This window comes from Muscardinus avellanarius, assembly GCF_963383645.1.
Source record: "Muscardinus avellanarius genome assembly, chromosome: 14".
Lineage (NCBI taxonomy): Eukaryota > Metazoa > Chordata > Mammalia > Rodentia > Gliridae > Muscardinus > Muscardinus avellanarius.
In genome coordinates, this window is record NC_137800.1 from 71,323,795 (window position 1) to 71,383,166 (window position 59,372).

At 44.0% G+C, this 59,372-nt stretch overlaps 2 protein-coding genes across 4 annotated transcripts; both read left to right on the forward strand.

Annotated features, from left to right (window-relative positions):
- Nucleotides 1-34,311: 34,311 nt before the first annotated feature.
- Nucleotides 34,312-52,451, forward strand: SIRT5 (sirtuin 5; the record flags this gene model as incomplete). 3 transcript variants are annotated; one of them, XM_080710755.1, is made up of 8 exons in its annotated part: nucleotides 34,312-34,426; nucleotides 36,167-36,300; nucleotides 39,745-39,970; nucleotides 40,573-40,660; nucleotides 41,391-41,444; nucleotides 43,807-43,930; nucleotides 47,781-47,896; nucleotides 52,110-52,185. In XM_080710755.1, the coding sequence occupies 8 exons, from the start codon at nucleotides 34,312-34,314 to the stop codon at nucleotides 52,183-52,185; spliced, it is 933 nt and encodes a 310-aa protein (XP_080566881.1). The 3 variants fall into 3 exon arrangements, with proteins under 3 accessions (XP_080566881.1, XP_080566883.1, XP_080566882.1); XM_080710757.1 differs by lacking the exon at nucleotides 43,807-43,930 and having other exon boundaries at nucleotides 52,110-52,451; XM_080710756.1 differs by lacking the exon at nucleotides 41,391-41,444.
- A 2,176-nt stretch (nucleotides 52,452-54,627) lies between these two features.
- On the forward strand, nucleotides 54,628-58,454 carry NOL7 (nucleolar protein 7; the record flags this gene model as incomplete). The annotated part of the gene is made up of 8 exons (XM_080710812.1): nucleotides 54,628-54,887; nucleotides 54,964-55,024; nucleotides 55,659-55,717; nucleotides 56,874-56,905; nucleotides 57,159-57,246; nucleotides 57,914-58,032; nucleotides 58,110-58,187; nucleotides 58,378-58,454. 8 exons carry the CDS (start codon nucleotides 54,628-54,630, stop codon nucleotides 58,452-58,454), a joined length of 774 nt encoding a protein of 257 aa, XP_080566938.1.
- Nucleotides 58,455-59,372: the final 918 nt, after the last annotated feature.

The following is a 59,372-nucleotide window of genomic DNA, read 5'->3' on the forward strand; positions in this document are numbered from 1 at the left end:
CAAGCCAGGCTCCTGTCTCAGCCTCCCAAGCTCTGGGATTAAAGGCTGGGATGCTGTGAGTTAATGATTTCAATCCTCTCTTCTATACCTTCAACTGTCCTCTGTTCTGAGAGGTGTGGGCCGCTCCAGCCATAGCCCAGGTCCCAAGTGACCCTATCCGAGCCGCCTGCAAACGGGGCCCTCCAGCCCCGACAGCAGCCAGTCTCAAGTGAATCTTGAGTATCTAGGACTGTGTGACCTGCAAGGGGACACGGTGCCCTGTTGGTGTCTCTGCCAACTTGAAAATAATACATAAAATTCAGGGAAGGGAGAGTGGGCCTATCAGCTAGGAAAATACCTAGATAGGGTCAGAGAAATATTCCATAGCCCATGCTGACCAAGAGGAAGACACAGAAGGATACATTTGCCGGTAAAGGGAACAGGAAGGAGAATCTAGAGAGAAAGAAAATATGTATTTGGGTCACTCAGACGCTGGCAGGACAGCCCCGAGGAGACAGACGCTTGCGGAGCCTCGTAAATAGCCCTTGGTCCACTGCCAGTGGCCGTATTTGCGTCATTCCACTGGGGCCCAGCGAGCCGGCCAGGCTCAGGATGGGCAGACGGGTGCTGGGAAGCCCTGGGGCCTTGGACCATGTGATGGGAGGTCAGAGATCAAAGAGGAGCTGAGGCCAGGGATGTTCCAGAAATCACCCCGGCCAGGGAGAATGGGCAGATGCCATCTGGGCCCTGGAAGCCAAATGGGACACAGAAGTCCTGCTCTTTTGTGCCACCTGCTAGGTGAACGCTCTACCACGGAGCCCCCAGCCCCAAGGACACAAACAGCAAAGGGGCACTAATGTCTCGTGTTTCTTTTCCCAAGGAAAAGCGCCTTTGGGGCTTTCTAGCCTTGGCTTATGTGGGGAAGGGGAGCTCCTTTCACACATAGGATCCAGCATTTCCACTATTGTGTATACAAATGCTCCTTGACATAGGATGGGGTTAAATCCTGATAAACCCACAGAAACTTGAAAATAACGGACACTGAAAATCCACAGAATCCACCCACCTACTGACCATCCAAGCTTAGCACACAGCACGCCGCAGAGTCAGGTGTCCCTTGTGGTCGCAGGGCTGAGAGGAGCTGTGGTCTCTGCCCCCCCCCCCCCAGTCTCTGGCTGGCCTGGGAAAAGACCCAGACCCGAAACTCACAGTACAGTTTCTACTGAATGCCTCTCACCTTCCTATCACCGTAAAATCTAAACTCTTAAATCTAACCATTGTTACACCAGGAAAGTGGTGGTATATCTGAAGGGAAGGAAATAAATATCTCAAAGAAATATTTAGCTTCACCCCCATTTTCATTGCAGTATTATTCACCATAGCCAAGGTATGGAAGCAACTTAAGTGTCCAATGACAGAGGATAAAGACAATGTGAGACACACACACACACACACATACACACACACAGAGCAAGATTTCCTTTTTAAGACTGAATAATATTATATGTATGCATGACAATATTTCTTTCTTAAATGGATGGAATATATATATTGTCTTTCTTTTATGGATGATAATATATCTATTATATATATTATTCATCTACAAAAGAAGGAAATCCTGTCATTTGTGTGTATATATGTATGTAGTAATATATGTATGTATAATTATTCAGCATTAGGAGGAAGGAAATCTTGCCATTTGTGTATATTCGTGTGTGCATACACACATATATACATATGCACCTATGCACGCATGCATATAGTGTTATTCAGCCAAAAGGAAGGAAATCTTGCCATTTGTAATGACATGGATGAACTCAGAAGACACTGTGCAGGATTATGGGAGCTCAACAAAGACAAATGCCACATGATCTCACTTACAGGTGGATCTGAAAGCGTTGGACTCGTAGAAGTGTTGGGGTGAGTCCTCAGCTCAGGGACTCGGGGTCTGCAGGGTCCTTGGCTAATGTGACGGGAAAGAATTTCAGCACGCACCAGTCAGAGACATGGAGAGAGGTTTATTTGGGAAAAGGGGAGGAAACACACATTCAAGAGAGAATGCGGACCACCTCAAGATGAGGAAGGCATATTGGAGAATTCAGGGTTCTCTTCTTATAGGGGACTTTCGTGAGGGTTGGGCTAGAGAAGGTATGTGAGGATGAGCTCAGTCCGGTAGTCCCAAGGCGGTTTATGGTGGGCAGGTGGTCTGGCAGCCTTAGCGTGGATGAGCTCAGTCCAGTAGTCCCGAGGTGCTTCCTGATGGTCTGGTCAGCCTTAGGGTGGATGATCTTGGGTTGATTGGGGTCCTCATTAGTTGATTGACGGATAAGCTGGGATATCCTAAATTATAGGTGTTCTCGGAAATATTGTTAACTCCAGGATCTACAGGTTTCTCAAGAATTTATGGGAGAGTCAGACCTGGGAAAGAGAACTGGTTTGTGGACTAGAGGCAGAGGCACTTCAGCTCCAGGTTCTTATATTAAAGTTATAGTTTTACTTTTACTTTCTGTCTGTCTCCTTTCTACCTACTTATTTCTTCTATCCTACATCAGAAGCAGACAGCAGAATGCAGTTGCCAGGGTGCAGGGGGAAGGGAAATGGGGAGATGTTGGTGAAAGGGTCCACACATTCAGTGCTAAGATAAAAAAAAGTTCTGGAAATCTAACGTACAGCCTTGTGACTATCGTTCATAATACTGTTTCATATGTTTGAAACTTACCAAGAGAGTAGATCTTGAGTATTCTCATCATATTAAAACAAAATGGTAGCCGGGCATGGTGGTGCGTGCCTGTAATCCAAATACTTAGGAGGCTGAGACAGGAGGACCACAGGTTCAAGACCAACCTCAGCAATTTAGCAAAACTCTCAGCAACCTAGCAAAACCCTGCTTCAAAACAAAAATAAAAAAATTTTAAGGGCTGAGTTGAAAATAGAATGAGTCCATAATAAAATGCCTCTGAATTCAATCCTCAGGACCGCCCCCTCCACAGAAATAGTAAATATCTGAGGTATGGATGTGTTAACTAACTTGACCTGGGAATCACTTTGCAGTGTAAATATTTATCAGATCATCATTTTCTATACCCTACATATATACAGTTTTTGACATTTACACCTCAATAAAGCCAGGAAAAAAGCCCATCCAAACAAATGGATAAGTTTGAAATAGGACACTAATGCTGCGTCTCCTCCCACACCTGCCTTTGAGCCTCAGTTTCTCTCCCTTCCTGGTGTGTGTGTGTGGGTGTGTGTGTGTGTGTGTGTGTGTGTGTGTGTGTGCGCTAAGTTGCTGAGAGCCTCACTAAGTAGCTGAGGCTGGCTTTGAACCTGTGAGCCACCGCACCCAGCTCTCACTTCCTGTTTCTAAGGGACTTAGGTCAAGAGGAACACACAACAAAGGGCGCATCAGTTTCCAGACTGACTGCGCTCGCATCCTCCCAGGGCAGAGAGCGCTGGTTGTCCTGCAGGCAGAGGTGACAACACCTGCTGCAGCACCTGCCTGCCAAGCCTAAGACAGGAGGAGCAGGAGAGGAGAGAGGAGGGGAGGAGTCTGTCACCATGGAGAGAGGGAGGAAGGGCTTTTCCTGATAATCAGGGAGCAGAGCAAGAGGTAAGCTTAAAAACAAAAAGCAGCCTCCAAGGCCTGGACAAAGTGCCCACAATAGAGCTTCTTAGAGCCAAACCCAAAGGCCCCCAGCAGCCAGCAGTGGCCCTCCCAGCAGGTAGCCGGGCCATTTAGGATTTCCAGACTCTCCGAGCTCAAGTGACTTTGCTCTACAGCTGTGCTTGGGTGCACAGGGAGGGGCAGGTTGGAAGAGGAGCCTGTATATATTTAGCAATGAACATGAATTTTATTTAAATTGTACAGGGAGTCCTCCCCTCCTATAACACTTGCCATTCCGCCACATCTCCCCAGGCACCTTTAACACCCAAGCCCTATTGTTTGACAAGGAGGACGACTCTCAGGAGGAGAATGGTTTTACACATTGCCAAGTCAAGACAAGGGCCATCTTTAAAGAGCAGAGAGTCCCAAATACACTGATGAGGTGGATTAAGGATTGCAATGGCCTATTCCCTGTCCCTCAGCCTCAGTCTCTGGAATCCTGACTTATAGTTTTCACAAAAGGTCCATGGTAAAAGCCAGGAACCCAGTGGGGAGAAAAGTCCAGTTGGTCACCATAATGCCCAGTGGAGACTAGAATATCCCATCTCCAGTTTGCTTTCTCAGTGATAACCCTTTTGACCTGGCCACTCAGGCCCCAAACTAGGAGGCCATCATGGATCCTTTCCCTTCTACTATCCCATATCCCAGACCCATTAGGTCTGGCTGACCAGTCAAATAAAAGGCTTTAATGAACAGCTACAATGTGCCAAGAGCTGTCCAGGCATTGGGATGATAGGTGTAAGGTCCCCACCATTAAGGACCTTACAACTTTATCAGAGGAGACCATAATAAGTGCATAAACGAACAAAACCATCCCAGATGGTATGTGAAGCTGGTTTTGTCTACTAGGTGAAAGAAACTAGCTTAGTTCTAGTCATGTAAAATCTTCAGGGGGGCCGGGCGTGGTGGCGCACGCTTGTAATCCCCGCGCTTGTGAGGCGGAGACAGGAGGATCGCGCAGGTTCGAAGCCAGTCTCACTGGCTTAAGAGGCCCTGTTTCCAAATAAAAATATTTAAAAAATAGGTGTCTGGGAGTGTAGCCCAGAGGTAGAAGGGTTTCCAGGAACCCCAGTAACACCAAAAAAAAAAAAAATCTTTAGGGAGGTTCAAAAATGTCATCAAGAGGCAGGCATGGTGGCACACACCTGTAATCCGAGTACTTAGGAAGCTGAGACAGGAGATGGCAGGTTCAAGGCCAGCCACAGCAACTTAGGCACTCACCAATTTAGTGAAAACCTGTTTGCAAATAATAATAATAAAAAAAATAGGACTGGCAGTGTGGTCCAGAGGTATAATGCCACTGGGTTCAATTTCCAGTACCACACACACACACACATACACATACTCGCTAACATCAAGAACTAGGGTTCTTCCCACCATTTTGTCTGACCTTATCCTAAAGCTAAAAACAGGAGGACTGCAACAGCTCAAATGTCACACTGAGAGGCCAAGGTCAGAGAAAGAACAGTTTTTCTAAGTAGCCTCAGCTACTTAGTGAGGCTCTCAGCAACTTAGTGAGACCCAAGAAAAGAGGGACCCTAGCATAAGAGCCCTCTCGGGTTCCCCTCTGGGCTCAGCAGCTACAATTGAGTCCCTCATCAATTACATGACCCAAACTAGCATAGGGCTAGCTTTAGATCTTACACGACAGATTCTGCTTCAAAAGGGCATGTACCAGGGAGATATCTGACCAAAATTAGGGTTCTGCTAAAGGGAAAGAAGAAGGGGACAAATTCTGGATTGGCATCGGATAGCATTGACCATAATAAATGAGAGTTTAAAAGCCAGGCATGGTGGCACACGCTTGTAATCCCAACATTTGGGAGGTCGACACAGGAGGATCATGGTTCACCGACAGCCTTAGCTACTTAGTGAGGTCTTTTGCTTGCAACTCAGTGAGACTCTGTTTCAAAATAAAGAATTAAAGCCGGGCGTGGTGGCGCACACTTGTAATCCCCGCGCTTGGGAGGAAGAGACAGGAGGATCGCGCAGGTTTGAAGCCAGCCGTGCGCGCTGGCTTAGGAGACCCTGTTTCCAAATAAAAATGTAAAAATAGGTCTGGGAGTGAAGCCCGGAGACAGAAGGGCTTCCAGGAACCCCAGTACCACCAAAAAATAAAAAAATAAAAAATAAAATAAAATAAAATAAAGAATTAAAAAAAAAAGTAGGGCTGGGGATGTAGCTCAGAGGTAGAATGCCCCTGGGTATTCCGACCCTCTTCTGCAGATCAGAAGTCTGAATTCAGCCTCAAGGTGTGTGTGGGCCTCTGTCCCTGCTGGAGGCTCTAAATGCTAAACCATGCTGTCATCCAGCCTTTTCTGCCTCTGGGGGCTGCAGGCTTTCCTGCTACGTAGCTATGTTACTCCACCTGTGTCTCCAGGATCACATCTCCTGCCTGCCTCTCCACCTTCCTGCCTCCTCTTAAAAGGATCCCAGTGATGCCGGGCGTGGTGGCGCACGCTTGTAATCCCCGCGCTTGGGAGGCGGAGACAGGAGGATCGCACAGGTTCAAAGCCAGCCACGCTGGCTTAAGAGACCCTGTTTCCAAACAAAAATATAAAATAGGTCTGGGAGTGTAGCCTGGAGGTAGAAGGGTGCGCCACCACGCCCGGCTTGGAAGTGACCTCTGTGGGACAGCCCTCCGGGACAGCATGTGCGTCTTCTGCTCTATCCCAGGGCTAGACTGGCTGTCCCTCCTCTGGGCTCCCAGATCAACAGAGCTTACTTCTAACACATCAATTATAAATCCAATGGGAAGGAGAGAGCCTGCAGCTCTCAGGAACGCTGACTAATTGATGATGCTTCCAGTGACGTGAGGAACATTTGCTACAGTGTTGGTTCATGGCAATGTCCAGAGAAGGCTGGCTTTCTTATGGCTGGTCCATGCCCCAATTTATGACTTGGAAGCCTACAAGTATGCTCCAGGTCCCCTTCAACCACTGTCCCTGGCCAAGGAGCCCAGTGACGGCAATTTGCATTTCTCTGTGGCAGGCACACAGCTTAGATATGAGGAAAATCTGAACAAATTCAAGTCTATCAAAGAGTCCTTCGGATCCTGAAGGAGTTCCCCTGAGGAGTCTCTAATTTGTCATTTTGACACAAGCACACATATATTTGGGGCAATAATTTATTATCTCTATAAAATGGCTGGAAAGATGAAAGCAACCATTTTTTAAGTGATTGTTATTGTTTTAAATGAAGATAATGCATACTGACCCTGCCTATAACCCCAGAACTTCATGATTCTTAATGTTCAAGAGGGAAATAAAATCCAGTGCATTTGAGGGAGGTCAGAGAAGGTTAAGAACCTCTGGCCTGGTACATGGGGGTGGGGGACACTGGCTGTAAAGTTAGCAATTTGTCACCTTGTGCCTAGAATTTCTCATCCAGTTGCAACAAATGAATTAACCAGACACTTGCTATGTGCCAAGAGCTCTCTAAAACATTTCATCCATTTCATTTTCCCAAGTACTCATAAGACGGGTGCTATTGTCTCTGTTTTATTGACAAGGAAATCACCCAGCAAAGAAAGGGAGAAACTTCTTTTTGGGTGTGTGATACTAAAGATTGAAGCCAGGGTTGTTTTATCACCAAGCTACACCCTCAGCCCTTTTTAGTTTTTATTTTGGAACAGGGTCTCACTAAATTAGTATATGCTGGTCTCAAGCCTGCAATCTGCCTGTCTCAGCTTCCCAAGTACCAGAGTGACAGGTGTGCACCACCATGCCCAGCTGAAACAGAGGAATGTATCACCGTAGTAAGTGTCAGAGCCAAGATTCCAAGGCGGACCTGCATGCCTTAAAGTTTTTACTCAACCTATTCCACAGTTTTTGAAAAATGGGGATTCAACAACTCTGGTCTGTCTTGCTATTCATTTTGTAGATAAATGGGATAGTGACTAAAAATTAGGAGAGAAAAAGCAAAGCTTATGAGTCTCTTCTGCAAACCCAAGTAAAATATAAATTATGCACATTGGGAAACCAAGAGGCTGGGATCCTGGGTAGATGGTTGTATTCAGACTACTAACCAAATGTTCTGCCCCAGTCAATGTTCACGAGAAGGTTTTGGAGCAAAGAAAGCACCATATTGCTTCTCTGGGTTAGCACATCTTCATCTCCCCAAGGATAGAAGAAATAAGGATGGGTAGAAAGGAGACTAACAAGGACAGGAAAAGATATTGCAACTTTAGTCCTAAGAAGCTTTGTGCATACCCTCACCTTAACTCCCTGGCTGTTTTCCTCCAGGCCTAAATTCCTGAAAGGCCCAAGAATCTTAGAATATTGTGAGTCCGGCTAATGAATACCTGTATACAAAACCAACTTACACAACACATAAATAAAGCCAAGAGAAAAATATTGTTAGAGACCTATGATTTGGGTACATTCTAGGTGTTATCTGTTAACTAGAGAACGTCAGCCTAGAGATCCAGAGAAGAACCAGAGCTCTGAGCCCCACTCTGCCCCATGGGTAAAAGAGTGAAGCTCACAAGCTCATACTATTCCCACATATACTTGTGTTCACTATTTACAACGTTTCCCTTTTATTTATTTTGCTTTGCAGTACTGGGGATGGAACCCAGGGGCATTTTACCTCCAGGTGATATCCCTAGCCCTATTTTTTATTCTTTGTTTTGAAACAGGGTCTCACTGAGTTGCAAAGGGCCTCACTAAGTAGTAGCTGAGGCTGTCTGCAAACCTCGATCCTCCTGTCTCAGCCTCCCAAATGCTGGGATTACAAGAATGCGCCACAACACCCGGCTTACAAAGTTTCCTTTAAATAAGAGGCAGAGACCCCAAAATTACATCTCACTCTCAAGATGGCCCACTTTCTCGGTGCCTAGGAGTGTATTTATATCCTTTTCATTCCTGAATAAATCCCTGCTGGTGCTTCTTTTGACATATTCCTGAAATTCCTTTCAGTAGTATAAATTAAGAACCTTCCAGGACTGAGTTGAGGTCCTCTTCTCCCTTCTGGAGGAATCTCCTTGAACCCCTATCCTGTGACATCCACAGATCACCTAGGAAACAGTAATTATGGGTAATCCTGGATAGCCCTCATTAGACCATGGAGAGTCTGTTCTACTAGAGCCCTTCATCCAGGTGCCAAGAAATTTGGTTGAGAGGGGGGAGGTGATTCACCCCAGGCCTCTGAACCAGCTGCAGTATCAGTCCCACAGTGGTCTTGGCCCAGATCTATGACCGACTCGTTATTCAGGTCTCAGCCCAAGTGTTATCTCTTTGGAGGTGGCAGTTCTCCACAAAGTATCTCTGTCCCTTTACACTGTTTTATTTTCTTCATCCCTATTAGAATTCTTTCTGTTGTCTTTTTTTGTTTGTTTGTTTTCCAATCTCCTCCTCCTCCTCCTCCTCCTCCTCCTCCTCCTCCTCCTCCTCCTTCTCCTTCTCCTCCTTCTTTGCAACACTGGGGATGGAACCTAGGGGCATTCTACCTCCAAACAATACCTGCACCCCTATTTTTTATTCTTTATTTTGAAACAGGGTCTCACTGAGTTTCAGAGGGCCTCACTAAGTAGTTGAGGTTGTTCATGAACCTCAATCCTCCTGTTTCAGCCTCCCAAATGCTGGGATTACAAGTGTGCACCGCCATACCTGGCCAGAAGACAATATTTGATTGTAAAAAGTACTACAACTCTGGGTAAGGAACAGTAGAGGCTCAGGGGCCAGGAGGAACCTGGAGGAGTAGGGAGGGAGCACCCAAGGTGGCTGGCTGGCATGATCAGGGTAGGGCAGCAGGTTTGGGCTGGCAAGGTAGGTAAGTGGCCCACAGGTAGACCATGAAGCCCAGAGAAGAAGTCTAGACAGAAACAGGGAGCCCTCAAAGGGCAGGGCAATGCAAGGACCCTGGGCATTTCTGGCCCACAATAGCAGATGCAAAACAAAGTTGTACTAAGTGTGATGTATATGATAACATACCAACTTTGTGATTTAATAAAAATTACCAGAAATCACTTTGTAGAGGCAAAAGTAGTACACTTTCCATAGTCACTGGTTTTCTCCATTTCTTTTTAGTGTCAGAATAATTATTCGTTTGATACCAGTGGTTTTTAGCAACAGGAAGAATTACCCAAGCACGTAGTTAATTCCATAGCTGTGAGTTACACTTTTGATTTTTACTAAAACATGCCTAAGCTATTTTAAGTACTTCAAAAATAAGACATTTTCCTGAAAAAGTGTGGGTTTTAGTAAAGAGGCAAATAATATTTAAATTGCATTCTCTGAATATTATGCTACAACATCTAGGATTCTTAATAAAAATTTCGAGAAGTCTAGTTGTAAGGAGAAAGGAATACTGGACATTCAGAGAAAACCTGCATCCCGTACATAGCAGCTCTTACTATAACATTTATTTGGGAACTTTTTAAATCCGGATGTCCATCACATCCCAGGCCAATTATATTCTAAGACAGCTGGATCTGAATTTCCAGCGGGGGATAGCACCTAGACGTTGCTACTTTTTAGAATTCCCAGGTGTCTCCACAGAGCAGAGGGCAGTTTAAAAATGCCAAGTAAAGAATAAACTGGAGAGATTTTCAAGATACAGACACCTAGACACCCTCCCTAGATATTCTAACTCACCTATCATAAGAGGATTTAGGCATTTTAAAAATGCTATATGAGCTACTGTGTGACCAGGCTTGAAACTCTCTGGCCTAATGCTTCCTTAATTAAATTAATCCAACCCAATGAATCAACCCAGGATCTCGCCTCTCCCACAATGTCCAATCTTCTGGGATTCTTTGCAGCCATCAATGATAAGTTGGCTCTACTTTTTTACCCCCTTTAAATTTGTTCATGAATTAAAACCAGCATCACCTTCAACCGGTGGCCATTTATACCTTTGTAAAAGTATCTCTGGTCAGTAGTCCTTTGGGAAGTGTCAGAAGTACGGAGAAGCCAGGCATGGCGGTACACGCCTGTAAGCTCAGTACTTGGGAGGCTGAGTAGGAGGATTGCAGGTTCGAGGACAACTTCAGCAAGTAGTGAGACACTCATCAATCTATGAGACCCTGTTGCCAAAGAAGAAATAAAATCGGGCTGGGGATGTAGCTTGAAGGTAGAATCCCTCTGGGCTGAATCCCAGTAAACCCCCCCCACACACATACACACATACACTCACAAAAGTTCAGAAAAAGGCAAGCAGGAAAACACCAGCAGATCCACCCATCCCTTCATTGGAATCACTTGCTCCATTCTCAGAATTCCACAGAACTTTCTCATTGGGCTCCTACACCCTCCACCTGCGGTTTAATTAGCTGAGGTCAGGCAGGAGGCCAGGCAAGAGACAAACTCCAAAAATAGTTCATTGTTGGTGATGTTAAAGGGAAAACTACTTAGACTAATTAAACTTTAACAGAGTTTATCTGAGCAAAGCAAAAACAATTTATGCTATCAGGCACCTCCCAAGACCAGTAACACACACACACACACACACACACACACACACACACACACACACACACGCTTATGGCTGAACATTTCTGGAGGGTTTTTTGTTTGTTTTTTTACTTTTTTCCTCATTGAAAGATGAAATATTTCTAGAATGGCTAGCTGGGCATTGGACTTTGATCTTCTTGCTTTGAATTTGCCTTTTCTGTATGAAGCCCTAGGTTCGATTCCCAGGGCCAAAAAATAAAAATAAATAAAATCTACCTTCTCTTTTATTTCAGGAGCAGCAGTTAACCCATGCAAAACAGCGGTAGGCTCTCTCTCCCCTTTGAGCACTGTTGAAAGCCTAGGGAGATGTTTTAGCCAGCTTTCTCACTGCTGAGGCCCCAAGTACCTGACGACAACAACTTAGAAGAAGAAAGATTATTTGCTCACAGTTCTGGAGCTTTTGAGGCTCTGTCCTTACTAGGTCAAGTGAGGTCTGCGGAGCGTGGCTTGGGGAGCAAAGAAAGAATGCAAGGGCTTTACTTTCACGTCATGAAGGCCAGAAGGAAAAAGGAGGCAAGAGGAGGAGAGACCGAGAGACCATATATAATCCCGAAGGCCATTCCCCATGAGCCCTTCTTCAGGAAACAAGCCCCGCCTCCAACATGGCTGCCTTCTCTCCCTGAGGTCTATGCGGACATTCTCAGTCCAAACAGGAAGTTTAAGACAAAAAAACTTGTGCTGATCCAATTCATTCCTTTTGCTGGTTGTTGAACACCCATGAAATACTGCACTTTCCTAGAACTAGACCCACTTCTGACAATGCAAGAGGCAGTGTGTGAACTTCCATCAAAACAGTCTTATACGCCAGGCAGGGTGGCGCACACCTGTAATCCCAGCACTTGTGAGGCTGAGACAGGAGGATCGAAGGTTTCAGATCAGCCTCAGCAACTTAGTGAGGTCCTTAGCAACTCAGTAAGACCCTGTTTCAAAATAAAAAATAAAAGAACGGCTGGAGGTGTAGCTCAGAGGTAGAGGTAGAACACCCTTGGGTTTAACACACACACACACACACACACACACACACACACACAGAGTATTATAAAATTAAAGCTGAGAAATTGAGAAAGGTCTTTCCTTAGTCAGACTGGAGATGGAGATGTTGAATTTGGCCAGAAAAATGTGTTCTGCCTTCTCCATAACTCTGCTTCCTCTGCACTGATAACCTTTGCCTTCACAAAACCATCTGATAAAATTCACAGAAGTGGCTTCCTACTATTGTGTTGACAATTTTTACAATGCACTTTAAATACCAAAGATTTATCAGAGAAGCATCTATGTTTTAATAATTATTGAAACAGAAAGTGTTGAAAGCATAAGGCTATTCAAAGTTCTAGAAGAACAATGTACTTTAGTTAAGTAAGCTTTCAACTTTTCCATACATATGTGTGTGTGTGTGTGTGTGTGTGTGTATACATACATATATATATATATATATATATATATATATATATTAAATCTAGCCTTAATACATTCATTTTGTGATTAACTGAATTTTATTACTTCAGAAAATTAGAAAATCATTTTTTTACCATAAATGTATTCTTTAAAATTTTGTTGCCATTTAAAGAGTGATTTTGCTGGGCGTGGTGGTGCACGCTTGTAATCCCAGCACTTGGGAGGCTGAGAAAGAGGATCGCACAGGTTCGAAGCCAGCCTCAGCTACTTAGTGAGGCTCTCAGCAACTTAGTGAGACTCTGTTTCCAAATAAAGTATAAAATAGGTCTGGGAGTATAGCCTAGAGGTAGAAAGCTCCTGGGTTCCACCCCCAGTAACCACCAAAAAAAAAGGGCAACTGAAACAAATTATTCTTTTTTTTTTTTTTTTTGGTGGTACTGAGAGTGGAATCCAGGGGCTTTTCTACCTCTAGGCTATACTCCCAGACCTATATTATACTTTGTTTGGAAACAGGGTCTCACTAAGTTGCTGAGAGCCTCACTAAGTAGCTGAGGCTGGCTTCGAACCTGTGTGATCCTCCTGTCTCAGCCTCCCAAGCGCTGGAATTACAAGCGTGCACCACCACATCCGGCTAAAAATTAATTTTTTCACAGTGCTAGGAATCAAACCAAGGGCCTCATGCATGCTAAACTAGTGCTCTATCCCTGAGCTATGCCCAAGCCCTTAAATTATTCTTAAATAACAACAATAATAATAAATATAACCATTTATTTTCTGCTGATTGGCTTGTCCAACAATACTATCTACTTTCTTCTTCACAAGCCTCTGCCTGGTGTTCAATAAAGTCCACATTTCAACAATTCTTTTTAAATCTCAAATGTTTCTAATTATTCTAAAAATTTATCTATTGATGCCAGGTGTGGTGTTATACACTTGTAATCCCCGAGCTTGGGAGGCTGAGACAGGAGGATCGCACAGGTTCGAAGCCAGACTCAGCGACTTAGTGAGGCTTTCGGCAACTTAGTGAGACCCTGTTTTCAAATAAAATATAAAATAAGTCTGGGAATATAGCCCAGAGGTAGAAAGCCCCTGGGTTCCACCCCCAATACCACACAAAAAAATTATCTATTGATGCCTCATATATTATTACAATAGGTAGAGCATTTGGCCAAATTTTGAAAAATGTTGACTATATACAGTCAGCCCTCCATATCTGTAGCTTTCTATACCCATGAATTTCCTCCAACCACAAATTTAAAATACTTCAAAGAAATCACATCTGTAATATATAGACTTTTTTCTTGTTTTTGTTTTCTAAGCCATGCAGTATAACTGTATAACTTTTTGCATAGATAGCACTTACCTTGTATTAGACATTGTAAGTAATCCAGAGATGATTTTAAGTCTATGAGCGGGTAAGCAGATGATCTACGCCAGTACTAAGCCATTTTATATAAGGGACCTGAGCATCTGTGGGTTTTGGTGTCCTTGGGGAGTCCTGGCACCAATTCTCCATGAATACTGAGAAACAGCTGTGATAATTTATCAGTAATTGTTGAACGGATTAGGATATTCCTCCCAACCTCACACCATAATCATGGCAGAGAGATAGAGTGAGCTTCCCTCTAGATATGGGAGGTTGGGCAAGTCACATTACCTCACTGATTTATTGTTCAATAAACATTGGTCACTAATCCTCGCCAGACACCATGTCCATTGCTAGAGACACAATAGTGGGCAGACAGGTGTGGCCCCTGCCTTCACAGTCCCTTTAGGTGGAGGGTTCTCAAACTTTGGTGTGTCAGAATCACACAGAAAACTTAACGAAGTACGAGAATGGCTTTGCTGACCTCCAGAGCTTCTGAGTCTGCAGGTGGATGATGGGGTCTCAGAATCCATTTCCCAGGTGATGCTGCTGCTCTGGGAATCCTACCTCAAGATCCAGTCCTCTAAGAGGACCACAGTCACAATAGCATGGTGAGTGCTCTGATAAGCCCTGGGTGAAATGGGTCCCAAACTGTAACCTCATCTCTGAAGACAAGAGAGTGTCATGCAATGAACACCGACCAGCCGGGCGCAGTGGCATACACCTGTAATCCCAGTGCTTGGGAGGCTGAGACAGGAGGTTGTCACAAGTTGGCAGCATTACCAGCCTCTGTTGGAGCAGGGCCAGGGGTCTAGTGACGATCTACAATGCACAGGACAGCCCCTCACAGCAGATTATCCAGCCTAAATGTCAACAGCGCCAAGGTTGAGAAACTGGCTGTAATGCAGAGCTCTTTCCTTTCAGCTCCTGAAGTGAATTGAGTCCATCTCCTGCCTGATATTTTGAGCCCCAAGGTAGGAGAAAATTCATCTGTTTTTTTTTTTGTTTGTTTGTTGGTTGGTTGGTTGGTTTGGTTTAGTTTTACTTTTTAAAATCTCAGTATGATTTATTTTCTATGGCCACAGCAAAGACTAACATATTCTCCCCCCCCCCCCAGTTTTCATCTATATCTAATAAACATTCAAAAAAAGTGCTGGCCAAGATAAGATAGCATTTATATTAAGTTCAGGGCCATGCAGGCCAAACCTGCCTATGGCCCTGGAGCCTTTTCTTGGCAAGGCCTACATACAGAGCCAGCCTCACAAAGCAGCCCTGCAAAGCAGGGCTCGGGGTGGGAGCCAGGCTTGCCCATCTCCTCAGGGCCAGGAGGGCCACCCTTCCCGGCGGGGAGGGATGGGAGGCACAGCAGCTGCTGCTCATGAACAGACCCTTTCTTTGCAGGACAGGGGTGGGCAGGCAGTGGGCAGCCGAAGGTGGGATGGTATGACATGGCTCTTAATCAAACAACTTTCTAAAAGAACTGGAGAGGAAGGAAGCCAAGGGGTGGGGAAGGATCTGAATGTTTGCTGGTTATGAGATGTGTATGAATTCATGGGAGGTTACTCAAGGTTATTTATCCCAAGCCCTATTCACGGTTGTCCTTGAAATGAATACCAGACATTATAATTCAGGGGTGATCGCTCTTGTACAGTGACCTGCCCCTGTTTTCTTCCCTGTCTCACACATGTGGGGATATATGCAGATGGAATGAACAGCCATTACCGTGTGCGCAATCTGTAGCTGGAGATGTTCCGGGGAAAGAGCTACTGGAAGGGCTTTTCATTTATTTATTTATTTTTAATAAGGAATGCAAAAACTTAAAAAAAAATCACTTGCTGCTAACTTAAGGATAGAAGCTGGGATATTTTGGGAATGTAAAAATAAAAATTCATTCGGGCATTCATTAAGTAAAGCAAGATGAATCAGGCTTTGGGTTATAGAAAAGCTTGGATTTTTATAGATGCTCTGCTCTTGCCATTTTCTGCTCGCTGGAGGAAAGAACACAAGAAATATAAAAGGAGGCGCTGTGCAGAGTGTCCTCAGCACCCGGAGAGCCCCCTCGGGCTCGGCGTGGTGCGGCCTGGCCTAGGTAACAAGGTAGGGTGAGGGTGACACCCCCTTCCTCCTCGGGAGGAATTCATTGCCAAACGATACTTGTAACTACTATATGAACTTCAGGAGCCAGCTAGTTCTGTCTCTTGTATTTGAAAAGTATTGTAAACTAAACTAAATTTCAAAAAGAACACTTTTTTTAAACCTACTATAAGAAAAGAACCTTTTTTTTAACCTACTATAAAAGTAGTAGAGATGTTCAAGGGGGAGAAATAGCTTGGAAATTACATAAAGAGTAGATTTTAAAATGTTGAGCAGTATTTAAACCCATGGTTGAATGTTAACAGAGACCACTTTGCCGTTTACCTTTCTCTTTCCAGGGCTTTCTCCAAGCTTCATTTTTTTTTTTTTTTTTTTTTGGTGCACTGTATTCATACATCATAGTGGGATACAAACTTTTGTAGACATACATGCACACATCGCCCAGTCAGCCCCCACCCGATCCCCACCCCATTCTCTCTCCATCCCTCCCTCCCATGCTTGGCTTAGTGGTTGACATCTAGTATTATAGCAATTTATCCAAAATTAAAAATGATAATCTCACATAACAGTTTTATTTGTCTGATACCAAGCTTTTGATGACTTAAAGATTACATTTCAATATTTCTTTTTACTTTCTTTCTTACCAGAGAATATTTTTTTCTATTTTTTTAGGTGAAACTATCATATATTTATATATTTATTTTTCAGAAAAAAAAATCTATCCTAATATAGAATATGGACTCTAGATACCCAAAACGATCTTGAAAAAGAACAAAGCTAGAAGATATATATTTTCTGATTTCAAACCATATAAAGCGACAAAAATTGAAACAGTGTAGTACTATTCTAAAGGCAGATATATAAACCATTGGAGTTAAATAAAAGCCTAGAGCTAAATTCTTCCCTATATTGTCATGATATTTTTGACAAGGTTTCCACGAACATTTGGTGGTGGAAATAATAATCTTTTAACTAAATATTGTTGAAAAATAATAATTACATGGAAAAGAATAAAATTGGACCCTTACCTAATCCCATATACAAATATTAACTCAAAATAGATAAAAGACCTAAATATAAATCTTAAGACTATAAACTTTTAGGAGAAAATCTGGGTCATAAAACCTCACAACATTGAAATTGGCAGTGATTTCTTGGATATGATTTCAATGGCACAGGCAACAGAAGAGTATACAAACTCCCTAAAAAATAAAAAAAAATATTGTATATCCAAAGACAATGTAAACAGAGTTAAAAGTTACTAATAGAATGGGATAAAATATTTCCAAATGCTATATCTGAAGGTATATTAATATTCCAACTAGAGATCCTAAAAATTAACAACAATAAAGGCAAACAATACCATTTAGAGATAGGTAAAAGACTAACATAAATAATGAATCTCCACAGATAACCAATCTTAGTTGTCTGTTGGATGGAAAATCTTGTTTCTCTGGTTCTGGTGTGTGTTACCTATTTCTTCTTTGTAGTTAATCTCTTTGAGTATTTTCTCTAGCGCTGGTTTTGAAGACATAAATTCCTTCAGTTTCTGTTTGTCATGGAAGCTTCTTATTTTTCCATCTAATTTGATAGAAAGTTTTGCTGGGTAGGAAATTTTTGGCTGGAAGTTGTTTTCTTTCAGAGTTTGGAATATGTTACTCCAAGCCCTTCTGGCTCTCATGACTTGGTTTGGGAAGTCTGGAGTGATTCTAATTGGTTTGCCTCTGAATGTCACTTGGCCCTTTGTTTTTGTTGCCTTTAAGATTCTCTGCTTGGCTTCCACATTGGTCATTTTGATAATTATGTGGCGTGGGGATCCTCTTCTCCGATCCTGTCTAAAGGGAGTTCTATAAGTTTCCTGGATCTGTGTATCAACCTCTTGCTCTATGTTTGGAAAATTTTCTGCTATTACTTCTTTGAAGAGATCCCTTTGGTTTCACTTTCTTTTCCCTCCTCTATTCCAATTATTCTTAGGTTAGCTCTCTTAAGATGGGCCCATATTTCTTCAATGTCAGATTCCTGCTGTTGGATATTTTTTTCTAGATTAGAAACTATGCGTTCATTTTTGGATTGCTCATCTTCTAAGAGCGAGATTCTGTTCTCCATGTGTTCTAATCGGTTGTTTATGCTTTGAATTGAGGCCTTTACTTCATTAATTGCATCCTTTATCTCTTTTTGGCTCTCTCTGAGTTCTTTTCGAAGCACCTCTATTATTTCTACAGTTATTTTCCTGATTTGATCTTCTAGAAATCTGATTTTCTGTTTTATCGGTTCTGATGTTGTGGGGTTGTGGGCATTCATTGCTCCAGTGTTATTCCTCTTTCTCATGATTTTGGAAGTTTGTGCCTTCTCTGGGTTCTTCCCTTGGGTCACTATGGCTTCACTTAAGGTGCTCTGGATCTCGAGTCTGTAGTATCTCAGACCCCACTACTCCTTTACTGGGTTGTATCACAGAGTCTCCGACCCAGGGAGTCGATAGAGGCTGCTTTAAACTATGGGGGGTGCCAGGTTGCACATTCTCCTATGGTGTGATATCTCTGCCACTGCCACTCCCTTACTGGGTCAAGTCCCAGGGAGTACAGTACTGGGATTTCTCCTCTGTGGCCCGCAATTTGACTCACTGTTCTTGAGTTCGCAGATGTAGCTGTACTGGACTCGGTGAATTCGCTGCTGCTGCCGCCGGTGGCAATATGGCGCCACTGCTGCACCCTCGGCCTTGAGGCTAGCCTCAATGAAGCTTGAGGCAAGCTTCATTTTTAATTTAAATTTTTGTGATGATTTTTTTTTTTTTGGTCCTGAAGATTAAATCCTGATGCACTCTATCTCCGAGCTATACCTTCAGCACTTTTTATTTTTTATTTTTATTTATTTATTTATTTATATTTTTTTTTTGTGGTTCTGGGGTTCCTGGAAGCCCTTCTACCTCCAGGCTACACTTTTTTATTTTTGGAAACAGGGTCTCTTAAGCCAGCGCGGCTGGCTTTGAACCTGCATGATCCTCCTGTCTCTGCCTCCCAAGCATGGGGGTTACAAGCATGTGCCACCACACCCAGCATGATGACTCTTTATTTTTTTCATTTTCTTGGTGGTGCTGGGAGTGGAACCCAGGGGCTTTCCAGGCTATACTCCCAGAGCTATTTTATATTTATTTGGAAACAGGGTCTCACTAATTTGCTAAGAGCCTCACTAAGTAGCTGGGCTGGCTTTGAACCTGCGCGATCCTCCTGTCTCAGCCTCCCAAGCACTGGGATTACAAGCGTGCGCCACCACGCCCGGCTTACATGATGACTCTTTAAATGGAAGGTTTTATCTTACTTTAAAAGTAATCAAGCCAGGCCTGGTGGTGCATGCTTGTAATCCCAGCATTTGAGGGGCTGAGACAGGAGGATCGCAGTTCGTGGACAGCCTCAGCTACTTAGTGAGATCCTCTGCAACTCAGTGAGACCCTATTTCAAAATAAAGAATAAAAAAATAGGTCTGGGTGTAGTTCAGAGTTAGAATGCCCCTGGGTTCCATTCCCAGCATCAGAAAGAAAGAAAGAAAAAAAATAGGGTTGAGCCGGGCGTGGTGGTGCACGCTTGTAATCCCCGCGCCTGGGAGGCTGAGACAGGAGGATCACACAGGTTTGAAGCCAGCCTCAGCTACTTAGTGAGGCTCTCAGCAACTTAGTGAGACCCTGTTTCCAAATAAAATATAAAAAAGGTCTGGGAGTATAGCCCGGAGGTAGAAAGCCTCTGGGTTCCACCCCCAGTACCACCAAAAAAAAAAAAAAAAAAAAAAAAATAGGGTTGAGGATGTTACTCAGAGGTAGAATGCGCCTGGGTTCCATCCGTAGTACAAAAAAAAAAAAAAAAAAGAAAAGAAAGAAAAGAAAAAAAGAAGAGAAGAGAAAAGAAAAGAAAGACGGACCAAGCAAACAGAGGCAGCGTTTGTGCTTAGCATATGCAAAGCCCTGGGTTCCATCCTTTGCACACATGCGTGCACACACACACACACATACACACAAGAAACCCAACTATCATTTATTGATTACTTGTAGTTTTCCAGATGCACGGCTAAGCGTTTTGTGTGCATGATGTTACTTAATAATAAAATACCCTGATGGAGAAGAGGCTGTTGCTGCTTCCTGTTTTACAGGGGAGAAACTGGGTTCCTGACCAGCCACAGTGGCAGGTAGTAAAGCACTTACCCGACCAGGCTTCTCCTACTTTTCCCTCTTCATACTGAACATGACTTTCTCTGGATTATGACTCTACTTAAACATAATGTGAGTTGTTGTCATGGCTTGAATGTCTATATCCCACTTCATAAAACCATCCACCTGCCATTGGACATGTGGGTTACTTCTGATTTCTGGTGGTTATTCATGTCCCACTTTTATTTGTGGTTGGAGATAACACAACGGACATCATGGAGAAAAATGGGTTTGGATTTACATTTTTTTAGGATAGATTTCAAAAGAGTGAAACTGGAAGTGCTATTATTTATTTGTTTGTTTTTTGTTTGTTTGTTTGTGGTGCTGGGGATGGTGTTGGGATTACAAATGTGTGTCACCACACCCAGCCTATGATTATTTTAAAATAGTTTTACGTGTAGAATGACATTTACATCCAAATATGCCCCCTTTTCTGTATCCTCAACAGCAATAAAAATTATTTTTAAAAATTTTAGTTCTTGAGCTGGGAGTGGTGGTGCACGCTTGTAACCCCAGCACTTGGAAGGCTGAGACAGGAGGATCACACAGGTTCAAAGCCAGCCTCAGTTACTTAATGAGGCTCTCAGCAACTTAGTGAGACTCTGTTTCCAAATAAAATATAAAATAGGGCTGGGAGTATACCCTGGAGGTAGAAAAGCCCCTGGGTACCACCCTCAGTACCACACACCAAAAAAATAGTTCTTTGTTGTTTTTTAAAGTAAAAATTAATAAACTGGTTTACATTCGTTGACAGGATTAAGTCTCCTTTATTTTTCTCCCCCTGGGCCTTCAGTATGGTAGGCAAGTGTTCTATCACTAACCCCCCCCATCCTCCCATCCCCGCTCATTAGTTTCATGAATTGTTTTTGTTCTTTTGTGTGTATGTGGGCGGATACTGGGGATTGATCCTAGGGGCATTCTTCCTCTGAGCTACACCCTCAGTCCTATTATTTATTTATTTATTTATTTATTTATTTATTTATTTATTGTGGTACTGGCGATTGAACCCTGGGAGGGGGGGTATTCAACCTCTGAGCTACACCCCCAGCCCTTTTTTTTATTATTTATTTTGAAACGGGGTCCAAGTTACTGATGCTGTCTGCAAACCTGTGATCCTCCTATCTCAGCCTCCCAGGATCTCACTAAGTGGCTGAGGGCCTCGCTAATTTGCTAAGGCTGTCCTCAAACCTGTGATCCTCCTTTCTCAGCCTAGAAAGTACTGTGAGTACAGATAGGCATGTACCACCACGTGTGCAACCATGCCCAGCTATTGCTTTTGTCCTTTACCTAGTTAGCTACTGGGGTTTTAATGTTCTAGCTCACCTGAATGGATAATTAGATAGCAAATACTTTATCCTGTGTCCTATTCTCAGTATCATCTTTGGACCGCTCTTTGCCTTCCACGTTTGATTATTGTTTCCCTTTGTGTTTCTCATCGTGATGCTTCTGATCTGGAGGTCAGCTGTTAACTTTTATTTCTTTCAAGTAACCTGATTTACCTTCGGAGAAATTTCTCAGCAGTATTTGTAAAAAAAAAAAAAAAAAAAAAAATTAAGCCGGGCGTGGTGGTGCACACTTGTAATCCCTGCGCTTGGGAGGTGGAGACAGGAGGATCCCGCAGGTTCGAAGCTAGCCACGCTGGCTTAAGAGACCCTGTTTCCTGTTTCCAATAAAAAAAAAAAGTATAAAATAGGTCTGGGAGTGTAGCCCGGAGGTAGAAGGGCTTCCAGCAACCCCAGTACGACCATAAAAAAAAAAAAAAAAATTAAGATTCACAATGGCACAGAAAAACAACACAATCCCATCTCAATCCCAGTCTCGAGCAATTAATTGCTATAAATATAGGTCTTCCACCACCCAGGCCCAGTTGGCACAGGCCAGGCTCCGGCACATGGCTGGCACCTCCATCTGCCAGGCAAGCCTTCCCAGCGACCCTCATCGTGATGTAGAAAGTTCTTTATTACAGCTCCTCTGAAGCTCTTATTCTGCCCTGCAAATCCCTTCACTTTTGCTCCATGCTCAGCAGAGACAGAAAGGCTGGGCGTGTCTCCAGGTAATGATCTTTCACTTATAACATTTGCCTAGAACATGGTCAGTTTTCAATAAATGTTTCCCGACTGAAGCTGCTGTTTAAAATTTCTATTTAGAACTAGTCTCAGGCTCCCTTTCTCTGAGTCAAAAGAGCTAACAATCTTATCTTGTATTTTTTTTTAATGCAGGGGTTATTTTCCAGGTGCTTCCGGGAGCTCCTGGCCCTCCTGCGGCACAGTCACCAAGCTGAGACAGAGAAGAGTTTGCCATGCTGCCAGCTGTGCCCCAGAGCTCTCCTGGAGGAGGGCCATCAAGGGCAAGCGGTGAAGTGGTGCACTTCACTGAGCAGCTGGCTGCTCAGCAGCGCCTCCTCTTGGAGGAGGTCCAGACTGCAGTGCAAGGAGAAGGGTAGAGAGGGGAGCTCTCAGAAGTGACAGCCCCAAGACAGGCCACATTTGTAATCCCAGTACTTGGGAGGCTGAGACAGGAGAATTGCAGGTTCGTGGCCAGCTCAACTACTTAGTGAAGCCCTCTACACCTTTGTGTGGCCCCATTTCAAAACAAAGAATAAAACAGAATAGGGCTGGGGGTGTAGCTCAGACATAGAATACCCCTAGAGTCTATCCCCAGTACCTAAAAAAATAATAATAATAACATATTGTCACTAATAGTGAAAATAGCATTATCATTTGACAATATAGTAAAGTCAATAGTCCTATATATAAATGCTTGAATTAATTAAGGTATTTCCTTTTTTCCCCCTGGGTACAGCATCCATTCCTCAGTGCTTAAAGGATCCGCAAGAGGCCCAGGCTCCACTGCCACCACTGTCTAAGCCATAGTCAGCTCTTCATTGCTGCTTCCTAATTTAAGGGCCAGTGAAGCTACAGGGATGCTGCTGGGGGCTCAGGCCAGCGCGGGAAGAAGAGATGGTGGCCATGGAGGTGCGGCTGCGGCTTCCACCCCAGGCCTCTGCCTGTGCAGCCATCCCTGGGTTCCAGCACCGAGCCTCAGCTGGTGCCTGGTGCCACCTGTGTCAGCTGGGCCCCTCCCTCCATGCCTGGTCACACTACCATCCCCTCCCTTGGCAAGAGTGAACAGAGACGTCATCCAGGCAGAAGCTTTTTCCTGAGATGAAAGCACAGTCCACTTTCTGGGATTTTTTTAGGAAGTGAAACACTGTCAAGCCTGGGGTTGTGTGCGCTTCAGTAGAAAAAGAAATTCCATCACTTTTGCTTAAAAATAGAGTTCTCTGGAATGCAAGGGAAACTGGGGCCAAACTCCCTTCAAGAGCTTCCCTTCCGACTTTCTGAGGATCATAAGAAGAAAAATTGGAGACAGACACTATTCCCTAGTCCAGAGGCAGCCTCCGGTGCAGAAGTGACTAATGGATTGGCATGACAACGCCGTAAGGGTTAATTTTAGTGGTTTTAACCTTTTATTACTTGAGAGTCCTACAAAAAGGCATAATATTTTTTTAAAAAATATGTATTAACCAACGCTACTATTAAGAAAAGAAATAAAAAGCCAGGCATGGTGGGGCATGCTGGTAATCCCAGCAACCTGAGAGCGGGGAAGGAAGGTGGCAGGTTCTCAGCCAGCTGGGGCCATTTAGTGAGGCCGTCTCAAAATAAAAAATGAATGCCGGGCGTGGTGGCACACACTGTAATCCCAGTACTTGGGAGGCTGAGACAGGAGGATCGCACGGGTTCGAAGCCAGCCTCAGCTACTTCGTGAGGCTCTCAGCAACTTAGTGAGACCCTGTTTCCAAAACAATATATATATAAAATAGGTCCAGAAGTATAACCTGGAGGTAGAAAGCCCCTGGGTTTCATACCCAGTACCACACACACAAAAACAATGAATGAAAAAAATAAAAAATAAAAAGGGCAGAGTATGGAGTTTGGTGGTAGGACATCCCTGACTTCAATTCCTAGTACCACAAAAAGAAAAGAGTATATTTAAGAAGTGATTCCTATATTAAGGTAAAAATATATTTTAAAATATCAAATTCAGTGACCCTGGGCTGAAACCACCTATTCCATTAATCCCTAAGAAGGTCATTTTTAGAGGGTGAATTGTGAATGGTACATAAATTCACAGGAAGAAATATCTCCAGTGACAGTTTTAGTGTCTGTGGTTAAGGCGCCCAACAGGATTGATTGAGAGGTCTTCAGCAGCAAGGTTATCGGCTCTCCCTGGCCAGCCTTCTCCTAAGCTAAGTTTTAAAAGCAATCAGCTCAACATGCAATTAATCCTCCTCTTGCCTGACTTTTAAAGTGGTGGGGATTAAGTTCAGCCTTCTTGCAATGAATAACATAGTAGTGGAATTTTTCTCTTTCTGAACTGAATCATGTAATCCCAGGTTTGACAGCATCTCATTCCCTAACCTCGGGCCAATCACTTAACCTCCAGGTCCAGCCACGCTTCACAAGGAAGATATTAACACTCACCTGACAATATGGGGAAGAATAGCTTATTAATTAATTGAAAACACGGAGGACCTGTAAAACGATATAAAAATCTCTCCCACAATCATATGTGGATCGCATAAGAGAAGCACATTAGCCAAATGCCAGAGTAGAAACAACCAATTTGGTGAGATTTAAGATATTGAGGGCTTCCTTCCCTTACCACAAGGTTTTTGCAAAAGACAAATATATCAGAGGTAGTGGAAATTTGCAAACTTGCTTTCTTTCTTTCTTTTGGTACTGGGGATCGAACCCAGGGACATTGTACCTCTTGTACCTCTGAGCTACACCCCCAGCTTTTTTTACTTTTAGATTTTTTTTTTTTTTTTTTTTTTTTTTGGTGGTACTGGGGTTCCTGGAAGCCCTTCTACCTCCAGGATACACTCCCACGGGCTACACTCCCAGACCTATTTTTTTACCTTTTTATGTGGAAACAGGGTCTCTTAAGCCAGCAAGGCTGGCTCCGAACCAGCGCGATCCTCCTGTCTCCACCTCCCAAGCGCGGGGATTACAAGCGTGCGTCAACACGCCTGGCCTACTTTTAGATTTTTTGAGACAGGATCTTGCTTAGGTTGCTATGAGTCTTGCTACATTACTGAGGCTGGTCTTGAACCCTGTAATCCTCCTATCTCAGCCTCCCAAATACTGGGATTGCAGGTGTGGGCTACTATGCCTAGCTCAAATTTACTTTCTGCTTGTAAGAATGTAGCATGATTAAAAGCTGTCTGTGTGTCAGATGCTCACAGGTAAGAAGTGTGTCTGTGTCTAAAGACTGTAGTGGAGGATGTGGAAGAAGAGATGCACAGGCCAGCAGATTCCCCATCACACACCCTCGTGTTTTGGAAAACATGTAGGTGTGTTACCATAACATGAAGCATTTCAGAGCCAAAGGCCAATTCAAGAGAACACTTTAAAGGGAGTGGTGCTCACTGTTGCGGCTGATCCCATACTTCCTTTGGGAGGCTCACCATCTGCACCCCCTTCTTCTGTTAGGGGAATTCTCCCACCATGGGCGTTTCAGTGGAAGGCAGTCTTCTTCCATGCTAGAAGATGAAACCTCAAAATACTCCCCTTTGTAGGAAACAGACCAAAAAGCAAGTTCTACCAGACAGAGGCATCTTTCCTGCATTTGGAAAAGGATTGTTGATGGAAAAGGACCAGAAAGAATTCTCTCTGATGGTGGGAGGTTGCAGAAGTTCACCTTCTTAAGCGGCAACCAAGATGGCACCTTCCACACGCAGAGTGAGCAGCGCCAGGTTCAGACGTGGTTCCCTGTGGTGGCAGCTCAGAGGCCTTGTTCTGTAGTGGAACACTGACCACTGCTCTTGGCTGGAGGTCTCAGACCTGGTCCAGGAATCCTGTGAAGCACCCCATTTCCTTTTTTATTACCTATTTAAGTATTTTCAAATATGTACAAAGTAGAGACAATAGTATAATGAGCCCTAAAGAGGGCTCAGCCCCAACTTCCCCATCTATGTTCTTCCTGGTATAATTCACTTTGTAGCTGAAAAACTCAATGGGTTTTAATAGACTTATAAAGATCCCCAAATCACTACAAACAGGTCATGTCTTTGTTTCGTTTTATTGTATTCCATTAATTTGAATACATGCCTAAGTTTGTGTAACCATCACACAATCATACAGAAGTTTTTATCGCCCCAAAGAATGCCCACTGCTATGTACTGTCACACCCTCCCCGCTCCAAACCCTAGACAACCACTGATCTGTTCTCTATCTCTAGAGTTTCGCCTTCCTAGAATGTCTTATAAATGGAATTCTATAGAAGGTAGTCTTTTATGTCTGGTGCATTTTACTCTGCATAATGTCTTCGAGAGTCATCCATGTCCATTCATCAATAGTCCATTCTTCTTTACTGAATAGCACTTTTCTATGTAGATCTACCACCACACCCGTTCACCTACCAGTGGACATTCCAGTTGTTTCCATTTGTGGCAGGTATGAGTAATGTTGCTATCTAATATGTTTGCAACCAATTCATTTTTCTTATCTTTTTTTTAAAAAAATCTTCTGGCATGCCAGCCATCTTAGCTCATATGACCTCTGGTTGGCCATTCTCTAAAGTTCGTTCCGACAACCCCCTCCTCCCATGTCTGTTGGAATGAGCCAATCAATGTACTTTAAACTTTGCTTCTTTGTTGGAACTTTATTTCAGAATTCCTGTCTGTCTCAGAGGATAGCCAATCCACAGAGTTGTGGACTCAGTCCCTCACCAATCAGGGAAAGGGACAGGACTGCATCAGGGATAAAAGCCGAGTGAACTGCCAGCTCACTTATTAGACTTTTTGCAGGTAGCGCACCTTTCTGCAAAAGTAAACTGCCTTGCCAGCTTCCTTTCGGTCTTAGGAGTTTTTATTTGCAGACTCCCTGGACTCTTAACATCAACAGGATACCTGCTCTGGTGCTATGGGAGGCTGTATTCGAGATAAGGAATCTCATCTGGTGGGAGGAAGGCAGGGTGGCAGGAAGTGGCCATGGGACTGAGACTGGAAGGGTGAGGGGAGCTACTATAGAGTGGGAAACAAGTCTTTGTTTTGTAAGGGCAAAATCACAAGAAATTAAGCTGGAGTTAATCCCAAGACACAAAAGATGGCTGAAGCTCTGAGAAGAGGAAGTGACCCAACACTGCTAGGAGGAGTTAGTTCTGAGACAATGATTCTATGGGTTGAGCCAGAGAGAGGAGGTCTCTGCACTGGACCAGGAGCTTACCTTAGCTCTGTCTTCAAAAGTGAAAAGCTACCAAGTGTGGTGGTGCGAGCCTGTTATCCCAGTACGGGAGGACCACTGGTTCAAGGGCAGCCTCAGCAACTAGCAAAACCCTGTTTCAAAACAAAACAGCCGGGCGTGGTGGCTCACGTTTGTAATCCCTGCGCTTGGGAGGCTGAGGCAGGAGGATCCCGCAGGTTCGAAGCCAGCCTCAGCTGGTTTAAGAGACCCTGTTTCCAAATAAAATATAAAATAGGTCTGGGAGTGAAGCCCAGAGGTGAAGGGCCCTGGGTTCCATCCCCAGTACCACAAAGAAAATAAAAAATAAAAACAAAACAAAAAATAAAATGAGGATAGGGGTATAGATCTAATAGTAATAATAATAATGAGTGAAAAGAATTCAGCTCAAGAGATACAGGAATTAGAATATAGCATTTAACAAAAATAGACAGGGGAAGGCAGCAGGCTCCCACAGAGGAGAGGGGTCCCACAAAGGTTACCACACTCTGGTGTTCACCCTGGGCCTTTTCTGGAGGCTCCATCAGATAGCTCTTGCTGCTACTATTGCTGCCCTTCCTGATCTGCAGCTGCAAATACTGCTAATTGTCACTACTGCTGGTTCAGATCTGGGGCTGCAAATGTCTGCTGCCTCTCTGTTGCCAGTCTTGGTGCCTTCCCTGCCTAGCCTCCCTTCTTTTCTTCCTGCTGAGTCTAGCTTATATAGCCTGGCCACTCTTCGGATTGGTCCTTAAATCTGCACCCTGATTGGTCCATTTTCAATCCCTTAGATTTGGGCCCTTAATTGGTCCTTTTTCAATTCCTCTTGAGAATCCCTGATCAGTCTTAAGTTAGAAATGAGGGACAGCTGCCAGGCCCCTGCCTTTACCTTGTATGTCCATTCTTCATTGCTTCCAAGCGTAGGAGAATGGACAGGGTTGAGGGCTATGGACCCTTGGACCTTGATGCAAAACCATGCCCCAGAACCTGTGGGTGGTGGGTGGTGGAGGACTCCATATTGGGCCTCTACACTATGGAAGGCTGCAATAAGGGGCTCACTTTCCCTTCCTCCCCCAAATATCTAAATAATAAAGAATTAACATATGGTAGCTAATAGGGTAAGCCCAGAAAGCAACAAAACCCAACTTTGAGAGGTGGTCTGTGTAGTGGCTTGGACTCTGGCCTCTGAAACCCAAACACTTAGGTCCAATCTAATCTCACCTTTGGAAGTTATTTGACTCTCCTGGGCCTCAGTTTCCCCATCTGTAAAGTGGGGGTATGAGTACCGATTTCATCAGGTGGTGAGGAAGATTTAAGTCATCAATGTATGTGAAGTTCTTAGAGATGCCTGACAGAAGAACAGTACACAGGTTAGAGGAAAAATAACAGCAAAATGTGAGGGCCTACCCAATTTCCCTGGACTCCATAGGCCTCTGAGATGCTAGTATATAACCTGTGGGAACGAGAGGGGCTTCAAAGTGGGTCGAATTTCCAGCCAAACTGTGGAATGTGGTTGAGATTTGAGTTAGGTTAAAAAATATTTTTTAAGTAAAATGTTTTACCCCCCTCAAATTCTCTACTTCCTTTCTGGCCCATTGGCATGTCCATATCCAGTTCCATTCCAGAAAGGGTCATGCTGAGGGTAGGTCTCCATCAGAGAAAGAAGTTCCCAGAATGCAGGCAGCAGTGTTCCTACAATGCAAACGTACAGTAGAGCAGGTTGCATTCACCTCCAGGTAGGAGAGGATGTGGGTGGGCCTGGATGAGGAGAGCCTGGGAGCCAACTTACCATCATTAAAATAGACTTTTTCTTTTTTTTTCTTTTTTTTTTTTTTTTTGCGGGTCAGGGGATGGAACCCAGAGGCATTTGACCCCCGAGCTACACCTCCTGCCCAATTTTTTATTCTTTCTTTGGAAACAGGATCTCCCTGAGGGCCTCACTAAGTAGCTGAGGCTGTCCGCAAACCGTGATCCTCCAGTCTCAGCCTCCCAAATGCTGGGATTACAGGTGTGTGCCACCACGCCCGGCTAAAATAGTTTCAAGCCAGGCCAGTGGCACGTGCCTGTAATCCTAGTACTTGGAAGGCTGGGACAGGTGGATCACAAGTTGAAGGCCAGCCTCAGCAACTTAGTGAGGCCTGCAGCAATTTACTGAGAGAGACCCTGTTTCAGAATAAAAAGTAAGCTGGGCTTGGTGGCGCACGCCTGTAATCCCAGCATTCGGGAGGCTGAGACCTGGAGGATCGTGGTTCGCGGACAGCCTCAGCTACTTAGTGAGGCCCTCTGCAACTTAGTGAGACCCGATTTCAAAAATAAAGAATAAAAAATAGGGCAGGGGGTGTAGCTCAGAGGTCAAATGCCCCTGGGTTCCATCCCCAGACCCGCAAAAAAAAAAAAAAAGAAATAAAAAGTAAAAATAGGTTGGGGGGAGGGGTATCTGGTTCAGAGGTAGAAAGCTTCTGGGTTCAATTCCTGGTAACACACACACACACACACACACACACACACACACACACACACACACCAAACTAATTAAATAATTAATTAATTGATTAAAATAATCTCAAGGAAAATTAACATTTGCCATGCTCTCTGTCCAGAAGTTCTGTGACCCAGCTGTTTGCTTAAGGAGGAAGAAAAGCTGAAGGCAATTCACAACTTATCTGTGCAATGGAGGGAACCTTGGAAGGTCACGACGATAAAGCAAGTCACAGCCCCTACTCCAACCCCCTCCCTAGTCTTCCCCCTCCCACCTGCACAACCTCCAAAAAAGAAAAAGAAAAAGAAAAAAGAAAAAGAAACAGGCCAAGCGCTCCAGGGTGGGCAGGCCGGCCCGCCGGGCTCGGAGCGGGCAGGGCTGGCTGTCCGGCAGGGGGCGCTGCAGCCGGCAGGACGCCGAGGCGCGGGGCCCCGGCCGGGTCCAGCCGTGACCCCGCGCCCCCTCCGCCCGGTGCAGGTGCGTCCACGTGGGGCTGAGCTCGGACTCCGCGCGGGGGCGGGGCGGGGGTCCCGGCGGAGCACCCCCGGGCAGGCCCTGGTGACTCTGGGGGTGCGCCGCCCGGCGCGCATGCGTGGCCGCGGTCCTCCGCCTGGGTGACGGGCGCCGGGGACCCGGGCGGGCGCGGGAGCAGGTGGGGCGCGGGGCGGGCGGCCCCATCCCGAGCTCCGCAGGTGCGCCCCCAGGTGCGCCCCCAGGCCGGGAGGAAGGCGTCCCGCCAGCGCCCGGGGCTCCCGGGATGGGGCTGCGGCCTGCGCCTCGGCGGAGGCTTCCTGGGCACCGCGAGGGGGTCGCTGCGGCCGGGGAGACCGGGGCGCCCAGGACGCGAGGTTGGGGAGAGAGCCCGGCCAGGGGGCTGGGGGCCGCCCCCGGGAGACGAGGCGCGTCCTGCAGCCGCCAGGGCGGTGGGTGGGAGCCCGGCCGGCCCGCCCCTCGGTGTGAGAGCGAGGGAGGGGTCCGAGCCTAGGTATTTGGCTGGAGCCTGGTGCCCTAAGGCTGTGGGAGGAGGCTGAGACTGGAGGACCGCAGGTTGGAGGACAGTCTCAGCATGTAGTGAGACTCTCATCGACCTAGTGAGACCCTGTTTCCAAATAAAAATAAAAAATAGGGCTGGAGGTGTAGCTCAGAAGTAGAATATCCCTGGGTTCAGTCCCCAGTACCCTCCCCCACAGTATTGATTGAACACCTGTGAAAGTTTTTGCAGTTCCTTTGTAATATTCTTACCATCATTTAAAATTTTTTTCAGTTAACAAATAATAATAGTATATATTTATGGGGTACAACCCGATGCTTTGATGTATGTTTATATACATATATGTGTATATATATGTAAACGAAAGCTTAAATCAAGATAATTAACATATATATGCATTACTTCACCAATTTTTTTTTCTATACTGGGGATTGAACCCAGGGGTATTCTACCTCTAAGCTATACCCTTCAGGACTATTTTTAAATTTTTTACTTTGAAACAAGGTCTCACTAAATTGTGTAGAGTCTCACTATGCTGCCAGGACACTCATTAACCTGTTATCCTCTTGTTTCAGGCTCTGGAGTTCTGGGGTCGCAGGTGTGCACCACCACCACGCCCAGTTTGCATAACTTGTTAAAGAGGGTGCATGCTGTTGAATACATTAGCAGTTTATTCTTTTTATTGCTGAATAGTCTTCGTTGTATGAATAAACTGTGACTTGTTTGCTTATTTACAAGCTGATGGGCAATTGGTTTGCTTCTAGTTTGGGGCTAGGTACTTTTTTTTTTTTTTTTTTTGCGGATCTGGGGATGAAACCCAGAGGCATTTGACCTCCGAGCTACACCCCCTGCCCTATTTTTTATTCTTTATTTTGAAACCCGGTCTCACTGAGTTGCAGAGGGCCTCACTAAGTAGCTGAGGCTGTCCGCGAACCGCGATCCTCCGGTCTCAGCCTCCCAACCAGGTACTCCTTAATAGCCTAGGTATCCCCGGGATCATACACCAGGCCACAGAGCATGGGCATCAGACAAGGTCACCTGTGACCACAGCGGATCAGGACAAAACCACCCAGTTCCCATGTCTGAACTCAGACACAAAGAACATGGTTGACCTATAAAGGACCAAACTTCCCATCCTGGCTAGTATGAGGACTGCTGCTTCCTGCTCGTGGCCAGACAGCCTCCGTTGTTCCTTCCACCGTTTACAGAAGACTTATTACAATATCCATTCAAAGTAGCCAGTTTGCCAACAGCAGCCATTTTGGGACCCCTCCCTGACATGACCTAACACAAGCTCATTCTGTTGTTGTTTTTTTTTTGGGGGGGGGTGATAAAATGCCTATAACAAAGTTTACCATCCTAACCATTTTTAAAGGAACTATTATTAATTAGAAAGCTGAGACCAGAGGCTCTTGAGTTAAGGGCTTGGTAACTTAACAAGACCCTGTTTCAAAATTTAAAAAATAAAAATAAAAAAGGCAGGGAGTGTAGTTTAGGGTAAAGCACCTCTGAGTTCAATCCCCAGTAACACACACACACACACACACACACACACACACACACACACACACACACACTGTTAAAAACATTCACATTGTCATGCAACCAGTTTCCAGAACTCTTCATCTTATAAAGCTGAAACTCCTTCCCCATTATTTTTAAGTACTGTAAGTATAATTTACATACAGTAAAATGAACCTCTTTTAGTGAGGAGTCCTAAGAGTTTTGATAGACACTGCCATGTTATTGCCACTGTAAACACGATACAGGACAGTGCTCACCCCCAGCCCCTCGTGTTTCTTTGCATTCACGCTTCCCTCTCCGATAGCCACATGTATATTTTCTCTTTTCATAGTATATATTCTAGACCATTTAAGTAGAATCATACATTCCTTTTTATGGCAACCATATTGCATATTGTGAATGAGACCTTGTTTCTTGAACTTTTTCCCTACAGAGGGGCACTGAGGTGGTTTTTAGACTTGCTGTTAACTGCAGTAAGCTAATATCCATGGAGAAATCTTTTTCTTGGATTGGTCTGAATATTTTTTTCTGTGTTCATTTTCCTTTCATAAAATTTCTCAAGTTTAGGTAAATAAATCTGAACACTCCTTCAGACTCAACTCAGTGTCACGTTACTTAATCCCTTTTGTCCTCATGGTCATGGTGCACATCCGCCCTGCCTAGTTCAGTTCTCAGAATCAGAAGTCACAGTTCCCACAGAAACTGGACTTTGGCCAAAAAAGAAACTAGACTTTGACCAAAAGTTTAAAGAGATTTTTTTTTTAAGGTTTACATAGTTTTGTTTTGTTTTTTTTTTAAATGGTACTAGAGATGGAACCCAGGGGCATTCTTCCTCTGAGCTACACCCCCCAGTCCTATTTTGTATTCTTTATTTTGAAACAGGGTCTTACTGAGTTGCCAAGGGCCTCACTAAGTAGCTGAGGCTGTCCTTGAACTGTGATCCTCCTGTCTCAGCCTGCCTTCAGAATTGTTTTTGTTTTTTTAAGCAGCAGGTTTTTGTATGAATTCTCATATCTTTCCCCAGCCTCTAAGACAACTTAAAAAAAATTTTTTTTTCAGTACTGGAGATTGAACCCAGGGGCATTCTACCTCTGACCAATACTCCCAGCCCTATTTTTTTTTAATTCTTTATTTTGAAACAGGGTCTCACTAAATTACAGAGGACTTCACTAAGTAGCTGAGGCTGGCCACAAAACAGCAGATCCTCCTGTCTCAGCCTCCCAAGTACTGGGATTACAAGCATGTGCCACCACCCCTGGCTAAAACAGCAATTCTTAAACTGGAGTAGCTACCAGAATCACAGTGGTCTTGGCTGGTGCCTGAAGCTTTGTGTATTTCTGTGAAGCTTTACAAAGCTTCTAACAAGGAGAAGCTCTGGACATCCGAGGAGTACTGGAGAACACAAATTGAAAACAGCCAGCTCAGAGGGTGGCCATCATGAAGACCTATAACTGAAGGTTTTGGCCAAGGGCATTCTTATCTATGTAGACAGTCTCCTACTCATGAAGAGGCCACTTACGATCTTGCTGCTTACCGTGGTGCTGTTTTTCACATTTAGTACAGTGTTCAATAAATCACATGAGGTCATCAGCACTTTATTTAAAAATGGCCTCTGTGTTAGGTGATTTTGCCCAGTGGTAGGTTAAGGTAAGTTTTCTGAGCACGTTTAAAGCGGGCCAGGCTAAGCTGCGATGTTCTGCAGGTTAGATGTATTAAAGGGATTTTCAGTTAGCAATCTTTTCACAGTATTTTTACAGCGGGATGCAACCCCATTGTAAGTTAAGGAGCATCTGGGTATTTGTGTATATATACATAAGAATGTCCTTAACAACACACGCATATGTGCATGCACGTGTACACACACTTGAATATTTTCTGATTGTTTCTATTATGTTCTCTGCTTTTTCTAAAGCTCACCTGGAGAACTAGTACTTGAAAGAGAACCCGATGAGACCTCTCCTGGTTGGCCGCAGCCGATTAATTTCCCAGCTGTGTTATGGATTGACGCCTCCAGCCTCTGCCCAGAGCAAGATTTGCCCAACGATGGCACGTCCGAGTTCAGGCGAGTCGTGCTTGGTCCTCTGTCTCCTCTCTAGTGGCTGAGAAGTTCCCCATTATTCCTACAGTTCAGGGGACATCTGTATCAACGTAGGTGTCAGGCAAGGATTTGGACAGGGCCACCCTGTCCTCTTCCCTGTTGGACAAGTCCTTCCAGGCAGGGGGAAGGCAGCTCTTACTCCTCAAGAGATGTTCACTTAAGACATTTTGTTGTTCTCCCAGACTGTTTACATTCAGGCTTCTCAAATGTGATGTTTGTCTGCAGAGCTGGGGACAGAACGCAGGGCTTGTGCTTGCCAGGCAAGCACCCTGCCACTCAACTGTCCTCCTACCCCCAGAAAAAGGTATTTTTAGAGAGATTTCACAATGCATTGACATTATTGAATTTTGTATCCTAGTTGGTGTGTGTGTGTGTGTGTGTGTGTGTGTGTGTGTGTGTGTGGTGCTGGGGATGGAACCCAGGAGCATTCTGCCTCCAAGCTACACCCCAGTCTGATTTTTTATTTTTTGTTTTAAAACAGGGTCTCACTAAGTTGCTAAGCACCTCACTAAGTAGCTGAGGCTGGCCGCAAACCTGGATCCTCCTGTCTCAGCCTCCGCAGCACTGGGATTACAAGCATGCACCACCACACCCGATTTGCATCCTGTTTTCTAAGAACCAATATTAACTTTTTTGCTTGTAGAGTTGCTTAATGTGGATACCTTAATAGAAATCACCCAGACTTGGGGATATATTTATCAAGAAATGAAAGCATGTCTCTGAGGAGAGCAAAAGACCTTTCAAGGCTAAGGATGAGCTTTGAAGTCCTTAATGATGTTCAGAGAACTTGAACCCAGGAGTTACACAAGTAGTTCCTAGAAAAGTACTTGGAGATTAGAGATTAGATCAGATTAGAATTTCTTTTTCTTTCTTTTTTTTTTTTTTTTTTTGCAGCACTGGAGTTGGAACTCAGGGGCATTCTACCTCTGAGCTACATACCCAGCCCCTGATTTTTTATTCTTTATTTTGAAACAGGGTCTCACTTGCACAGGGCCTCACTAAGTAGCTACAGCTGTCCTCAAACCGTGATTGTCCTGTCTCAGCCTCCTGAATGCTGGGGTTACAAGCATGCGCCACCATGCCTGGCCAGATTAGAATTTCTAATCCACCTAGATTAAATTTTTCCCCCAAATTCTTCCATTTTGGATATATATATATATATATATATATATATATATATATATATATATATTTTTTTTTTTTAATCTTTTTTGCAGCACTGGGTATGGAACCCAGGGACATTCTACCTCCAAGCTACACCCCCAGCCCTAATTTTTTATTCTTAATTTGAAACAGGGCCTCACTAAGTAGCTGAGGCTGGCTGGGAATCCAGTCCTCCTATCTCAGCCTCCCAAGTACTGGGATTACAAGCGTGCACCACCACACCCAGCTCATGCTGGGCACCTTTAAAAGTCTACCATCTTTTGGTAGATTTTTTTTTCCTCACCAGTCTCTCTGAAAGGGGTGTGTGTTGGCCAGCTTCATTTCTTCCAGCCTGGTAAAGCCCCTGCTTCTGTAAGAGGCTGTATACTTACCCACCAGTACACCACACGAGGTGTTGACCTCATGGTACAACAGTGATTTTCCTGTGTGTGTCTTGAAGCACAATTTCATACAAGGTCAAGTCTCACATATAGACAGTTGATGTGGGATAGGAATCTCCAGTGGTACCCTGGCTTGACACAGATTTCACTCTCTGTTTAGACATGGCAGATTTCCGGAAGTGTTTTGCAAAGGCCAAGCATGTCGTGGTCATCTCGGGGGCCGGCATTAGTGCCGAAAGTGGGATTCCAACTTTCAGAGGAGCCGGAGGCTACTGGAGGAAATGGCAAGCTCAGGTGGGTAATGTTTTCAGAACACTGAAATGTTTTTCTGAATGAATCAATAACAGAGTTTGACTCAGAACCTATAGCAATGCTTGAACCCCAGAGGGATGCACCTCCCCCCCTTTTTTTTGTAGTACTGGGAATGAAACCCAGGAGCATTCTACCTCCAAGCTACACTCACAGCCCTATTTTTATTCTTTATTTTGAAATAGGGTCTCAGTGAGTGGCAAAGGGCCTCACTAAGTAGCCGAGGCTGGCCGCGAACCACTATCCTCCTGTCTCAGGCTCTCAAATGCTGGGATTATAAACGTGTGCCACCACGCCTGGCTCAGAGGGATGACTTTTCAAATTAACTTTTTTTTGTGTGTGTGGTACTGGGGTTCCTGGAAGCCCTTCTACCTCCGGGCTACACTCCCAGACCTATTTTTTTAAACATTTTTATTTGAAAACGGGGTCTCTTAAGCCAGCGTGGCTGGCTTCGAACCTGTGCAATCCTCCTGTCTCCACCTCCCAAGCACAGGGATTACAAGCGTGCGCCACCATGCCCACCGACTTTGATCTTTTTGTACTATTGGTTTGGGTAGGCATCAGCATGAAGTCCATGATAAAGATCTCAAGTTTACAGTCACTTTTCTTACCTTGTAGATATAAATAAACTACATTAATTCAGATAAAACTTAAATTTCTTTGCCACCAGCATAGTGGCATTTGCCTGTAATCCCAGTACTTAGGAGGCTGAGACAGGATGATGATAGGTTCTAGGCCAGCCTGAGCAACTTAGTGAGACTCTTAATAACCTAATGAGACCCTGTTTCAAAACGAAACAAAAAAGGGGCTGGAGGTATAGTTTAGAATGCCCTTGGGTTCAATTCCCAGTAACACATATAACACATACACACACACACACACACAAAATTTCTTCTAGTAATCATATTAAAGTGGAATCAGAAAACCTTAATTAACACAATTCTTTGCTTTCCTAAAGATAATAATGCCTTTTTTAAGTTTCTGTGTTTATATTAAAACTAAAGTCAAATCATTCAAGGTTTAGAGTTTGATGTTTAAACATTTATATGGGGAGCAGATGGTGGAACAGAGCCATTCACCTTACATCCAGGAAGCAAATGAGACAGAGTGATTGGAGCCCACAATCCCCTTCATGGCTGTGCCCCAGTGACCTAAAGCCTCCTGCTAGAACCCGCTCAAGCCTTCCTCCACCTCCCAGCCGAGCCAAGCTGGGGACCAGGCCTTCAACACAGGGGCCCTGGGGGAGGACATTCCAGACCCACCTATAGCACCATCCTTCTAGAAGATTCCATGGACACTCCAGACCCACCTATAGCACCGTCCTTCCAGAAGATTCCATCATTACTTTTGCCTTCTGTCCCTTCCCATCCACCTGGCTTGGGAAATTGTTAGTTTTAGAGAGTAGGGAATTGTGCTGTCTCAGCCCAGATATCTTATAATCTCTGGTGCATTATAGACACTAGATTTTTCTTGGTTGGATAAAGACAATCATAAATTATTATTTCAATACATGACATCCAATTTTCGAGGATAATTTCTCATGGTATGCAGGATCATGAGCAGTATGCCCCTCCTTCCTCTATCGTGTATCCGAGGCTGGCAGATGTCTGGGGTTTTGTCACCTGCCAGGCCTGGGGCTCATCCCCGCAAAGGCAAAGGAGAGGAGGAAGGAGCAAGGGCCACGAGGGTGCAGCATGAAAGAGGGTCCCTAAGAGGGCTGTCCCTGGGGAGCGGCAGCAGGGCGGCAGATCCTGGGACCCCGGAGGAGCGGGAGGAGGGCGCTTCCAATGACAGAGCCTGCTCGGAGCTTGGGGGCAGGTGGAGACATCCACAGAGCGTTTGATGCCAACCCTGTTCCAAGGCCCTCTGCACACTCCAGAGTTCAGGGCTCGGTGCCACTGTGTGGTGAGCAGGAGGGAAGGGTGCAGGGTCCAGGCGGATCATCTACAGCACTGACCATGCACTCACAAAGGGAAGGGCTAACGTCAAGGTCAGGACGTGGGAGAAGGGAGGCCTGGCAGTCAGCCAAGTGCCCACGCATGAATGTGGGACGCTCCTTGCCTGAGAAACCACACTGCTGTGTGTGTGTGTGTGTGTGTGTGTGTGTGTGTGTGTGTGTGTGTGGTGCTGGGGATTGAACCCAAGGGCATTCTGCTTCTGAGCTACAACCCCAGCCCTATTTTATTTTTTTTTAATTTGGAAACAGGGTCTCGCTAAATTTCTGAGGGCCTCGATATGTTGCTGAGGCTGGCTTTGAACATGTGATCCTCTTATATTAATATCCTTAAGTTAGCCGGGTGTGGTGGCCCATGATTGTAATCCCTGAGCTTGGGAGGCTGAGACAGGAGGATCACACAGGTTCGAAGCCAGCCTCAGCTACTTAGTGAGGCTCTCAGCAACTTAGTGAGACCCTATTTCCAAATAAAATATAAAATAGGTCTGGGAGTATAGCCCAGAGGTAGAAAAGCCTCTGGGTTCCACCCCCAGTACCACCACCAAAAAAAGAAAAAAATCCTCAAGTTATAGGCATGCATCTCTATGCCCGGCTACCTTCTTAAAATAGCATTATGGAAGCAGGACTTCCATAGAAAAAAACACACACGTATATGTCAGGTGCAGCTTGCTGAGTTTTGGAAGGTACCAGCACCATGGTTAACACCATCCCCACAAGCAAGAGGTCAAACGCTTCTGTCGTGGTTAGGGTCTCCTGTGCCTCCCCATCCACTCCAGGCCCAGACGGCTCCTGTGCTGTCCGCTCACCAGAGGGGAGACGGGGCTCTTCAAGAAGAGCAGCCATACCTTAAAGTAAAGATACCTTGATATTCTGTTACTATATATGCTGTTTTTTGCATGTGAGGGGGTGTCATGGTATGTATTTGTGTCGTTGTATGTATTTGTATGTAAATGTGTGTATTTATAGTTGTATGTATGCATGTATTTTATATATATGCATATGTATAGTTATATGTGTGTACAGTTTGTGTGTGTATGTGTAGTGCATGTTTCTGTAGTTATATGTAGATGTACGTAAATGTATGTATATATGTGTGTAGGGGTGTGTGTGTGTGTGTGTGTGTGTGTAGCTCTAGTTATAAAAACCAAGTTTCTAAATTATGACTACTGTACCTCCCTTGGGCATTTTGATTTCATGCTTTTCCTGGGAGGACCTCAAAATAAGACTGACTTCGTGTATTCTGGGCTCTGTGAAGAAGCAGATTCTACCCGACATGCCTTTCAGCCACCCTCTCTGCTTATGTTCCACACTGTCTGGTCATCAGGGTAAAAGAGCTACTTCTCCCAGGTCCGGGTTCCCTGCAAGAGTGGGCCCTCAGCTCGTGCCTCACTGGGGCCAGCCTCGCCCTGGAGGTGTCCTGAGACCTTCGGCACCTGCTGCATCTCCCCTCCCTGACCCGCCTCCTCTCCTTCCAGGACCTGGCCACCCCACAGGCCTTTGCCCGCAACCCGTCGCAGGTGTGGGAATTCTACCACTACCGGCGTGAGGTCGTGCTGACCAAGGAGCCCAACCCCGGGCACCTGGCCCTTGCTGAGTGTGAGGCCCGGCTGCGTGACCAGGGCCGGCGGCTCATGGTTATCACCCAGAACATTGACGAGCTGCACCGCAGGGCTGGCACCAAGAACCTTCTGGAAATCCACGGTGAGAGAACCAGACTTAAACCACACGTGCTGCCCCAACCCCCACCGACACCGTCCGTCCGTGGGATGCGCCGCTGCCCTGTGACACTCCAGCAGCAGGGCGCCACCCGGCCCACTAGCAGCGGTGCCACATCTGGTATCCAGTCAACCAGTAACAACAGTCAGATTCCTGTTACTGTAACAAAATGCCTAATGTAATCAGCTTAAAAAGAGAAAAGGTTTATTTTGGCTCAGTTTTCTAGGATTTAGTCTGTGGTCTGGCAGACCCACTGACTTGTTACAAGGCAGCGTGTCAGGCAGGATGTACATGTAGAGGGAGCGCTTGCATATGGCAGCTGGGAAGCAGAGACGAGGAAGTGGAGGGACCAGGGAGGGTCCCGCCAACCCCTGCAAGGCCACACCCCCACGGACCTAACTTTCTCCCCTTAGGCCCCACCTCCTAGAGCTTCTACACCTGCTAGCAGCCCCAAGCTGAGGGCCCAGCCTTTAACACGCGGGCCTGTGGGGAACGCTCCTCATCAAACTCTAGCATGCCTTTGTGACATGAAGAGAATTGCCCTTGACGATACTGAATTCTGAACTTGCTGCACTTGTGTTTTTCAGGTACGTTATTTAAAACTCGATGTACCTCTTGTGGAGCCGTGGCTGAGAATTATAAGAGTCCAATTTGTCCAGCTTTATCAGGAAAAGGGTAATGATATTGTACTATAGACTAAACATACTTTAACTTGAACATACGTGTGAGGAAATTGAACCTTCGTTCATGAGAAGTGAGACTAGGCATAGTAAAGACATCAAAGAAACACTTTGCTCACAATTTGGATATCACGTAAAAACTACAGGATGTCAAGCGGTATGCTGTGTGATCACAGTTTTTTATTTAAACACATGTGCCTACTCCATGTTTATGTATCTATATATTATGTAAAAGACCAGAAGAAAATAGAACAAAATGTTAACGGTCCATATCAGGAATAGAGGGGATCATGGCTAATTTTTATTTCCTTATGCCATTCTGAGTTTTCCAACATTTCTACTATGAATATATATTATTGCAAATTTCTAGACTAGACTCAGAATACTGAGAAAAGTTGTACTTAGCCACTTAAGGACAGTATAAACTTACACGAGTAATATACTAATACAACGTGATTGCAGAAGATTCAAGTGGTGGTGAAGTAGAAGGTGAGTCATGGGACTCCCCTTGCGCACACCTGGTCACTCACATCCCTCCTCTGCACACATTCTGCCTCTTGAATTTGAATTTGGGGTCCACCCTTCTAGTACCCTTCCAAGTTAGCGTGCATTAGTGAGGCATTTGTACTGTATAATGCTGAGCAAATACACACACCTCGGGCTTAGGATATTTCTTTGTTCTTTTTATACCAATGCCATTATTTCCTTTCTAATATTCACTTCAGTGCTCCAGAGCCTGGAACTGAAGATGCCAGAATTCCTGTTGAAAAACTTCCCCGGTGGGTAAAAAAAAAAAAAAAAAAAAAGACTTTGATGGGCATGTGGTTGTTCCAGATTGAAAAAAAAAATAGTAGGAATCAAAACCTAAACATTTATTTAGTGAAATGTCTCTTAAATATACCAGCGCACAAATGCAGAAACTAGCCCTGATCCATGAGGCCAAAGACAAGAGATCAGCCAAGCAAACATCTTCTGTGCAGCCCTTCCGCCTTTTTAGAGCCAGGTCTCACGGGGTTGCCCAGGCTGGCCAGAGACTCCTGGGCCCCAGCAATCCTCCTGCCTCAGCCTCTGGAGTGGACGGGACGCTGGGCATGTACCACTGTCCTGTCCACTCCTTGACCCAGATCCTGATCATTTTTACTTTGTTTCTGGTGGATAATTTGAAGTCTGAAAAGTCCCTACCACTGTTTTGTGGCAGATGGTTATCCAGTGCTTGGAAGCACAGAGGCCGGCTTCCGGGAATCAGTCAATAAGTGCCAACTGCTGACTTCCTGTTCCTCAATCTCCTCTTTTTTATTTTCCTCGGCCTTGGTACTATTAATCCAAAGTTAGGGAGGCAGTAAAGGTATTGTAAAGAAGTCCAAGAACCAAAAAGGTTTTTAATAGGAAATAATAATAATAAAAACCCTAGAAAAAATTTATATCAATTTTTAAAACCTAGACATTGAAGCCGGGTATGGTGGTACACACTTGTAATTCCGTCACTTGGGAGGCTGTGACGGGAGGATTGCATGTTTGTGGCCAGCCTCAGCTACTTAGTGAGGTCCTCTGCAACTTAGTGAGCCCTTGTTTTAAAAATAAAGAATAAAGCCGGGCGTGGTGGCGCACGCTTGTAATCCCCGCGCTTGGGAGGCGGAGACAGGAGGGTCTCACAGGTTCAAAGCCAGCCCAGCTACTTAGTGATGCTTTCATCAACTTAGTGAGACCCTGTTTCAAAAATAAAGTATAAAATAGGTCTGGGAGTATAGCCCGGAGGTAGAAAAGCCTCTGAGTTCCACCCCCAGTACCACAAAATAAATAAATAAATAAATAAATAAGAATGAATAAATAGGGCTGGACATTGAAACAGCATTTCCAAGTGTTTCATAGAATAATGTAATCCACATGGTGTTAGTAAACATTACTTGTAAAAGAGAAAACGGTGTCACGTGCTCAAAAAATATGGAAGTGTTAGATTAAGTAAAATTAAAACACATTTGCTTCACTGTGGGATTTCTCAGAGCATTTAACATGCTAACATACATTATTGTTTTCTAAAAAGTGGTTTATGCCAGGCATGATGGCACATGCTTATAATCCCAGTACTTGAGAGGCTGAGACAGGAAGATGGAGGTTTGAGGATGGCCTCAGCTACTTAGTGAGGCCCTCCACAACTTATTGAGGTACTGTTTTCAAATTAAAGAATACAAAATAGGGCCAAGGATGAAACTTGGAGGTAGAATGCCCCGGGTTCAATCCCCAATACTGCAAAAAAAAAAAAAAAGTTGTTTAATATGTTAATACTTTTCTGTTTTGGGGTGTGTGTGTCTGTGTGTGTTACTGGGGCTGGAACTCAGGGGCATTCTACTTCCAAGCTCAGCCCTATTTTATTGTTTTGAAACAGGGTCTTACTACGTTGCAGAGGGCCTCACTAAGTAGCTGAGGCTGGCTATGAACCTGCAATCCTCCTGTCTCAGCCTCCCAAGTACTGAGATTACAAGCGTGCGCCACCACACTCGGCTTCCTCTGGTTTGTTTTAGCAACTGTATTTTTTTTAATCTTCCATATAAGGGTTTTTATTACTAACTTCTAATGTTTTGACTTGAAAAATTAGGGGTTTCTGGTGGCTTCCTGAGTAGGGGTTGAATTTAATGAAAATGGTGTTTGGGAGATGATTTTGAAAGCACTTGTAAGATGACCTACAGGTAGGAGGCGTGAAAGACGAGAGGTTTTAGCAATGGACCCTGGAGAGCTTGGCTCCAGCAGGTCTTAAGAAAGAAGTGCGTCTGAGGAGAAAACCCAAAGGTCCCTGGTGAAATCAGGGGAAGGTTCAAGTACTGGAGGCATATGGAGGCCAGCGTTCCGCCCAGGTCTGGGTAGCTGTGGCGCCATCCTGCCAGTGAGTGTAATGGGGTAACTGGGAAAGAAAGAGCTTTTCAGTAAGAGAAGGCCAAGCTCCTCTGAAACATGTTCATAGGACTCAGAGGCCAAAGACAGATATGCACGTAACAGGACAGCTCCACTTCACACCTTATTCCAGGGCAAGTTCATACGGGAAGAAGGACCAGCCGTGATCCGGCTGGATGCTCTGGTGTGGGGTGGCCCCGCCCTCTTCACATCCTCCCAGGTGGCTGGGGGTGACTGAGGATGGCGTCCTTCCAGGTGTGAAGAGGCAGGCTGCGGGGGCTTGCTGCGACCCCACGTGGTGTGGTTTGGAGAGAGCCTGGACCCTGCGGTTCTGGAGGAGGTGGACAGAGAGCTCGCTGTCTGTGACTTGTGTCTAGTGGTAGGTTACACCTTCCCTAATCCTGGGGATTCTGTGAGGCGCTGAAGATAGGCGTAGAATTTGTTCTCATTCCTTCCCTCCCTCCTGAAAGATGTGTGTGGAGAGATGTTTTGGTGTCCTACAGGAAAACTAAGGAACAGTGAATAAAAATTGAGCTTAAAATAGGAATCTTGAGCTTCTCAGAACCACCCCATGCCAAGAGAGAGAGAGAGAGAGAGAGAGAGAGAGAGAGAGAGAGAAGAAACATATTATCAATTCAGATTTTAAACATAATACATGCTCATCATTAAATTTTATAAATAAAATACAAAAAAGTCAAATTATAAAAAGGATATTATAAACCACCCAAAGCTGGGCATGGTGGTACATACTCATAATCCCAGTACTTGGGGGGCTGAACATGAGGATCTAGGTTCGAGGACAGCCTCAGCAAGTAAGACTCTCACCAACCTAGTGAGACCCTGTTTCAAAATAAAAATAGGGCCGGGGGTGTAGCTTGGAGTTAGAATGCCACGAGGTTCAATGTCCAGTACCAAAAAAAAATTAGATAAATAAATAAAAAGAAATCACCCATCATTGTACCATCCACAAATAGTCACTGATAGCATTCTGGTATGTTGCCTTCTAGATCAGCAGGGAGCAAACTCAGCCTGCAGCCCGGGCTGTCTGCACCTTGTCTGGTGAATACAGCAGTATATATAGCATTAGATAGGCGGTGGCCACTCCTCCGCTCTCTGTGGGGCTTTCACACCTGAGGGCAGAGTGGAGTCCTCGTGACCAGTGACCTGCAAAACCTAAACAGTGCACTGTGCGGCCCTTTTTAGAAAATGTCTGCCCACCTCTGATCTAGACCCTTCCTCGGGTAGATGCACACACATTGATTAAAAGCAAAAACCGAGTTAATGCTTCCTGTTCTGTCTGAGCCTGTTTTATTCACTTTGCATATTCCTAGGCAGTACATCCTAGTCTGTATCACTTTTGTTTGTTGTTTTGGGTTCTGGAAAGTGAACCCAGGGACATTCTACCACCGAGCTATGACCTCCAGTCTCTTTTTAAGACTTTTTTTTTTTTTTTTTTGGTGGTACTGGGGTTCCTGGAAACCCTTCTACCTCTGGGCTACACTCCCAGACACCTATTTTTATATATTTTTATTTGGAAACAGGGTCTCTTAAGCCAGCGAGACTGGCTTTGAACCTGCGCGATCCTCTGTCTCCACCTCCCAAGTGCGGGGATTACAAGCGTGCGCCACCACGCCCAGCCTTTTAAAGATGTTTTTAATGTTTATTTTTTATGCCTTTATGGGTGTGTCATAGTCTTGCATCATAATGTAAACCGTGCTGACGGTGACACACATGCGCACAGCACTTGGTGGCCCTGCTCCCCGGCCCCCTTTCCCCATGCAGAGCACTGAGAAGGCCATTGGTATTTTTACATAAGCACACAAAGCCCACAGTAGGAATCCCTTCAGTGATTCTCACTCTTCCCCCGCCCCTTCCCCTAGACCACCGCCCTGGCACCACTGGGGTTCTTGTCCATTGTCTGGCGTCCCTCTGGTATCCCAGTTATGCCCTAGCTTCTGCATATTAGAAAAAAACATATGACCTTGACTTTCTGTGACTGGCCAGTCTCACTTCATGTTCTCCAGGTTCTTCTGTTTTTCTACAGATGACATAATTTTATTATTTCTGAGTAAAATTCAAATTCCACTGCATAAATATCCCATAATTTTGTAATCTGTTGATGGACACCTCGATTGGTTCCATAATTTGGCTATTGTGAATTGTGCTGAACATGGATATGCATATGTTACTATAGTTCTCTGATTTCAGCTTCTTTGGAAAGATACCCAGGAGTGGTGTAGCCAGATCATATGGTAAATACATTCCCAGTTTTTTAAGGAATCTCCACACTGATCTCCATAGTGGCTGAACTAATTTGCATTCCCACCAACAGTGTAGAAGGATTTTTTTTTTTTTTTCAGGTCTGGGGATGGAACCCAGGGGCGTTTGACCTCTGAGCTACATCTCCTGCCCTATTTTTTTATTCTTTATTTTGAAATAGGGTCTCACTAAGTTGCAGAGGGCCTCACTAGGTAGCTGAGGCTGATTGCGAACTGGATCCTCCAATCTCAGCCTCCTGAATGCTGGGATTACAAGCGTGCGCCACCACACCCGTCTTTTTTTATTTTAATTTTAAACAGGGTCTCACTAAGTTGCTGAGGGTCTGTGTAGGTTGCTGAGGCTGGCCTTGAACCTATGGTTTTCCTGTCTCAGCCTCCCAAGTACTGAGGTTATAGGCATGTGCCACCACACCCAATTTATATCATCTTTTAATTGACCACATGATTTTCTATTACATGGATGTAAACTGATATATTTAGCTAACCCTCTATTGCTGGACATTTGAGCTGTTTCAAATTTTGATATTCTAAACAATGCTTTAGTGAATATCCTTAGACATAAATCTTAGTATATGCTCTTCAAATTATTTCTCATTACACGTTTCCTAGAAGAGCAATAAATTGGACAAAGTATATGAGTATTTCAAATTTTCCTCAATATGCCTTTAAAAGCAGAGGTATTTCTTGTGGGTGCATTTAGTCAATATTTCACTGAGCGCATCCCAATGTCAAATACACTATCAGTGTTCACTGTTATGGATTGGGAGAGTATGGTTGTGGGGAAACTGTTCCCGGGGAACCCCTGCTAGGGTCCAGGACACACTTTCCCTCAAACCACAACAAACCCAAAATGACCAAAAACAGAAAAAACCGCGGGTTCTTGTCCTAAGCTAAGAATAAATATGCATAGCTTGGACAGTTGCTGAAGATTTAAAGAAGTTTATTAAAAAGATAGAAATACAGGAGATAGTCACAGCCCTGTGCCCGAGAGGGGCACAAGGGGGCAATTTGACTGAATATACCAAAGAACTTCAGTTTACTGAGTGTTTTTATCCTGATCAAGTCTGCAGCAGGTCCTTTGATCTGTAGATATGCTGTCATATCTCTAGCCCAGTTTTTCTGCTATCTCCAGCTAGATTTGGGGCGGCCCTGTCTCCAAATACAGGCCTCTACCTTTTGTTCCCCTCCCAAGATGTGTTAAATTGTTTCTCCAGGATCTGGGATTTCCTCCCATCCCTTAGGCCATGGGTCTCTCCTTAGAAATGTAAAGAGACCTCTTCCCTGGCTCCAGCTTTCTTTCCTTTTCTTTAGAAATGTAAATTACAAGTCCCTTCTTCCTGCCAGTCCTGGCTTTCTTTAGTACAAACGATATATTTTCAAATTTGGAAATCTTTCCCAATACTAGTACATTAATACATTTTAAAACCTCTCCCCAATACTAGTACATTCACGATGATCATTCAGCAAGAAAAGCTGGCTTACAAGCATGCTCTGGTTTTTCCATTCCTATAAAGAATGTTTATGAGTAAGTGTATCTGTATAAGAAGAAACCTGAAGGGCTACCTATAAAAAATATTAACAGTGGCTATCTTGGGGTAGGAGGATTATGAGTGACGTGTGTAAGTATTTTCTTTGTATTTCCTAAGATTAAAAAAAAAAATGGATGATTTGTGTAACTTGCAGAACCAGACCCCAAAACATGCCGATTGGGTCATTCTTCGCCACTCTGCCCACTTGCATGACCCTTTTTGTATCACACATTCTCCCCAAATCTAGAGATTGACCCAGAGGACACCTCCTTCCTATTAGCTCCTTGGGTACCCTCCACTTGATCTCATCCAGCTTAGCTTTTTGCACATCTATAACCCAAACTTATGTAAATTTTTCTGAAAAAATATTTCTTCTCCTCGGAGTGTGCTCATCGTCTCTTTCCACGCATTTGCTTTGTAGGTGGGAACTTCCTCCGTGGTCTACCCAGCCGCCATGTTTGCACCCCAGGTGGCTGCAAGGGGAGTCCCGGTGGCCGAATTTAACATGGAGACCACCCCAGCCACAAACAGATTCAGGTACAGGGGCACCAAGGTGGGCGGTGGAGGTGGAGGGCAGACTTGGATATGTCATCTTAACAGTTGACTTAATGTTTTATTTTTTTGTGTGTGTGTGGTACTGGGGATGGAACCCAGGGGCATTCTACCTCCGAGCAACACCCCCAGCCCTATTTTTTATTTTAAAATAGAGTTTATTTTAAAATTGAGTTGTAAAGGGCCTCACTAAGTAGGTGAGGCTGTCCATGAACCTCAATCCTCCTGTCTCAGCCTCCCAAATACTGGGATTATAAGCAAGTGCCACCACGCCTGGCTAATTTTTTTTTTTTTTTTTTTTTTAATGGGAAGGAGGGAGTTTGTATTTTCTTATTTGGTCCAAAGTTGCTTTTATGGAAGAACAAAATCTCACAAAAGGCTGATTAGAGAGAGACTGTATTTTTTTTTTTAACATGGGATTTGTCACGCAGCTTTTGTTTATTCACGTTCTGAAAGGGCTTTGATTCTTTAGACCTAATTTTCGCTGTATTTTTAAAATAGATTTGGTAATGTGGCCTGTAGATGTAGGAAAGTAGTGAGCAATGAGCAGGCTGGGAAATGCCCAGGCAGAGCTTCACATTGTAAGGCCACCTGGCATATTCTTCTTTGGTCTAATTGCCAAGAATATTTGCATTTGTGGCCATCATGTGATATCTGATCCTGTTTTCTAAATTTGTTCGGAGCCCGGCCTGGTGGCGCACGCTTGTAATACCAGCATTTGGGAGGCTGAGACAGGAAGATTGCGGTTCCAGCCTCAGCTACTTAGTGAGGCCCTTTGCAACTTAGTGAACTCCTGTTTCAAAATAAAGAATAAAAAATAGGGCTAGGGGTGTAGCTTGGAGATAGAATGCCCCTGGCTTCCATCCCCAGTACCTAAAAAAAAAAAAAAAAAATTGTTTGGAAAGTGTAGATTTTTGTTAGTGCTCATTTTAAAGTTTCAGTTCAGGTTCCACATTACACCTTTTCCCTTGTTTCATTGTTTTTCTCACCCCTACTTTCTTGCCTTTTTAATTCTTGCCGGAAGGCTTACTTCCTTTCTAGAATAAGGTAAATATAAATAAGTAGGAAAAAAAAAAAACAGAACTTCACTGAAACTTCTTGTCAGTAATCAGTGGCTTCTCACCGAGGCTGCATATCTTTACTTAAAAAGATTGGGCCAAAAGATCTGAAAGGACATTTCTACAAATATACATACATAGCCAATAAACATATTATAATGATAGTCAACACCAGCAGGCATTAGGGAAATGCAAAAAAACCACAAGGAGATACTTTATTAAGACCAGGATTGGATAGAAACAGAGGTGGATTAGTTGTTTTTTTAGGATAATGGGGGAAGGAATGAAGAGTGAATACTTATGGGTGTAAGTTTTCCTTTTGGGTTGGAAAAAAAGGTTCTTACTTTTAGGTTGATGAAAATGTTCTAATGTTGATTTTGGTGATGGTGGTACATTCTGTAAATATAACCCCCAACACAAACCACTGAATTATACATTTTAAATAGGTAGACTGTATGTGAATCATAAAAAATTAAATTATCTTCTGACTTATCTATGAAAATTGGACAGTAGAGCCGCCTCTAATTTGCATGGTAGCAGTATGTGTAACAGCTAGCCTGCTTAGTATTATTAAAAGTCACATCAGAGCCAGGAAGCTCAGAAGGGCCATCAGAACACTGGTGAGTAGACAGGATGCCCTTCCTGAAGAAGGCCACGGGCTACTTCCCCAGGGCAGTTCTTCTCAGGTGGTTTACTGTCAGTCATTTCTTCTCCATCTCATCTCTAATGATTATTAAAAAATTGAAACAAATGCAGATAGGGAAAAAGAAGAAAAGAACACTTGGATGTTTCTATAACCAGTGACAAGACTTAGCCTCCACTTGTCATGCTGTGGATGGACCAGTAGGGGCTTGTTATCTATTGCACATGGCAGTCATGTCTCTAGGTGAAGGACATTGGACATGAGGGTGCCTGCTTTCTGCAAATTGAGAAGATGTTCTTGGCCTGTAATGCATATCATTTTACAAGTCAAGCCACAGACCTGCTTCAGCTGCTGCTCCTTCAACCAGAATTCTTCAGCTTCGTGTTATCTCAAAAACCTGTGATGTCTCTGTTCAGACAAATGGGCCATTTGCTAGATAGAAACTCTTACCGACATGACAAGCTCCTTGTTGACCACAAGAACCATCATCTGTGTGTTGGCTTCTTTGGGGAGCAGCTAGGGCTGGCTGCAACACTAGTCAGAGATCCTCCCCTGATGAGGACAGCTGGAGAGCTTATCAGTGAAGCCAGCCCAGGCTTGTGGCTAAGAGTCATCGAAGCTGGTGGTCAGAAGACATACCTGCCATCATCTCTGCATCCTGCTTGGTTTTTTACCTGGGGAACCAACCTGAGAGTGTGTGTTTTTAAACACATAGCTTAGCAACGGCAGAATTTTCTCATACACCTCGTCCTTAAACAGTTTTTGGCTGAGCTTTAGGTCAGGAGTCAGCAAACTACTGCTTGTGGACCAAATTTAGCCACCACCTGCGTTTATAAGTAAAGTTTTCCTGGAACACAGCCAGGGCCATATGCTTGTGTATCATCTATGACTGCTTTTGTACTATACAGGCAGAGTTTGCAGCTGAGACTGTTTGGTCTACAAAGCCTAAAATATTTACTAGGTGGTTTTTGTTTTTTTTTTTTTAAAGAAAAGCTTGCCAACCACTGTTTGAGATTAACGAGAAAGTAAAAGACAATTAGACAATCTCCCCTGCCTTTTTGAACCCGAGTTTTTAATATTACCTGAACAGGTGGTTTGTCACCTGTTACTATATAAATTTTGACCTCATGAGGCTCTTTAAGCCTCGCACAAGTTGTTTAGATTCTTTGCCTCAGTTCTAATTTAGAAATAAAGCCAGAGGATTCACCTTCCACAGAAATGTATTAATATGACGGGCGTGGTGGCGCACGCTTGTCATCCCCGCGCTTGGGAGGCGGAGACAGGAGGATCGCGCAGGTTCGAAGCCAGCCGCGCATGCGCGCTGGCTTAGGAGACCCTGTTTCCAAATAACGTAAAAATAGGTCTGGGAGTGTAGCCCGGAGGTAGAAGGGCTTCCAGGAACCCCAGTACCACAAAAAAAAAAAAAAATATATATATATATATATATATATATATATATATAAATATAAAAAAAAGAAATGTATCAATATTTTCAATGCTGTAATTAGTTCTCATTTTCTGCATTCCGGAGGGCTGTCTTGGATGATCGGCTATTATAGTAAACCTGAGGTATTTTCTGATTTAAACCTCAGTGTTCTGACCATTAGCAGAAGCTCTACTTGTGTGCAGGGTCTTTGAGTACCTGAGCCCCTCTGTGCCTGCAGCCACCATGTTATCCTTAATTTTCTTTAATCTTTGGAATTTAATTGACGTCTACTGCTTACCAGACACGTTTTAGGTGCTTAAGATAGGTTATATCAGTTAAAAAAAAATCTATCCCATGTAGATTGCATTCTAGTGGTGAAGGTGGGCAGTAGTAAATATACTGGGCAAATTCTACAGCTTGAAGGAAGGTGACAAGACTGTGGAGAAAAAAACCACGGTGGATCAGGTAGTGCTTTGTAGTATATTTTGACATCAAGTAGTGCACCTGCAGCGTTGTTCTTTTTAACAATGTTTGTTTTGGCTTTTCAAAGTTTTTTTTTTTTTTTTGGTGTGTGTGTGTGTGTGTGTGTGTGTGTGCGCACACACACACACACATATAAATTTTAGGACTGTTTTATTCCTATGAAAAATGACATTGGATTCTAATAAGAAAATTTTAATAATGTTAATCCTTCCAAATCCATGAACATGGGATATCATTCCATTTTATTTATCACCTATCTACCTATTTATTATGAGTTTGGCATATAGTAACCTTTAGAATACACTCTATTGTTCTATTTCCTCTATCTATTAAATACAATGCTAATTTACAGCACATAAATTCTAATGAATTGCATCTCTACATTCCCTTAGTCACCAATAGTGAAGTGTTACATCTTGAGTTGTCAGGAACTAAAGAAGTGAGCACAGAAATTCAAAATACCATAATTGTGAGGATCTGATTTTTACTTTTTATGTGACTAAAAAAAATGTGTGATTTGCTGCATTTGTACATTTATTTCGCTAACTTGAACCTCATAACTCTGCTGTATTTGGTCTTTCTGTTTAGATTTCATTTCCAGGGACCCTGTGGAACAACTCTTCCTGAAGCCCTTGCTCATCAAGAAACAGAAACTATTTCTTAAGTGTCCTGGGGAAAGAAGAAATTATAGTATAGCAAAGACCTAGGCCACAAAGAGGAGAGATGGTCCTGTGGATGGTGAGCTGAATTTTGAAAGATCTAAAAATATGCTCTGATTCTGTGACTGGAATCAACCCTGTTAAGTCATTGGGCTTAAAGGTAGCAGGAGTAGCAAACGTATTTGGAAGAAGTCAGAGAACTGTAAAGTTAATATTATTTGGTCTGAATGAATGTAAGCATATGTTTGCTGTGTTTGGTTGGTTATTGGGAGGAGACAAATTATAATTAGATTACCTAAAATGGGGTAACTAATCTTGATTATAAAACCCTGGAATTTAATTCTGAGTTTTGCACAACTTTGGTGGAAAAATAAAGTCATTCTCTTCAGCAGGTAATTTATTGTATAAAGATGTCACCCCTGATATCTTTGTTAGAACTTTTTTTCAGTATTCACCTTGTTTGGCTGCCTTACGTCAAAGAACATGTGATAATGTACAACAAAAACTTACAGAATGAAGGGAGGGAAACTTGACAAGGCAGAAAAATGTAGTAGATACTATTTGTTCCATGTTCTTGCCACGGAAAGCTGCTGCTGATTAGACCTCTCTTGAATTAAAATGACTCGGCGACAGAAATGATAATTTAGAGATTATTATATTTAATATTTGGGGCGGCTGGAGAGGAGGTAGTATGAATCTCTAGTCCTTCTGCTCTTTCTTTCTTTCTTTCTTTCTTTCTTTCTTTCTTTCTTTCTTTCTTTCTTTCTTTCTTTTTTGTGGTAAAGGGAATGGAACATTCTACCTCTGAGCTACACCCCCAGCCCTGTCTCACTGAGTTGCAGAGGACCTCACTAAGTAGCTGAGGCTGTCCACGAACCGCGATCCTCTGGTCTTAGCCTCCCGAACGCTGGGATTACACGCGTGTGCCACCACGCCCGGCTTTTATTCTTTATTTTTGAAACAGGGCCTCACTAAGTTGCAAAGGGCCTCACTCAGTAGCTGAGGCTGCCTGTGAACTGCAGTCCTCCTGTCTCAGCACCACCACACCCAGCTCAGCGCTTTCCTTTTATAGAAGGCTTAACCAAGGCATCATAAAAAATCATTAAACACAGGAGCCAGCAATTTGTCACTGGTCAAGTGACAGATAAGGAAAGAGAGCAAAGCAGTTACCTGCGAGCCTAGAGGAAGGAAGGGTTAAACATGAGTGGTAGATGGGAAAGACATCAGAGTGCATGCTCTCACTGATTTCAGCAGGTCCCTTGGAAGTCTCTCTGTTTAGGGACAAATTCTACCCCAGCTGGTATGGTGTACTCAGCCAAACTGGTCTCAAGGTGTTAATCTCAGTATGCAGCCCTAAGATGGCTCCCAACAGAAAATGAGAAGATCCATGCCTGGATTCATTGTCAGTTATCTACTAAATATCTACCACATCATAGAGGTTTGAAATAAAATGATTAGCAAGACCCTATAGTTCAAAGAAAGGGTTGGAACAACCACCATGTTAACTATTATACAGCGAGGAAACTACAGAAATATGAGTTTGTAGCTGGGTGTGGCAGGGTGCACCTGTAACCCCAGTACTTGGGAGGCTAAGACAGGAAGACCACAGGTTCTAGGCCAGCAGACAGTAATTTGGCAAGACCCAGTTTCAAAATGAGAAAAAGAAAAGAAAGAAGGAAAAAAGAAATCTGGCCAAGGTACAGAGAAGACTGCAATTAGAGATGGGCAGAGTGGCCATCTCTAAGTAAGTCAGGGTGCCTGAGTGTAGTTTCTGAAGCCTAAATAGTTCTATGCGGAGGTGTGCCAATCAGGAGGCAAATGCAAGGCAAGTGTGAAACAGCCCGATTTGTTCAGAGAATGAGAAGATCACAAAAGCATAGAAACTGTACTTGGGGAAAATTACACTTAAGCATATATCTGCATTCAGTAAGTAAAGGCAGTGGTCCTACAGCCCCAGAGCGTCCATTCTAGAGGCAGGGCGTGCACTAAATAGTGACAATGAGGCCAGGGCCGCCAGGCACCCAGCTGGTGCTGAGGATTTATGTAAGGCGGGCTGTGTCCTTCCTTGGTGACAGCAGCGGCGTCCTCGCCACAATTACGACGACCTGGATGGCCTGAGAGGAGCCTAGTGCTTAAAAAGACGGCGGCACAGAGACTGGAGCCTGCGGTTATCGGGTGTGGGGACTCCGCGCAGCGCCACGTCCCAGCCCCGTCGCAGCAAGAGGACTGGTTCCCGCCTGGCAACCAGCAAGACTCCCGCGTCCAGGGGCAGCTCGGGGACCAGCCGCGCCGTCCAGGCCACGCCCCCTCGCGCTGCGCACGCGCCGGTCGTGCGGCCTCCGCGCCTGCAGGGGGCGATGGAGGCCCGCGCCTGCGGCTTTTCCACGTCGAGCTCTGCGGCGGCTGCTTCCGGGTCAGAGGTCAGGCGGCTCCGCGCAGCGAGGATCATGGTGCAGCTGCGGCCGCGCGCGTCCCGGGCCCCCGCGTCGGCGGAGGCGATGGTGGACGAGGGCCAGCCGGCCTCGGAGGAGGCGGAGCACGGCCTGCTGCTCGGGCAGCCCAGCAGCGGCGCGGCCGCCGAGCCGCTGGAGCAGGACGAGGATGGGGATGACGAGTTGGACGACGAGGCCCCCGAGGAGCTGACTTTCGCCAGCGCCCAGGCCGAAGCGAGGGTGGAGGAGCGGCGAGTGCGCGAGAGCGCGCGCAGGTGCGGGTCCCGGGGCCGGCTGGGGGGGCGGCGCCCGCCCGGCCCTGCCCGCGCTGACTTGTCGCCTTCCTCCCAGGGATAAAACGCTCCTGAAGGAGAAGAGGAAGCGCCGCGAGGAGCTGTTCATTGAACAAAAGGTCATTTTGAAAACAGCCCGGCCCGCGTTGCAGTCCCCTTGTTTGGTGCTCCTTGGACGAGAGGGATGTTGAGTGGTAGTCGTGGGGGTGAGAATGCCACTTCTATTTCTTCTGACAATAGTGAGAAGAAAGGTAGCAGCACCCTTTACTGACCACTGATTGAAAATGGGGAGAGTCGTGAATTTGAAGTGATGAAGTTGGGGCCCCAGCACCGACGCTCAGCTGGCCATAACTTAGCCTTAGTCTTCCAGTCTCACAGAGGTAGTTTCTTTTCCATCTGAAACTCCGTTGCTGTGAGAACGTGTAAAGGTGATAGAGGATGGCTTTGCAGTTCAGTGTCCGGGAGACTGGCCGCAGAGAACTGACTCCCGATTGCCTTTACTCCTTGCGGCTCCTAACCTGAAAGTTCCTAACCTAATCAGAACCTGACCTGACCTTTCTAGTTTTCACCAAGACTAGAGATGGTTAAAGGTTCTGAGTGTTGTGAGCCCTGTCTTCCCCCAACTCAGAGATGAGGGCACTCTTGAGCCAGATTAATTTGCCTAGATGTAGATTTATCCGTAAAAGCAGCAGCAGCACCAGACATATCTTTATGTACATCATTTAAACTTTTTAAATGTTTTTATTCTAAAAGAAAAGAAAACTCCTTCCAGATAATATCCTGGAGCAGTTAACTACAGCTTCGCAGACTGAGTGAGTATTGGATCTCCTTATATGCCTTGTTCACATAAAACCATCTTTGGATTACTGACTGGCACAGATATTTATTTGAATCCATATAACTAAAAGAGTTTCAGCCTAAAAAGCTAAATTTCAACAGTGGTGGTTGAATTCTACTGTACTCTTTCAATCCAATGGCCCTTAGTTTCTAACTGTTGAATATCCCACTTTCAGTGTCTTGCCGTATCTTTTTATTCTCATGGGTGTCTCTAGCATCTGAGTTCCTGATGCCAGTGTATTGATTCAGTAAATTTTGTTGAGCTTCTTTTATACTCAGGGCATGGGAAAAGTGGTATATACATGTTTTATTTATCATTTAGTGGAGTGGCACTTATCCACAGGCTCTTAAAATCCCACTTTTCTCAATACTTGCTTCACCCACCACTCTTGTCTTTTTTCCCATTTCATCTAATGGTATTGCAATCCACTGAATTAAATGTTTAAAGGCAGAAGTTGTCCTCTTCCTCCTCTGTTCTGTGGAATCAAACTCAACTATCAAAGCCCTATTTAAAAGTTAAATTTTGGACTCTTCCCCCCCCCAAAAAAAGCTCCCTTACTGCTTTAAGTTCAGCCCCTTATCTTTTACCAAAGCCAGTATTTCCCAGATTTCCAGTAAAAGGACTTTCCCAGAATCATTCAGCTTTTGAATACATTAAGCACACAGCAGATCTATTTGCTGGTTAATTCCTTTTCACTTGTCCAGACCCTGTTCAGGTGTCCTCTTTTTCACTGCCACCTGCATCACTCCTGCTTTGTAAAGGCCCTTGTGCTGTGCAAGTGTGTCTGTGTCATTCTGCTGTACTCTCTCAATCCACATGACCCTCAGTGCCTAAACTGTTGAATTAATCCTGTGTGATGTCTCCAAGTATGAGGTCTTTGACTTCCTATTTTAAAAGATTCTGAGAACACACTCCCATCTGGTAATACTAGTACATACTGGGAGTTGGTGGTCTGCACTGGGTGTTGACTTTTGCTTCCTAAAACTGATGAAAGAAAGATCCTTAGTAAAAATTGAGGGTGGCGGTAGTAATTATAGGCGTTCTTACTTGTAAAGTCACATGAATTATGTAACGTTTTAAGTAATCCTTACTATTTGCCCTTCTAATCTTTTTTTTTTTTTCCCCTTTAGCATTAAGAAATCACCAGGAAAGTTGAAAAAAGGTATGAACTGTTCTTGTCCTCATTTATCTTCCCAGGTAACTACAGATATTTTCAGTTAAATGTTATTGGCTCTTCCTTAGAGAGCACAGGCAGAGACCTGGCCAAGGTTATATTGAACCCATTCCCCATTCTTCTTACAAATAAAACTTGTAACAAGATTGCTGTATAGTGAATATTTAAAGTGAACTACAATAAATGTTCCTGGTTTATTTTAACATAAATGCTAATTAGACAATGGAACTCAATTTTTTAGTTAATTTGCAAAAGAAAAATGAAGAACGTGAAAATGGAAGAGATTCCAAGAAAGTTAAAGAAAAAAAACAAAAAATCCAGCGTGTCAGGTAATGTATCTTCTCCTACACATTTGAGTTAAAATGTTGGCTTATGTGGGAAGATGTTTTACTCATAATTTTTTTTGAAAGACTTGAAAATTTTTTATTATCCCAGCAAACATTACAAGAAATGATTGGGAAAATACAAATAAAAGTCATTAAAGACAAAGGCTGATTATTCTGTTACATTCAGAAGTATGCAAAACAATTTATATTGCAAATAGTTACTCATAATTTTAATGAAAATTGGATTTTGTTTTTAAAAATTGTTTTTGGCCACTTATATAAAGTATATATTTACTTGCTGTACTAAATTGTAATGGTTGGATTATTTCTTGTAAAATAACCTGTGACTTAGTTGTATTCATTTTCTGTGTATATACCAAATTAGAATTACGTCCCCCCCCCCATTTATTAAGATAGATAAAAATACTTTTGAAAATGACCGTTTAGGGGCTGGAGTATAACTCAGTGGGAGAGCCTTTACTTGGCATATGTGAGGTCCTAGGATTAATCCCTACCAGCAAAAAAAGAAAAAAAGAAAAAGTATTTCAGGGATGCTTACCTAGTATATGCAGTGCCCTGGTTCAGTCTCTAGCACTGCAAAAAAAATTAAGTTGCATGGGAAAGTAAGCATGTATTCTCATTTATTTTGACCTTTTGTATTATTCACTAGCCAGAAAAGCTATATGGCTGTGAGGCTAAAAGACCAAGACCTGAGAGATGCAAGACAACAAGCAGCAAAAGCCTTCATACATGCTGCTCTGTATGGCCCAGGGACCAACAGAACTACAGGTAATATTCTTGGGAATTACTGTTCTCGTTTTTTATGCAAAGGAAACATAACTGATAAATAACTTTTTTTTTTTAAGTAAATAAGTTCCTGTCTCTTGACAATAAGAGGTTACCAGTGAAAAAGGCTGCAGCCCAGTTTTTGAATCATGCTTGGGGTAAGATCCAGCTACATTTTCTTTGCTCCAATAGCTTTATATGTTGAATGTTGTTTTGAAGAAGATAGTCCTAAGTATAATAGCTATAGTCTAGTATAGCCGATCGTGTAAAGTCTTTAAAAAATTCTTAATTTTGTTTATCGAGAACTTTAATCTTTGGTATTCTAACTACATAACACTTTTATTCTAGGAATCCAGAAAAAACAAAATGCCAAGAGGTTTAAACGAAGGTGGATGGTCAGAAAGATGCAAGCTTCTAAGAAGTAAATGGAAGCTAAAGCTAAATGAAGACTGTCCTTTTGTGTATAGATTTAAAGTAACTTAGCGATTAATATCTAAAAAGTCAAATCACTCATATATCATTTTAAAGGGTCATTAAAAAAACCTATAAATCTATTTGGAGAAAAACGGCTACGTTTCATCTTTCTGGAGTACAACTGTGCCTTGTTGTTTATGAGAGAGTCCTAGAAGAGAAAGCAATTTAAATATAACTGTTTTCCGTTTTGTTTTATCCACTTAGCTGAATATAGGCAGTGCCAGCTGCAGTAATAGCACTTCTTCCATCCCCAGGCATGGGTGGGAGAAAGAAAGTGGGTATCTAGAAAAGGTCTTTCAAATAAGCCCACAAGTGTTTTGGTGCCATTGATGAGACCTGGTTTCACAGTACTGCTTTGTGATGTTCCTTAGTGAGAAGTGATTGTGAAAGTGCAAAATCTGAGTGCAGGTGAATATGTGTTCTTAGAAAAGGTTCAAGCACCTGTCTCCAAAGTAGTCAACTATCTTTGCTAAGTCAAAGGAGCAGGTTAATCTACTGACCAGCTTTTTAAATTTTGCTTCTAACTAGTTTTGAGTTTGCTTGACTGGCAATTCCCATATACCATATTATTATAAAAACAAGGAAATCTGTTGCATTTCCATCATGTGCAATATCAGATTTGACCCTAATCCAGGAAAGCCAGTACAAAAGCAGCCTAAAGTTATAGAAATCAGCGATAGTTACAACTATCAATATTGATTGCTCTGATCAAACCATATGCAGATGCCTAATACATAAAGTCAACTGACACTCTAGTATATGTAGAAGTAAATTTTTAATGGCTGGTTAATTATATCACTACATTTTTATTGCAATATAGTACTCATTTAAGCACTTAAAAATGGAAGGTGTACAAAGATTAAATTAAG